General features: G+C 37.4%; 1 protein-coding gene across 1 annotated transcript; it reads left to right on the top strand.

The window, feature by feature from the left end:
• The first annotated feature begins 17,818 nt into the window (after positions 1-17,818).
• Positions 17,819-66,705, top strand: tox3 (TOX high mobility group box family member 3). Its single transcript, XM_055036900.1, has 7 exons — positions 17,819-18,583; positions 43,772-43,837; positions 53,534-53,782; positions 63,507-63,770; positions 63,914-64,144; positions 64,224-64,304; positions 64,672-66,705. The coding sequence occupies exons 1-7, from the start codon at positions 18,482-18,484 to the stop codon at positions 65,473-65,475; spliced, it is 1,797 nt and encodes a 598-aa protein (XP_054892875.1). The 5' UTR covers positions 17,819-18,481; the 3' UTR covers positions 65,476-66,705.
• The last annotated feature ends 5,384 nt before the right edge of the window (positions 66,706-72,089 follow it).

Raw genomic sequence — 72,089 nt, 5'->3', positions numbered from 1 at the left:
GGAAACATCCTGTTTGTTTCAGAAACATCCAGGACTTTCACATAAAAACTTAGAGTACTAAGGTTTTTTTTTTCTTTTTTACCACACATTTTGTGGTGACTTGAATAATAAAAATCTTTCAACCAATCATAGTCATTGCCACAATCAGCCCTTGTGTTTTTGCCTCTTAGTTTTTGAAGGCGTTATAACTCAAATAAAATCCAGTCTCACGGGTATAAAAAGAGAGGTGATGAGGTGATCCAGTAATTTACTCCAGATGTAGATTCATAATGGTCCAACCAGATGGTTATTATTGTAAGTAATTTACTTTTGTCCAGACTCAGAAATGAGTGTTTGAAACCAGAGATGTGAAAAAACGTTCTTTTTTTTTAAATTTTGGTTAACGCTTTTCATTTTTACATCTGTTTTGTGTTCATAATACTTTTAAAACCACAACATAAATCATTAATTTATGATTTGCTTGAATTAGATTTTTAACCATTTGGAATAAAGGAAAAGGAAGAGCAGCGCTTTAAAAAGATGAAATGTTCTCTCTTTATGTTCTACTGTAGGGGTGTAAAGCCTATTGCAGAAACAAAGAGGAGAAAGTTTGGTTTCACCTGAAGCAGGCTGGGTGCAATAATTTGCTCCTTTTGCATAACACACACTTCTGCTGCATTGAGTGCATTACAGACAAACTTTGTTAGCAGATAGAAACACATTTTTTATTTAGTATATGTATTTATTAACAGATAATCTGCAACATAATTCTTGACTGTAGCATGCACAGTAGTTTTGTGTAACAACTACCAGAGAAGAATACAAACTAAATATAAATGTGAGTCCAAAAAATACCTGGTGGGCCTCCAGTTTAAACACAACTGATATATATATTTTTTTAAATGAAAGTTATTTCTGCAAATATTTTTCTCTCGAGTTGCAGTGCTTTGCTCAGTGTATTTTAGCCCTTGAGCTTTTCCACATTTCCATTTACAGCACAATTGGACAGTGGAGTGAAAATAAACCTCCATTTCAAATTTTCCTTACGAACAAAAGATCTGACTGTGTAATGTAATAAGACCAGAAACAACATGGTTATTAGTCAGGTCCACTGGATGCATTCGGATGTATTGTCATTGGTAAGTTTAGTCCACCTCTATATTTCAAAATAATGTATTATTTAAAAAAATATAAATTATTCATAAAAATTGTAAATCCAGCTGTATTTATAGCCTGAGAGGATAGTGAGACAACATGCACGGGCAAACTTCACAAAGACCACGGAACAAAGCAGATACGACATAGTTTAGTTTTGAACATATTCACTATTGGACTGTTCAATCTGTTATCTGAAAATAGACAGAATGTGGCACAATTGCAAGATCCAATAACGTTACATAACAATTAAGAAAATAATCTAAAAGACTGAAAGGAACAACTGAACAAAAATAAGTGTTTGCAAGGTTCATCTGCTCTCATGCAAACACAGACAAGAAGCAGTTTTCCTCACAGCAAACATCTACAGATTTGCAAGTCAAGCTTCCATGCTAAAGGTCGGGTTAAATATTAACAACAGGAGGAAGTAAGTATTTGGAGCGCACAGCAGAACAAATTTCTGGAAACTGTTCTGAAATGCGGCTCTCTTTCCTTCAACATCTGAAGTTGTTCTTGTGCATAATTAAAGTCGAGCACAATGGATCCAGCTCAGCACTTCAGAGCAGGATACAATCTCCAACTTTTTTACTGGCTTAGCATCCACACAGCACAGTGAGGTTCACAGGGGAACTGGTGGAGCAGTGTCAATCCAGCAGAACGTGTTGGAAAAGATTACAGAAGTCAAATGGCCTTTTCTCCCATTGTGGCTGCTAAACTGATCTTGACAGCCAGTCATAGTCGCTGAAACTCCACACTGCCTTCACCCCCACCAAATCTATAAACCGAAGCACAAAAATCTTTGAGATGTTTGTCTGGGAGTGGTTGTTCTGGATTTCCCCTTAATCCTCGCCCTGCCTGACCACCTATTCATGAGTAATAGCTTTGCTTCTAAACTGTGCTGCATTATCCCCCCTTTTCTTTTCATTTTTTTTAAGCCACAGTGGTCACTTGTCGCGTGATTAGCGAGCAAAAGACAGAGCTGAACTGGAATTAAAAACAAATAACAGTGTGGTAAATGACCTGGATGTTTGGTCAGAACAAGGAAAAGGGGGCAGAGTCTGTTCCAGGCAGCCATGCTCACCAGGACTCAGACAATGGACCTCATCGGCCCTGATGTAGCTTGACAAGTGAATGACATGCTGAATGGTTGCCATGGGAACAAATGTGTTGAATTTTATGCATGCATATCTTGTTTTGCCCCCTCCCACCCTCTTCTTTTTCTCTTTTTTTTCACGACTGGGTAGATTTGACTAATGGTTTGCTGACTCTGAACAGGGTACTGGATGGGGTGCCGCACGGGGAGCGCCCTTTTTTTCCACAGCTCCATCGGACACTGTGGTCCAGCTTAATGTTAACGCCTCCAAGAGTCTTAGCCTGGCACAGCTAGAGCTCAGGAGGGAAGGATTCTGTGTGAATAGACATCAGTGCATTAGCTCCAAGAGGAAGGGGGTTTCCACAGATAATGATCTAATAACAAATTCACCAGCTCACTTCGCTGGACTTCAACCCCTGCAGATTGCTTTGGATTTTAGAGAAAGACAGCTGAAAAACCACATGCACTATGAAGAGAACTGTTAGGATTTAACTACATTGTATGTCTGTTTACACATGATTCAGCTCTTAGTGCATCTGGCAGTGATTTTTGAACACAAGCCAACAGTCATCTGTCCGTGGCTCTCCTGGTTTCATCTGAAAAATTAAGAAAAAAAACAACAACAACTTAACTTACATTCCATAAATATAATTTTCTTTCTTTATTATTTGTTTGTATGGTAATTTTCTTCAAATTACTATTTATTTTATTTAGGCAAAGATTTTAAGGTTTTTTCACACCTGATAGTCCAGTAGACTTAGTTCGATTGGGCACCAAAATTGCAGCATTTGCTAAATTTTTGGCTCCTGCAGTTCACTTTCACACTGCACTGTCAAATGATCCAAAATGAAAAACCAGTTCACTTCTTCACCTATGGTGGTGCTGCACCAAGAACAGCAGTGCTTCTTCAGAAGTTTTGCACCAAAACCTCTGAAGAACGTCTTTTTTCACAAAATGTAAACATAAATGGATGTTAGCAGTTGTAGTATTTCTATATTGATTTTGTAAAAGACAGCGAGCCGTTTCTCCTGCTCGGCTCTTGTTTGTTTTGGTTCTATTGACCCCGAATGCTCTGCGCTGTAGTCCACTTCTGGCTTTGGGAGCGGTCTCCAGTCCGCATCCATCCACATATGCATTCAAACCACGCCAGAGTTCACTTTAATCAAATGTGTGATACCATTAAATGTTTTCTGTATAGCAGGCTTTCAGATATACATGACTCAAAGGTTTGTTCTTTTTCTTTTTACTCAATTTTCTACAGTTTATCATTGCTTACATTGACTCCTGCCTTCTTTAATTTGTTTTACCAGGAGGGTCATGCAAATTTCCCTTTCTCACTGCTTGATTGTCAAACTTTAAATCAATCCTCATCATGAGTTATTTTTCTGTTGTATTTCTTGGTTTGCAAAGGCTTATTTTCCTTTTTTAGGGTTTGAACACTGAAGTTTTATGGATTTTCTTCTGTCCTACTTACATTCACTATTTTGTTTGGACTACAGACTTTATTTCTATGCTGACAATCTTTCTAACTTGCCCAGAGCCCTTCAAGCAAAACCTATCTAACAAAAAAATGGATCAAGCCCAAAAATGAAAGTTCTTCAGTGAAGCTTTGGAGCTTCGCCAAATCAGACAACAGCATTTCTCCTCTCTGCTTCTCTGACCGCACCCAGTGGATCAGTTCAGAACAAAAAATATATGCAAAACATTCTTGTAGAAAACATCATTTGGTTTTTGTCATTTATTTATTTGCTAAGTCTTAACGAATGATAGAGGACAACTCTTGTTTCAAGCCAGAACTTTGTCCATCAATTTGCCCTTTGATACCTTAATTATATGCTTTCTGTTTGCTTCACTGATTAAAATGACTCAATAAGTTCAATCAATAACCTGTTTTGAACTAATGCTGCTTTTGCTTTTTCTCTGAGGGCAGAATTTTTGTCTTGGACTGATTTCATATTTGAATCATTGACCTCACAAAGGGGTTGCTAATTGTTGTACTTATTGACCAATATGACTCCTATTAGTCGATAACATCTTTCCCTCCATTTTACATGTTCAAACGGTAAAGGAACATTGTTTGAAAAATAAATTCTGCAGTGCTGTGTGCTATTGTTACTGTGATATAAACAGTCAGAAGTAGTAATGGTCAGTTTATCTCTGTACATTTGACTCTATTATATCTATGGCAGCATTGTTGCAGATCCTCATTGGGCTTTCAACTTTCCAAACTGAAATTTTGACTTTGGTTGTCATTCTTTTTGATTTTTCAAAGTTGGTAAAAATTAAAAGTATCAATAGTATTGTACTCTAATCTTTTCGGTTTTCAAATATCTCTTCAACACAATAATAGGTAGAACAGAAATATCTTTGCTATGTTGGTTTTTTTGTAAAAATGGTAGGATAGAATTAATGCTTAGTTAGATTACTTTGTACCACTGTTTTTATATTTTTTGGGAAAAAATATTTTGTATATTTTTCACATTTAAAGTAGTGCAATTCAAAATCTTCAGAAACTTAATTGGAAGATTGTAGTATAAGTTTGTTTTTGTTTGAGAATATTAGGATTTGCTTTGATTATCATTATACATAATCTAACTAATCTGTTAATGACCTGCAGGGACATCATTTCTGATATGTGAACAATTGTGATTAAGTAATAGTTCCTTCTTGGCTCCATTTGTTTACCATTTTTATTAAAATTATATTTAATAATGAACTCTTACTTTAAACCAGTAAGATCTTTTTTGATTATGTCAAAAACTTCAACCTTTGTAGAGCAGGAGAGTTGAAACCAGAGTGGGAATGTTGGTTAATATGTAACATATTGTTTGACGTGTTATCAGGGACCAGATAACTTATCTGAATCCTGCGCTATATTTAGCCTCTGAGCGTTGTTTGTTTCCATTTTATATGTCAGCACAAGGACAGAAATCAACGTTCAGGAAGAAGTAGCTCATAGAAAACAGATTCCCTCCCTGCACTGACTACAGGTTAACTCCTAATGGAAAAAAAAAAAAAAAAACATTTTGAGTTGTGTCGACCATCACAAAGCCCTGCTGATGAGTGAAGAGAATTGCAGTCTTCAACAATACTTCGATCAAACGCCTGACACAATGAAACTGAACACGTGAGCAAAATAGCTCTGAGATTAAACTGACATCTGAAACATTTTTCCTACCAGTTCCAATTTATTATTTTCACTCCTGGATAAAAGAAAGCAATCTTCCAACCCACGATTACACCTCTGAAGAAATCATATTTCAGGTAAGGTAAGATGTGTTTTGTGGACAGGATGAATATCTAAAGTGCCAATCATAGAGTGTACACACTCAAAAGCCAGTAATGCCAAATCACACATGGTATTGCATCCTCTATCATCAGTGAAGAAAAAATATATCCTTTATCAGCAACTAGATCAAAATCTCATACCACTGCAATTTGCTCAGAAAAATACAGCCCTTCTCTTGAACAGCATGCATCCCTGCACGTTATCTCCACACCACTTTACAGATAAAGCTACAAGATTCTTTGGACTACATTTTAGTATAACTATAGTCATTAACTTGCTTTAGCCACATTATCTCAAACAGTACTAAGAAACCCGTGAGATTGTGTTTTTGTAACCAGGATGTTGCCAACTTTTTAAAATGTATAATTTGACATTTTTTAATAAGTATGAAGGTTTGCTTTTTCATTTGCTGTAGTGATTTTGATATGCAATTTTAGGTTATATTAATGTACCTGACTAATTAGTGTCACATCCAGACTGTGCTCAATCTCAGTATGAGTGAAGTTACTGAAATAAATCACTTGAGCCCATTGTCAGCTAGCGTATGTGAACCGACTCAACAGAATGCCCCAGGAGAGTTGATTACTTATTTATACATAAGCCCAATGTAACTCCTGGCAGATTTATGTTTAAAGTAATCTTCTGACTTGACTAATATGTTTCTTATGATGGAAAGCAATACTTTGGAGTGGTCCAGCCAGAACCCCAACTTTAATCTGGGAGAGAATTTGCGGAGAAATGTGTAAAAAGGTGCTGAAGGAGTATAAATAATTTCTGCATGGAATGAAAATAAAAACTGATAAATTATTTATTTGTAAAACTCCTTTTATACCACAATATTACCTTTTGACAGATGCTTTGTTAGGTTCAATAAAAATCATTTTAAATCTAAATCTGCCAGAAGTAATAACAATTCTTGGCTTAAATGTAGCAGCACCAGGGATTGATGAGGATTTTTATGAAGGCTAATAGAGACCTCAGTTTCATAATTTCTGATTCAGAAAGATTCAAATCATTAACCGGAGCGAATGAGAAGCCAAGCAGATTTATTGGTAGGCATTCAAGACTTCTTTTTTTAAATTTTTTTTATGTTTTTTATTTTAGCAAATTTGAGTTACATTAAAACCGTAATGCATTTCAAAGAGTCGGGGACGCCATTGATTTGCACATTTAGTGAGTTTATGGTCATTATACAGGCCCCTACAGCTGATGTGTGGATATCACAAATCTCTGCTATTGTTTCAGTCAAAAAACTGACTCATGATCTTCATCAAAAGTCAGACAAATTCTGGAGGATCTGGGACCTACTGCAATTTTTCTTACAGACTTTAATTTTTATTTTTTTACATTCAATATATCACTCGCTGGGCTGTTTACAATAGAGCCAAACACACAAATGCTCCCACATTTAAACAGCTACACCCAGTCGCCCCAATAATAATCCACAGAGGACTATTTCAGAAAGTATGTCAGATTGGAGCCACTCCAGAGATTCGTCCCATCCAAATCTGCAAATCTTCATCAGCGCAAACAGAGCTTCTGCATAGCATAACATGTGGCAAGGAATTGCTGTGACATTAGCATAATGTGTATGTACAGTGATAGATAGTATATTGCGACTGTAAGTTGTGAAAGTCATGTCGCAAAATCGTTTCACATTTCCAAAATGATATGTGGGTGCTTGGATGAGCTGGTGGTTAAATTGTATATTTTACACTGTTAAAGTGATAGAATGTTGTTTATACAAAGTTGTTTATCTTCGTGACACAAATAAGTGCAAGTTAGATACACGACAATGTGACAGGGATATTATATGCTCTGGAGTTCAGTCAAACTGAATCTGGCTACACTGACAACTAGGATCAAACTGAATCTGTCTTCATAGTTACAGACAGTTGTAGTTTTCAGAGATGAGCAATTTTCTTTTTTGAAGTGCCTTGAGAGAATGTTTCTTCTGAATCGGCACTTTATAGATAAATTTAATTAAGCTGAGTTAAAATTCTGATGGGCAGTCTGACAAGCAAAATGGACCATCATCTGTGTGCTTTGGCTCTGGGATGCAAAATATTTTTGTTAGGTGAAATAATTCTGTTTTAATTAACAAATTTTAAGCATCAGATATTTCTTCCAACTATCTAACATGGATTTTATCTGCAGGGAAATTCAAGCTAATGAATATTTCCCTTTGATGTTAGTCATTGCAGAGATAGGAGTATCATGATGGTGCTTGTACTGGTTAGCCACAACCACAGATGTAAGAAGCTTTTGCCCATGATAACAGGAAAAAGCAACATTTTTCTTTCACTAAATAACACCCATATCAATGTTTCAGATTTTAAGATAAGTGTGCATGGACAGGACATGTTTTAGATAGATTCTTTAGAGATATACGTCTTCTTTGGAAGAAGTGTATGAAAGCTAATCTACTATTTAAGTCCGTATTGATTTTCCATTTGATGCTTTTGAATAATTTGTTTACTTGGTGTCCATGTACAGCCACTAAGCATGTAGTTATATCTCGAGCTATCAGGGCCTCTTTATGATATTTGTTACAGATGTGAGTTGTGTTTGCACAGACAGGGAGGGAGAAATCGAATGGAAAGAGAGGTGGGGAGAAAAATGTGAGGATCGGGAGGGGGAGGAGAGAACACGCCACTGAATGTCCCAAGCCATTAGAACAAGGGATATTTCTGGTTGACTGAGCAATTCATTCTCGACATGTCACATTGAATTTCTTCCATTATAAAACACTGCTGCCTTCTCCACTCCAAAGGCAGATTGCCTGCACCTATTTCACCCAGTGAAATATTGCTTCTCCCCTCAAACAATCTTTTTCATCCCAAAGTTGTGAAAAAGATTTTGAAGCAGTGATTAGTCTCTGCTTACAGTGCACAGGGATTTTGTATTATTTTTTTCCTTTCAAATAAAAACAGCTTAAGCTCATGCTCCCTAGAGCAAAATTTTCTTTCCCAGAATATGATCTCCCAAATGCACTTATCAATATAAAATGTACATACAATGATCATTTCTGATGTCCTGTCATGGGCAGTAGTGATGTGAGACCAGACAAGGCAGGAAAGACAATAATCTATTTGTTATTGTCAGACTATATGTGCTGAAGTCGGAGTTGCACACTGAATCTATGTGGTGACATATGATTTTAAGAGGAGGACAGAGTCTTTTGGCTGAGGCAGTTTTGTGATCTCTCATCCTCAGCTCTAGCACTTCACAGAACCCCGATATGGGAAGCCTGACTTTGCTCTGAGCCGCCGACAGTTCTGACAGACTAGCAACTGAGATTGATGTTGCCCAGATAGAAAACAGAGGAAGAATGGCAATTATGTCAAGCCAGGAGAAACATGTGTCTCTGCACTGCAATACAATAGGCTGTTGCTGGATTGTTATCGTTCTCAATAACCCAAGGTGCGTTTGGGAGTAAATGGATTGTCTGAAGACACCATTTCTTCTTTGGTTTTCCCCCTTCTTTCTGTTCTCTTCATTTATATTTACTTTTCTCAATCTTGCATGTAATTTATCTTGCCATTTATTTTGCTTGTCTATGATTACATTTTCTGTTTAAACAAATACACTGGCAGCTATTCCCATAAGTATGTGGCTTTAATCCAACTCGTATCAGATAGCTTGGTCTTTCTTTCCTTGGTATTTAAAGGAGGGAGATGAGTGTGATGAACATGTGGGAGCTCCAGGCATGACTTATATAAGCACATTCAAAGTGCTTTTATAATCAGCTACATATGCAGATACTACAGTTCACATCCCACTTGCAGAAAATTATCTCAGCACTATCATTATCGCAAATGTAAATTCTGCCACTCATACTTGATCAGTTCCATACAGCTCATAACCTCTTCCTCTGAATCACCATCTAATGAAATATACACCATTATAAGAAAAGTTTCACAAATTGTGGTATTGACCTTGCTCTTTGCTTGAATAAGAAAACGTTATTGTGGGAGTTCTGAGACTTTCTTTCAGTGATTTCCACTGAAGTCTAAAGCTTAAGGGTGAAGAGTCCAAATTTTGGTTTGACTCCTCACCCTTGTGGGGACTTTGCAATAAAAAGAAAAAGAGAAAAGAGTCTAAAAGGTGGGCTAACCATAATCCATTTTGTCATCTGGTATTCATAATTTTACAGTGTCCTTAAATTAAGCCCATCTCATTGATTTGGTGGGGATTTTATTGTAATCCATAGCGAGGCCCAGAAAATCTTTGGGGACCACTGAGATAATACAACCAATAAAATATTCACTAGTTTCACTTAACTCCAGTCCAGATCAGAGCAGTATGTAGACAGAGGAAAACATTTTGCTGCTCAACCTCTCCATACCAGCTAAGGTAGTGAGTGAACTCACTCACTCACTCTTTGGTTACCTAGCAACAACCTGTTGAGTAACTTGCGCAGCAGCAGTTTCATGTTTTTCCACCGTGCTAACTGCTTCAAAATAAAAAGAATGGAGTGAAGAGAAAAATTAGTAGAACAGCTCAACAGAAAACTCTTGATGAAACAAGAAAGTTAACGTCATCAGTTTGTCATTATTACAGATATTTAGAACTAATTAATTCTTATTTACTAACCGAGATGAAATACCAGTCCTTCAGCAAAGTTGTGGTAAAATCTATTGTTGAAAATGAAATTAAAAAACAGCTCTTTTATCCTGCAAATGAGTTATACTCAAAACAAATGAGAGTTTGTTTTGAGTATAACTCAATCCTGACATGTCAAATGAAATGTTCAAGGAAAGAGTAAAGGGTAAATACCAGGTGTATACACACACTACACATGAAATTTCAAAACCATGACCATTTTGGGATTATTTGGAATCATTAAAGTTCCTTGCTGGCAAATTCACATGGTTCAAATTTGCTTTGCTTGGGAGAAAACAATGACATCCATAAGTTTCTTCTTGTTATTTTACTTTGCTTTCACAGAATAAGAATATTCTTGTGGACATTTACTATTCAAGGAGTAATTCTGAAATTTTTATGAAGCTTTTTATTTAACAGCACTGAAAACATTATCGTTTATGAAGAATTTAACAACATATTTTAATGGGTGTCCAAGTGGATAGAGTTGGAAAGGATGAGAGAGTTTCTCAGGAACTCAGGAGAGAACACTCTAATGGAAATGAAAGTTTTAGGGGGGAGACAGTGGATGGGTCATGGCTCAGATCCAGCCTCTTCACTGTTTCTTCTCCTGTCTAAACTCACTGTCCTCATGAGCCTCGCATTTCAAAACTTAGCCTGGGACTTGGCCAAAAACAGTTTTTGTCCTTGCATAATTGCACAGTTGAAACCAGTTGCACAGCAGAAATATCAGTGGTGGAATTGGTTGTCAGGCAGTCCCATCTGCAATTAATTTAGGCTAGTTAACCAACTTGATGGTGAAATTTATTTAAATGAAGGAGTGAAGTTGTAAAATGTTTGCTGTGGCCTACATTAACAAAAGTGTTGCCTTTAAAGGTCACATGAGATCTCATTTATCTGATAGTGGTGTGTGTGTTTTTTCCCCCTCTTCAGCAGGACTGTCTGGGGAAGCAAAGTGCTGAGAGAAATTACAGCCTGCTGGATTTGGACTGAAATTAACTGCTTGCAACAAATCAAAGATATGTCACTCAACCACGGACAAGCCTGAGTTAATTTACGAGCAAAGAAATGAGCCTCTTTCTCTTCCAGATTCATCTATATCAGTAAATGGCACATTTATATTCAGCAGAGTATGAGGTTACATTTTGTTTTACACCTGTGTTGACATTTAATTCAAAAGACAATGGCCAAGAGGGCAAATCTACTCTCAAGCCCATTTTAATGTATTTCAACATCCAACTGTCATAAAAATGAGCTGTGATTTTATTGTGATAATGGAAAAGTAGACTGGAAAAGTGGATTTGGAATTGGTTTGCACATAATACTTTTCGCTATAAAAAATGAGATTTCCAGCCATAGGGAAAAACAAATCAAGATCATTTCTTCAGCTATTGAACCATGGAAGAGAAAATAGTTATTTTTTCTGTGTCGCTGGAAAATGATGTCGTGTACATAGTGTCCATCCTGGCATTTGGAGCACTGCTGGGCAACAGACATGTTTCTGTAAAAAGCCAGTTTATTGAAGAATTAGAAAATAAGAAAGGTTTTTTTCTCTTGTCTTCCACACATTTGTCACTCACCTATAACTGTTACTTGACAAAACATGGAGAGAAATCATTTCTGAAGTTTATTTGGCAAAGAAACCAAATAACTCTGTATCTTACAAATGAAACACATTTCCAGTTTACAGCCAAAGGCGTGCTGCTGGTTCGGCTCCGGTGTTATTTGTATGCAGTGGGCAATATGTAGATTTAGATTTGTGTCTCAGGGCAAACAACCCTCAAGCAGCGTAGTATTTCATTTCATGCTGAGCATTCAGTTGCATGGGCAGCATAAATATTCATGATTCTCCAGACTCATGATATAAACATAAGAATATGGCCAGTGACAGGCATTACAGAATGGTCACACTGGATCAAACAGAATTACCTGTCTTTGATGCTGTGAAAGCAGCAGTATTATCACTGTGATTAAGGGACATAGTGGGAATAACTGTGATGAGACAGAAAAAGGGCTTGTTAAAAAATGCCTCTCTCTGTGGCTCAGTTTTATAATAAGTAGAGCTCTGACATGACTTGAGTACATTTAGACATGCAAATGATTATCCAGCAAAAGGATACAATTGTTGGGTACAATTTTATTTATTTTGTTCATTTTATAAAAAGTTTTTTTTTTTTACATAGAATATCAGTTTTATAAAATGGACATTTAATTCAAGACTCTCTAAACATAAAAAATACCTTGCAAAAGTATTCATAATCAAACATTTTACTATATTACAACAACAAACTTCAGTGTGTTTTACATAACAACACAAAATAACACAAAATCGGGACATGAGAAGAAATAATTTTTTGGGGGTAAAAATCTAAAAGGTGTCATTTGTATACCTATTCATACACTTTTACTCTGATACTTCCCAAAATGATAAATCAATTACATTATTGATTATTGATTCCAGTTGTGTAGTTTGATTTCAGTCTGCCTCAGAGGTTTGTTAGAGAACAATGACGAACAAAGACCATTGAACACAGCAGATAGACACACAGTATGGCACAACTTCACACAGAAAGTCCCCTTACTCATCTGTAGTGTTGGAGCTGTATTTCTTGGTTTAAATAATAAATGTAAAACCCCTTAAAAATGTTCATGAAAACTGAGGAACATTAAATACTGGGTTGTCAGTCGCTTAATAGGATATAAAAATATCCTCTTCCAGTATATGGCTAAGAATCCAAGTACTAATTGGTATGAATGACGACTGTTAAAATGACTAAAGCAGTTGATGACATTTAATATAAAGTTTAGTGTGATCATGTGTTCTGTATTTTTGTAAAGTATGTGTACACCGCTCTTTACAAATCCACACAGTCCTAAAAAAGACAATAAAATATTCAGCACTGGGTTCATCGAAAACAGATGTTCTTTTTTATCTGCCTGAAATAATCAATGTATGCAGAACACAGACGGTATTACTTTGAATGAAACTGAATAAACCTGGTCTGTTCAACCTAAATGGACATAACTTGCTTCCTACAAAAAGTAACTGCATTTCCAATTTGAAACAAAAGATTTTCAAGGATTCGTTTTTGTTCTATTCACTGTTTAATAGATCAAAATCTATTGGGGAGATAACAGTCACATTTTTTGTTTGTTTGAATATGTTTGTCATCCTTCATCTGTACAGTTGCAATTGTATCAATAATATTTATAACCAAGTCTGGTAAACCAACACAGCCTGCTCTTCGTGGAGGAGCGTATATTTGCTTGCAACCGTGTAGATAAATATTGTCAGAGTAAAACCAAAAACATATTGTTTAAATTTACATAATCACTCTACTCAGGTAAAGATGTCAAAGCAGGGAAATATTTTATCTTCATTAATGTTAGAATTGCACTGGAATATTCATGTCAAGCTATATGATACATATTTTCCAGATTAAACACACCTTTGAGATGTTTTGTTCCTGTCAGTGCTATTGTGGCTTGGTTTTTAGTTAAGATGTTGAATTGTAAGCAAGTGTGGTACTAAAGCAAAATTTATGATTATTTCATGTTCAAATAGTTTTTCAAGGTTTTTTGAATGTACTGTTGGTGGATGTTTGACACTGAAGTTAATCTCAAATATAAACTACAGTTTTGTGTTGAGATCTCTAAAAACGAAAGAAGCAGATCAACTGCTTTATGGCTCCTTTCTGCAAACCCATAAAAATGAGCTACAATAAGAGTCTTCTTTTCTCCATAATTTAATTCTCTTGGCTGCTTTCAGCATTCTTTAAAAGTACAACTATAATAGTAAATTACATTTTTGTAACTTAAAGACAAAAAAAACCCACAGATGGCAGAAATTTGTGAAGGTGTCTTGCTGCCAGAATCACACAATATCATGTGAATCGAGGGGTGCACAGTAAATAAAGATTATTAGGTTAATTCATTATTTTTGCATTATTATTCTTTTGTATTGCCATATAATTACTCTGTACCGCTTTAATTGAATCTGAGCAGAAGCCAGGAGGAGATAATTTGTTTTCTTGTTGCCGAATGGCTCCAGTGTTTGCAGGGCTGAAAGGAAATGACATATAGCAGAAAAGCATGATTCATCTGGCTGAGACACTGACAGCTAAGTATCAGAAAGGAAATTAATTCTGCTCTCTGGCTGCAAAGCAAAAAGCATTAAGAACAGGAATAAATAAAAGAACCTAGCTGCCTGATTTGGAAACATGTTGAAGCTCACTTATCTGATATGTGATGTGTGGGAGACTGTTTGGGGGTCTTTATATGTCTTTATATGCTGGAGTGAATGAGATTTGATTGGTGGGAGGATCAGCGTGCTGTACGTAAAGACATTGCCTCATTATGCATGCAAGTGCCTATATCAAGCAGGAACATGATGAAAAATTGTTTGCATATGCATCAATATGTCCATAATTACAGAGCAGATTTCCTGGCACCTCTCATGGATTGTTGACCATCTCTAAGCAAGCACTGGAGAGCGTTCAAATGAGGATTATCTCCTGCAGCGCAGCACAGCAGAGTTTATCACTCTATGTCATTGATTAAGCTAGCATATACCACATGCCAAAATCCTTACCCACTTGTGCAGGGGCTTCACTTTCTCATAAATGCCACTTACACACATTCTCCTACAGACAAACATTGTGGTTGCTGTGTGATAATTTAATCATGTAAATATTGATCTAAGCATGATTGTTTAAAATGAAACATCATATTTAAATGGCCAGAAGTAAATAAAGAAAATCTGTCATTTGCAGACAGAGATTAGGGGAAACATGCTTGTGTTCGCTTATGACTTTAGCATTGATATTTATGTTTAATTTGACCTCTTCTATTCCCTGTGAGGTCAAAACAAAATATATTTATGAGTAAAAACCTTTTATGTGATAAGTTGAGGAATAGTAAACATCCAAGTGTTGTATTATGCTCCCTTCAACTGGTCTGTAGCCAATGCGAAATATGTTTTTTTTTTGTGCAATATTGTTCTTAAATAATGAGATTTCACTTTGCTCATTTCTTTACCTATTTTTACTTTCTTTCAGAACAAGCGTCTTGTCACTTTAAATCAAAAATAAGCTGCTGCTGACCACAACCCCCACTCAATGTTTACACTCTGCACTTTATAAGATGAAAATGCACTTCAAACGTGTGAAAATGACTGCAGATACTCAGTTGTAAAACAGTACATCTTGTATATCAGAGTCAGACCCAGAAGAAGAAGTGGAGCCTCCTGCACAACCATCAAGGAAGAAGTAAGGGATTTTTGAATAAGTCAACAATGAAAGACTGGTCAGCACATACAGAAGTAAAACCAGATTAGTGCCCCCTTCTTTTGACTTACCAATCAAAAAGATTTTGAAACACTCCTTTTCCAGACACCAAAAACCATTAACATTGCCAGAAAAATGCTGGGTTGTTTTTGAAGCCCTTAGATTGATTCAGAAGCAGAAGAGACCCAAACTGAAGCACAACAGAGTGGAAAAAGTAAATTTTGCATAACTCCTTTAACTCCTGTTCTCATTTGTAGATTTCTTGCTGCCATAGTTTTGCTTTTTCATATTTTTTTTAGAATATTTCTGCCATCCACAGTTTTTAGCTGCAGGGTGAGAGTTAAACCAGTTTGTAAAATCTACCGCTGAAATTTGCAAGTGATTCACAGTGTCGACTTCATAGAGAAAAGTATATGTAATATAATATATTTTCTGCAATATTTTAAAGATTATAAAGTGCACTTAAATGGTCAAACTGTGCAAAATAATAATTGCTTCCTGGAGACAGATTTATCAAGTAAATTACATACTTTCATTGAATGCAAAAATAGTGTCATACCATTGAAAGTGAAAACTGAAACCTTGTTCTACATGATGACTTCATTCCCAGTGTAATTACTACAATGAAAAGCCCTGATTGGCAAAAACTAACCCAGCCAAATATGTCAGCTAAAAACACATCATTTCACACAGAAAGAATATCCAGGCTTCTCTGCTGAAATACAAGCAAAGCCTGTATATTGATTCTTACTGCATTGCACAAAGACAGTGAAGAAGGAGACACAGATGCACTCATGGCTCATGTTTTATTATTTTTTATTTCTTTTAGATTGTTTGGCCTCTAAACTGCTCGAAAACATGAGAATGAAGGTTTCAGTATTGTTTAACATCCACATTCTTTGGTTGTAAATGTAGAAAATATAATATACAAGACATAATGTTTATGCATTTGTTCACAAGGATCAAAGTAATTAAATGACTCTGATAAAAAAAGACTCAAGATGTTTTTTTTGTTTGTTGTCACAACTAAACCTTGATAAGTATACCACAAAGCAAATTTAGTCCAGTTAAGCTTTCCTCAATTCAGTGTAAACAGGTGGTTATAATTTTTTATTAGTTCAAGCTTTGTGCTTGATGTTCAGATTTGCTTGTGTTTCATGCGTCATTTGACAATTTCTCTATTAAAAACACACTGATCCCAGTGAAGTTCTTGAAGAGATTGATCATCTCAATACTTCTGTTATATAAATAGTACAAACTATAGAATAAATTATAAACTATACTTCTTTCATTGCATTGTTCATGATTGCCCTAGATGTAAATTTACTTGCTTTTTTTTCTTAGACATTAAATTCACAGACATTTAAAAAACCCTGTATAAAACAAAAATGAGACGAGATGGTCAACTTCATTTATGGTTGTGATGGTGACATGAGTCAAACAGCAGCTTCTTGCTTCGTGACAGATTTCAAGGTGTCTTTGTTTTTAATCATACGTCTACTGAGAATAATGCATGTTTAGGGTTGTTCCTTGTATTCTAATGTATTTGATATTGATCTTGTTTGTAAGAGAATTAATTGAACACCAATACAGTATAGTGCACAGTATTTCATTCTTTACAACATATTGCTGCAAAAACAAAAATAGTATTCTGATGCATTGTCTTTATGAAATACAATACTAGTTTGGATTTGAAATACTGATTGCAGTAGTTTATTTGCAGTAGACTAGTCATCTGGTTGCATGTAGCATGCCTATGATCATATAATTATTCAAATGCTATGTCGGAGCCACTGTGTACAAAATGTTTTATTTTGTAATACTGTCAGTACATTGTAAAAGATTTGGGATACTTAAATTGTTTTCCAGTGAAACATTTGCACTTGTTTGTTTTTCCTCCCTTCAATCTAAGAACAAGGTGCACTTTAGGGTCCAGACTTACTTAACACACTCCAAATGTGCAGAATAAGCTAAAATATGTGTTCTATGTAAATTAGTGAGAACTGCTTGTTGAAGGAGAGTCCTGTTTCTCTGTGGAATATTTTTCTAGTTAATCAATGGGTGCAAATGGACTGGGAGAGTGGGGATTGCAAGTGGTGTAGATAATCCCACAAAATGGGATACAGCCTAAATATTCAAATGTTATTAAGTGATGACAGGTTCTCATATGTGTAATAACAGTACTCAAACACAACTTTAAAAGGGGACATAGGGCTGATGTAGACTGTAACAGTAGGCTGCTATGAACAGATGGGGGGGGGGAGGGAAAGAGAGACGTTAATTGTGATTAATTTCCACGCCAACATGTCGCATGGACTTAAACACGGTGTTTTCATTGGGAGTGGCTTGGTGTGTTTGGGGAGTGGCTGACTTGTTCGCACATTTGGATTGTTCATCAGCGGGACAGTCAGGTCAGGCAGAGCGGGGGCACAACTTGGATATCCACCGTACTATGTCAGTAACTGCTTCATCTGTGGAGAGCTGCTCGCCTTCTTCTTCTTCTACTTCTTCTTCCCCGGAACCCAGCAGAGGAGTTCAGACTCCTGCTTTCTTTTCGCCAACTATTTTCTAAGTTGTTGGAGCGATAAACTTCTGAGGAGTATCTGAGTTCGCATCCGGTTTTGACTTAACTTTGAGCGTCTTGGTGCCACTTTGTTGCTGATTCCACTTATTTATTTATTTGTTCCTGCGTCCGAAGGGGAGGGAGAAGGAGGTGGACTCGCGCTCAGTCGCCGGTCTCGTGGCTTCTTTGTATACAGCAGCAGCAGCAGCTGTGTGTAAATGCATGCTGGTGCACAGCGTCCGCCGCTTTGCTCCGTGAGCTTCCCGGGCTCCGTCCTACCTTCACGCAGGCTTCCTTAGACATGAAGCGACTGAACCAGGTGTAGAAGAGGAGTACGGAAACTTTACCTGTCCCCCTCCCGTCCCCCCAGCCGCCGCGGTTATCCTTCCGTCTCTCTGCCACGCTTTCTCTCCATCCATCCCTCTTGCTCTCTACTGTCTATCCTGAGCGCTTGGATTGTAAAAACGGCAGAAACAAGCAGGCTACAACTGCGCGCAGCTGCCTCACACGACATGGATGTAAGATTTTATCCGACTGCCGGAGGGAATTCTATCCCCGGAGATCCGTCAAACCTGGATTTCGCCCATTGTTTGGGCTACTACAACTTCAACAAGGTGAGAAATCCCGTTTTTTTGGTGCGCTGTGTGACCACGTTGGTGCTAAAACCTTCAGTGCATCCCGCCGATTAAAGGGAAGTTAATTAGATTCTTTAGAAGTTGTTCATTGAGCACTTCCCTTCCTGTTCTGAAACTTTGCTGCTTGTGCATCGGTGAAGAAAACTGCAGGACAAGTGTAATGACGCAGTGTTACTTTTTTTTTTTTTTTTTTTGTTTGGCCTCATTGCACTACTAAACTCTGACCACAGGGATATGAGCCACAGTCATGGGCGCTGTTGCTTTTACGGTTTCATGTTCCTCAACATCAGTGAAGGCTCATTGCATCAGCACCTACATTACAGTTACAATGTGACGAAAAAAAGACACTCTGTATCAAGTGTCAAATGAACTGCTCACTTTCATGACCCCCAGTATGATGCAATTAAATTGCATGCTATAGAAATATATTTTTGCCCTTCAGCTATTTGCAGAGTGCTTAACTTGATAAGTGTCTAACAGAGTTGTTCTTAATGGGATTTTGCAGACACTGGCTTAAATTAACTAAATTGAATGCAATCATTGTGAGCATTTGTCTTAGGCTTTTATCTAACAAATTATTTCAGCTGTAGTTTGGTGTGAGGGTTAAAACTGTAGAAAACAGTTTCATCTCTCCAAATAAACTGTTTTCATATTTTGATGCAGTTTAATTTTTACTTATAAATGTGGAATTGATCAATCCAGTTTAAGACAAAGCACACGTTATCTGCCTATAATAAGTTACATATCTATCAGGGGAAAAACAAAAAAAAAAATCATTAGGCAAGAAATTATTCATACCCCTGACAAGTTAGGTGTAAATTGATATTTTCAATTTGAAGTGGTCTAGCCAGATTTCTGACCTGACCTCATAACAAACTTTGGACGCACCTAGAGATGAGGGTGATGATACAGAGGCCTTCCAAACTCCAACACCTGGCTCTCATCCTCAAAGATAAACTCTCAAAATAGCAGTGGAAAAATCTGAAAAAGTTGGTCCGCAGTTCTACGAAGATGTTATTGCAGTATTACCAGTTACAATCTTTGCTGTAATTGGTTATTTACGAGGCTATAAATCATTTTTGACATGCCACATCCTTGGAAATTTTAACTGAAACATGTCTGTTTTCTCTTTCAAAATTCATAATTCAATGTTTTGTACTTATGTAGAGATGCCGGTCTTATTTAGATAGCAATAGATAGATAGATAGATAGATAGATAGATAGATAGATCTTATTAGAAGCTAGTTAGAATAAAAAAAGTATTAAAATCTTTACTTTTGCTATTATGAGAAGCAAAAATTACACACCTGCTGTATGTGCTTTTTATGAACAATAGTACCTCGTACATCCTCCAACACATCCTATCACAACACACACTCACACACCCCTATGCACTACCCCCAACCCAAATTATTCAACCCATTTTGTGCAGCTCTGTTTGCTGCTCAAAACAGTTACCAGGTTTGTCTCACAGTTTCATCAGCTCTTTGTCATGTGGCCAAGTTGTCATATGTGCCCAGTTTCATCATGTCTTCATCACCCCTGAAAAAACTTTTAACCACATTTCTTTGTAATGCTATGCATTTTTTAACCCCTGCTCATAAATTCCTTGGGAATAAAGAGTTTTTATTTCCCATCTGTATCTGTAATTGACCACAATGCAAAAGGAGAAAGGGTGGTGGAAGGCGCTTATCCAGTATCTTTATGTAGTTACATTAGAGAAAGAGGAAGGGAGAGTACAAAGCATGGGTTCATGGTAATTACATTGCCTTTCCACATTCAGACAAATAGGCCCTTCTGCATGCATCCTTCAATTTATGTGAATCAGCTTGCTGAAAGATAGCACGAGGCAAAGCAGTTTGTCATCCAACACTGAAACATTACTTCTTTAATCTACTTAAAAGCTGTCACAGCACTTTTTTTTTCTTTTTTGCAAATAAGAGAACTTTAAACTAGTTTTTACAGTTTTGATTTGAAAAAAGGCACAACTCTCTTAAAATTCAGGCTCAGGAAATGTTCAGTTTTAATGGCAGCAGAGACAGAAGGGCCCAGAGGCACTTTGAAACATCAGAGATTCTTTTAAATTTACAGAAAAATCCAGCCCAAATGGCACAAACTTAATTAGGTGCTGCAGTCATGACTAATGAAGCTGCTGTTTTTTTGGCACGGAGATGAAGGGGAAACAGAGGTACTAGAGGGAAACATGTCACATCTTTACTCAGCTTATTAATGCTCGTATAATAAATTGAAAAGGCAAAATATTATAAAGTTAAATGTAGGATTGGAATACAAAACTTAGTTTTTTCCTTGAAGCTTTAGAAATGTACTGGGTTTGGTTGAAAGGAAGGGTTTTCATAAGGGAGTCCATTTCTACTGAACTACCTTATATTCATATAAAACATGAAAGAGCATATGCCCTCACCTTTAAACAGGACGTTATGTCATTTTCAATTTACCTGATTATGATTTCTTGTTTTTATTACTCCCTGGTTTCCACTCATATCTTGTTTTTGTCAAAACATGTTATGATCATTGTCCTCTATATATATATATATATATATATATATATATATATATATATATATATATATATATATATATATAATATATATATATATATATATATATATGTATATAGTCTATATATATATGTGTGTGTGTGTGTGTTTTAAACCTTCAGTTCTGCTTTATCTTTGTTGTTTCCTAAAGATGTTGTTTGTACAAGGCTGCTGAGGTTTTGTGGTTTATCCGACAAACTTCTGTGTCACTCAAAGACAAAGAGTTGGTTGGGTTCGGCTGGTTTTTCTTTAGAGAAAATGATGCTGACTTTACTGCTTTCATGAAAGAGCCTTGGTGTTATTCTCAATTTTATGGCCATCTGGTTGTTTTTTCAAGGTTTTAATAATGTTTCAAATACAGTATCCATTTATTGCTGAGCTTTCATTAGCTCCAGGCGCCAAGAAATTACCAACAGATGTTTATATAAACTTTTCACCTGGACTGGTCCACACTTCTGAGGTTTATTTGCAAAATGAGTGCCAGCACTACAGGGACAAAATAATTACTTTTTGCACTGAACTGATCAGCCTTGTTTTAATAACTTCATTGCAGAAGAATACAGACGAGAAGCTTGACAAACAGCTTAAGAGTTTTTATGTAGCTGCCAATTTATTCACACCCATTGAAATTTTTTACATTTTGTCAATTTGTTGATCTTTATTGTTATTCTATGTGAAAGACCAAAATAGCTTGGTGCATACATTATGTGACGTGGAAGACATAGGATAGTTTGGGAAGCTTTACATTTGGACATATACATTTGACCCACCAGTCCGATACCTGAAAATAAGAAGTCATATAATTAGCAAATAGTCCTATGTGTAGTACTAGTATAAATACAGAAGTTTTGTGAAGATGTGTTAGAGAATAGGAAAGAGGTTTGCCTCAAGCCATGTAGGAGACTCAGTCAGCATGTGAGAAAAAGGAGCTATGGTTAGATGGGGACTTGAAGTCGTGAGCGAATCTTCATGGCTTTATGCTTAGTAAACATAAAACCAGAGCTACAATGGAATGGTGCACAGTTAAGCATATTTATGAGTCAGAGTAGCCCATTCAAAGTCCAGACCACAATCTAATCAAAAATCTATCTGTCTTAAAAATTGCTGTTGATAGGCAATCTTGCAAAGAAGAATGGGGAAAAAGTTAAGTCCCTCAATATACAAAGCTAGAAAAGACACATCCCGATAGACTTGCAAAAATAATTGTAGAATAAAGTGTTTCTAATAAATCTTGAGTGAGGGGGCCTTTTATAAGATTTGATTTTGGAAAAGGTCAGTTAATTACAGTTACATAACATACTTCACATTTTTTGTAAATATTAATTTCCTCCCAGGTCTCTCTGGTCTGCTTAAACATAAGACCAAAATACATGTTTGTGGTTGTAACAAAATGTGGAAAGGTTAAAGAGAAATACATACTTTTGCTAGGCACTGTATCCATCCTTTGCAGTTCTGTTATATTATTTTTGGTGCACAGTGTTATCAAGAACCTTGCCAATGAAATAATAAAAATACTTGCAATTTTTTCTCTAGAGTTACATGTAACTCTAGTTAACATCCTTAAGTTTTTACCCAGCTCCATATTTGAACTAAGTCTTAATTTGTACCACTCTGCGACTTCACATTTAAGCAGCTCCCTTTTATTTCATAGTCTTTATGAAATATTATGCATTAGAATCTGCCATTCCTCCATAGTATGTCCAAGTGATTTAAGCATTTTGTGTACAATTACTACTAGTTGGAAATGTGCAATTCCCACTAATCATAAATAAAACCTTTAAAATAAAGCCTTTATAGTTATAGCTGTGGAAGACACAAAGAAAAAAATGAAGACCTTCTGACTAATTCATTTAAACTGCAAACCTGCAGTAAGGTGTAAAAAAGGTTGCTCCTCAGCAATGTGAGTGTCTTCCTGGCTACATTATTATTTCAATATGGAAAATAAAAAGAATATATATATATATATTTTTCAAAATAAGGAATCAACATTTTATCACTACTTAGCACATTCTTTGTAGACTGGCTTTGCTGCTTAAAATTTAATTGAATGCTTTTGCTGCAGTTACGGCAGTTGCTCTTTTGACAAAGTAGCAGGTCAAGTTGTGTTTGCTGTAGTGCTAAACCACACAAGCTGTTAACAATTAGTAACCACAGCAATTAATTAAGGTAAACAAATAAAGGAAAGTAAACTTTGACTTCACAATCATAAGTTTTTTCCAGAAATGTTCCTCTTTTAGCACACTTGTTCAACTTCCTTTTAACCAAATGTAGATAATGTTCTTTGGTTAATTTATTTATGATGTACTTTGCATTTTATTGCCCTCTCACATATGCTATGAAAAACAAGCTGTGCTTTAAAATGACATGATGGATTTATCAAAGGAAGTTACTAGTTTGTAAAATATACTGTCTTTAGAACAGTGGACCTTTTTTACAGACCCATAGGTTTTACCCTTGTAAAATTGTTAATTTTACAAGGGTAAAATTAATTTGTAAACAGAGGTAGAAAGGGGTTTAAGTAGGGAGCTGAGGGACTGTACTTCACAACAGCAAACCATTGGGTTAAAACCACTAGGGCTTTTTTTGTTTTGCTGTCCCTTCTGCTTCTGGAACAGGGAAAGGGTTAATCCTTTGCTCGACCAAGGGCCATGTTCATCTTTCCAGTGTACACAGCTGGTGCCATTTCATTACACACATTCTAAACATATCCAAACACAATGTTTAAGTATTTGTTTGCTTGTGTGCGTTGAAGAGGTGGAGGGGTGTAACCTTAGAGGCTATCCAGTTTGTCCAACTTACCAGTTGATGGATATGACTCCAAGGTGTGTTAAAGGTTCCAAAATCCCAGAAAGGAAAAGTTGATGTGTTTTGCTGAGTCTTTTAATTGCAATTTGTCAGGGGTGTACATCAGAAGATTTATTAAGCACCAAATAAAATAAACACTGAGACAAAAGAGCAACATTTTTAGCTTGTGTGTGCATAGACATACTGTACTTGGAGATTTTTTGCCTATAAGAAGGAGTTTCTCTGTATGGCAGACTGAACTACATCAATGTGTACCACTGTCATTACATGCTCACATTCTGATTGCTATGAAAATCCTGCACTGCAGCTCTGCATACATTAGGTGTACTTTAGTCCACTGTGTTGATTCTTGTTAAATTCTAAATAAATGGATGCATTAAGTCTTTAAGTTCATTTAAAGTTCTTATGTGGAAACACTCTCAATTTTACTTAACAGTATGGAGAACTGCAGAGGATATAAAACCACACTGACTGGTTTATTTATTAGGTGAGTGTGACAAAGGCAGTGAAATTTTAGACAGACATTGGGCATTACCCAGATCAGCACTCATAAAGACCTCCTGTAATCATGCCATCACTGCTCATAAATCCACTTCATTACATTTCCTCATGCATTACTCACTGTGGTTCATTTAAGCAGACCTCACACTCTGAAGCTAGAGACCAAAGAGCTTCCACATGGCTGAATGAGTTTACAGTTAACAGAAATCATTTTTTGGTTCAGTCAAATGTTCTTAGCTGATAATTTCATGAAAATCTGCCAAATGTACAATCATTTCATCCCTCGGTCTTTACGAACAGTGTCAGGATACATTTCTTCATTCACACTCCTTCAGTTTTATGAAGAGTTAGTTTTATTGTATATGTTTCACTGTGCTTTTTCACGTGATGTGTGGTGCAAACAGGGTGTGTTCCAAGACCTCCAAAGAGTTCATTTTTGGTCTCATGTGACCTCTATTTTTCAAGCATATCTCTGACCTGTGCAAAATTTCTAGAGCAAACTTTAAACTCTCTCTGACATTCCTTTTTTTCAGAAGTAGAGTCTTGTGCAGTCAGAAAGCACAAAGGACTTTACTGTTACACTACAAAAACACAAAATCTTACCAGGTATTTTGGTCTAGTTTCTAGTGAAAATTGCATTACATTTGAAACAAGATAAAATTAAGTTAAAAGTCACTTTTCTCCAAAATATAGGAGTTTGTTTTAAGTAAATAATTCCTTAATATTGGTTAAGAAAGTACTACTTCCACTGGTAGATTATTTCACTTCCACTGGCTTCATGTGTTTTATGTGAAGCCAGAGGAATTTGTACTTTTTCTCCAACATTAAGGAATTATTGACTTATAGCAAGCTCCTATTTCTTTCTGAAAACTTGTAAGTTAATTTTGTCTTATTTCAAATGTGCTATCATCATCTTTATTTGCACTAGAAACTAGACAATACTTGGTAATATTTTGTGTTTTTTCAGTGTTGGGCGCACTACTTATTGTTTTCATGGAAACTTCTGTACCTACTAATTCCAGGTCTAAATTATGACCACAACATTTCTCAAAGAACAATTCAGAACTTAATAAACAGTTTTGTAGCCAGTACAACCAGAATATTTTGCAACAATGCGGTCTTAGAAGAGCTGGTTGGTTTTATCATCATGAGAAGCTGCTTATCTTATCTTGGCACAAAACCAGTCAGTATAAATTTGCACAGATCCGGCTCAGGATTGCCTTCTAAATACTGACAGATATCAGTTTGTTTGTTTGTTCACCTTTCATGCCATTTTGCACCCTCAGTTTTTCATGCGTTGTATATATAGTCCATTAATTTGTTTGATTTACTTGAGTTATTCCTGACATGAGGTGATGTTTATTAGCTCAACTATATACTTACAGAGAAAACTATTGATATGGTCTGTAGAAGTTGTCATTTAGGTGGCAGTAGCTAAACTTAACCACATGACACTGTTCAGGTCAATGAGGAGGGGCTTAGTTTTAGGATTTCATCAACTTTAAATGAGACCGTGATTCTACTTAACACAAATAACAAAAGCACTTGGTTTATGAGAGTTCTGCTAAGCCCTCCAGCCTGCATGTCACACAAATGAAAAAATAAATCTGCTGCTCTGGTTTGTTTATCTGGTAAGGTTCAGCAAATAATCTCCAGAACTAATTTCAAGGAGACATACATCTTTTAAATACTCTGTCCAGTTAAATCAAAGCAAAACATGGGCTAGTTTTATGTTTCCAGTCTGATCTATTATTATGGTTTTCCATGTCTTTGACAGCTTAAACATTTCTGACTCATAATACAAACTCCCCATGGGCCCCAGGAAAAAAGAAATCTGCTTTTTCTCTGAATTAAGCAGTTTTCTAAAGGAGCAGTCAATCACTTCTGGTTGGCTGATTCAATAAGTGTTGTGTCCCTTTAGTGGTTAGCCTTGCTGTTAAGACCCATTCATTTTTAAACTTTTCAGAGTGGCAGCCATCCCATGTTTCATGGATCTAATGTCCAATTCTCTTAATGGGCTCACAAACTGTATCAAAACACTTTGCTGTTTTCCTTTTAACTTTACTTGAGCTTGTGGCTCTTTTCAAGCAGCCCAGACCACAAACAGATGCCATTCTTCTCACACAGTTTGGGTAATGCTTTCTAGCCATGACAACTTAAATTTATTGCTTCGATTTTTATATTAGGTTATTTTCCTTTTGCTGTTCTGCCTCTTTACTTATTTATTTTACTCTATTGTTTTTTCACTATATACTGGGATTTTATAATATATATATTAATATATGCTTAATGTCAGATTTGTCTATGAAATAAGTTTTTCTCATAATTTCTTTCCATATTCAAACTGAGCTGTGATTAAAATGAAGCAACTTATTTACAGAAATGTCCCTCACTGCATCAGCCCTTATTCTTGTAAATGTTCCTCTAATAAGAATAGCACCGGCTGCAGGTGTGTAGTATTACATGTTACCCAGTGTGATTAATCCTCTCTCTTTCTTTCTCCCTCACCCCTTCTCCCCCTGCATCACACATTCCCATAATGCAGCTTGTTACCAGGTTGCACTACAAAGGCCTACAATAGCAGCAGGTGTGCAAATATCCCTCAGACCCATTGGACAAAGAGCTTAAATAATGCGGGTAAACAAAACTTTTATTTGAATGCTCAAATAGAAGGCATGTTGAAACAACTTGCCTTGGGGTTCAAGAAAGATTACCTTCAAACAGAGCTTGTTTATGACATGTACTGGTGTACATGCAGCTGGAATAAGCAACCTTGTTCCTCTTTTATTATGCGTAATTCATTGTTAGTGTATGGAAGCTAGGTTTTATGACATTAATGTTTCACTGCCCCCAGAGATGGGGACTTGAGTTTGCGACTTATACAGTTGTCGCACTTAAATCACAAAAACAAGGTTTGTTTTAAATCTGCAATCTACAGACTTAAGATTCACTTGGCCTCCTGATCTGAGAGTTGAGACAATTAGCAATCTGCATCTCATCTGTTGAGAATGGAAAAAAAGTCGGTAGGTTTAGCTCATTTGAGTGAATGAGTCATACTGTGGGAGGAAAAGTATCAAACAGCTACAGAGTTTGTCTGTTTTGATTTAATACTAACATTGATTAGCATTTGGAGTATGTAAGCAACATACCACAGCTTGGCTCGAGCTGTGCATATATTTAATTTATAAATCAGCAACACTGGCAGACTGTGGATCATTACTGACTAATAGCTGTTCTCTCTATTGCAACAAAACAGTGACCACAGAGAAGTCTGGTTTCGGTGTTTCAAATTAAAAGCACTCCCTGTTTGAATAATCCAAAAATAAATCTTATTAACCTGGAGTTAAGAGCACCAGTTTTTTTAAGTGTTATTTAAGTGTTTTTAAAAAATCTAAAAAACGTTATGTGTTAAACTAGACTAAAGGTTACGTGTATAAATAACATACATAAATGCAGGGCTTTGTATGGAATTAATGACATGTATCTTAAATGAGAGACATTTTAGTTCATAATCTGTTTTAACTCAAAGTAATAAGATCTACATCTTTATTTAAAGCCGTATTACTGTGATACAGAGAAATTGTGATATTTGTGCTCGAGGTTTTCATATTGTGTGAATATCATATCGGATCCCTGATAAACAAGCTCTGAACCTGAACTCTTTTTTGACACACAGTCAGTGTACTAGTTGTCAAAAGTATTTGGTACAGTTCTTACAGAGAAACCCGAGGAGAGACCACATATTGTGTGGTTCAGCCGCTCTGTCAAGTAGTGAAAGAAAAATAGCTGTTTCTACAGGAATGTGTTTGCAGTTAAGTCCTGCTTTAATGCTATGGTTTGTCAGAAATGTATCGTTTGTGTAGAACAAGAACAAACGAATTTAATAACTCATTTGTCTTCTCTGTAATTCACTGTCCCCCTTTCTTTCCTGCTTAGTCAGGAATTTATCACCAGTTTTACAACCTTTTGGCCCATTTCACTGCCTGAAAAGTCTGGTGTTTGTGCAGACTGTGTAAACCTGACCACGGGGCACAACACGCTGAACTTTTTCAATATTGATCTAAGATGGCAATCTTTCCCTAACCCCTCACCGAGAGCTTTTTACGAGTCCCTCAGCCACAAATATATTAAGCATACTTGATTTGTCAAGACTGTGTCCTTTAGGGAAGACAAATGAAAGACGTTCTACGTTATAAAAAGCATAGGTGACTTATTGTTCTTACATAATTATTTTAGTTATAATTGGCCATCAGTTTCCCTTGGTTAGATGAGCATGGCTCTCAACGTGTTACTGAAATAACACTTCTCTGAAATTTTCCATTTGATGAAAATCATGCAGTATTCATGAGTCTCTAGCTTTTATTCACTTGCACAATCAAAAGGAACAATGCACATGGCCGCAGTGAAAGCTCTTGCCAGATAACAAAGGTGCATTCCCTGAAACCTCGACTGGGAGTATGAATCAGGTTCATGAGATTCTTGAGCCAACTAATATTTTGGAGAGTTGTGGTCAGGGCTTATTCACAGCATGGCCTTGTTTGCTGTGTGTTTCTGCTGGCTTATGAACTCTCACATGTGGTCATACTGTGGGATGGCAGCAGTAGAAACGAGATCAAGGTCTGTGAAGCCTCAGCTTTGGCATAGTTTCCTTGCCTGGACAGCCACTCATGGTTCTTTCAAATGACATTCTTTCCATGAAAACTGATCTACCTTCTCAACATCAAAACCACTGGCTGATGGTATATCTTTGTAGTATCTGCACCATCTTGAAAAAATGTTCCTTTCTTAAATTGGTGTCACCAACATTTTTCTAACTCCTGCTGGTAAACAAGAGGGGAAAAGACTAAAGAAGCACTTTGTTTTAAAGGTATTTCAGGCAGCTGATTAAAGTGGTAAGTTTCAGTTAACCAAGGTTAACTGTCTATAATAAACCACTTGGAAAATAATGACACTATGCATGGTTTTATGAAGGCTTTTGGCTGCTCAGCTAAGCAGTTCTGACCTTCAGCAGTTCCACCAGCTACTCAGAGCGATCCTTCTGCACCCGCATGGTTTTCAGACTCCATTAGGTTCTGATATGAATCCAAGAGAGTGGAACTCTGTGTTTTAAAATATGGTTTTGTCAATGAAGTGTCACCCCATATTCAAGAGAGCCATATCCAGTCGGGTGTGTTGATATCTTTAGACATCATAGAAAGACCAGTATCAATTTATACAAAGTTCTGTAAAATGTGCTAGAAGTTTTATACTGTCTCCACAGTGTAACATGTTTTTAATAAGATGCCAGAGAAAGTGCTGGATTGACCAGAGAGTTCTCTGGTTGTATAAAGCAGTGATACTCTTCCCTCAGCTGTTGCTGTGCACTGCTGGTCAGCAGGGTGGCTAGATTTTTCTCAAACTTGCAGAAAAGACAATTTTAGTTTTTTTATAAAATATTGCTGGTAGCAAAACATTTTAACTATCCTGGTGTGGAAACTAAAGCAAGCTACCCAGTCTCTCTTATTAAGGTAATGCTGGTGTAAAACTACAGTTGGCGAGGTGCTAGCTATTTTAAATCAAATCACCATATACAGTATATGTATTTTAATATTTTTTTGGAAACTAAATCATTGTGACAGGCAGAATAGAATACTGTGAATGATATTTGGTCAGTTTTTTAAATTTTAAAGCAGGACATATGGACAGTTCTGAAAATGGCAGTATGTTGTGTGGTTGGATTTTTTAGATTGTAAAAAAAAAACAACTGTAGGCTGAGGCATGCATTGAAAATTGGCCTCAGCCTCCAGTTACAATTACCAAGCCCATGTCTATCTTGAAATATGTTGGATGTCTTACAAAGCAATAAAACTAATTTTTTGTTTTGCAGCACAGTATGGTATCAATCCTTAATTTTATAAAAATCTAAGTTTCCTAGTAATTGTAATGGTAAGCTGTTCATTTTATTTATTTTTTTGAGAGGGGTAAACACACAAAGTGTTTACTTTTAATTATCAATTCAGCTGCCTGGAGGTTGTATTTGAAAACTGCTGATCCTGAAATAGCTTTTTATAATGGTCTGCAAGGATTTTGCTAATCAGTGCTATTTTTGTGCTGTGTAGGTGGGCTTGGCTCTAAGCAGAAGTGCATGCATGGAATAGGTTAGACGATTCAGCCATTACCTAATGCACAGAAGCAAACTCTTAAAAGCTTAATTTTATTACCCATTTATTTCCATTTAGTTTTGATGAACATGCTTGAGCATAAGTTTGTAGTGAGATAGGCAGTTTGCATGGTGCTAATATAGTTATTGACATAGATGGCAAGCAGAGAGACAGCCCAGGGTACAACATCACTGCTGAAGTTTACATACATTTTCAAGAGTGCATCCCCAACAGGAACTAATTAACTAATAAAAATAATTGCCAGCTTCTTTCATTCATCACTACAGCCTCTCATAACAGGCATGCTTCAAGCAAAAAGAACAAAGTCGTACATAAATCAAAGTAGTTTCCTTTGCCAAGCCAAAACCCCCTGGGAGGCACCTTGGTGCTTAATTAAAATCCAGAAGGATCATGTTTTAAGTGTAGGTGAGCAAGCACTGAATAACAATGACAAACAATGCCCCAGAGCATTAGTTGTTTAGTTTGCAAGAGAATAGCTGTATCTTTGTTTTATTTTGTCTTCCCCCTGTACAAAATAAATGAGATTTAATGTGAAAGAAGAAAGCTGTTTTCAGAGCAATGTGGCAAAAGGATTTTTGTGAGCATAGCCTTCACTGGCTCCATGAGCTCTGAGAACCAGCACTGACATTATAATCTTATAATTACACATTCAGGATTAGAATGAAAAAGCTCATTATTAGACATTATTTGATGGCTTACCCTTTCAGCTCACTGTTTATCAAGCCAGCTTTAAGCCTTTCTGTTTCTCATCCATAGAAACCAGCTACATTATTTACCTTGAACATTGTGAAGAGTCAACTACAGACAACATAGACTTGAAAATGGAATTACAAATATATATATTTTTTCCCCCACACAATCTTATTTATATCCAACATGCTTTCAAAGTTGAATGAAATTTCACAACTTACTATAGTCATGGAATAAAGATATTAAAGCAGCAGTTGAACAACAGAAATACGAGCTAAATTAGAGTTATCCAGGATACTGAATTTCAGCATCAATCCTGCAACAATTAGTAGGATTTTTATAAAACTAAATGCACATTATGTACAATGATATTACATGTGAAATATTACAAGATTGACTTTTAAACTACTTACAAAGATGTGTGTTTCAGAATACTTTTTCGAAATTGCTCATCAAATTGATATCTCTTTTTCGAGTGGTTTATGTTTGCTTTTTAACCTTGGAAAAGTACTTTCTGTTACACTTGAATGTATGAAAATCACCCTATATATAGTTTTATTGACTATTTTGAATTTAGTTGGCCAATCTCCATATTTTATTGCATGTCAACAGTTGAAGTGATATTTGAATTGCCAGATCTGACATTTCTGCGCTGATTGTTTCCTGGATTTTTGCCAGCGATACACTCAGAAATGATCAGAGGAAAAAGGATGAGCAGGACAGTAGGAATATAAACTGTCCTGCATTGAACTGTCTCTGCAAGCGTCACAATTCTGATCTGCTTTGGCTCATTTATAAAGTTAATAAAAGGAGAAGCACATTTAAAAAGGAGAATGTGTGTAGTTGTCTGGAGGAAAAGAAAACCCCTCTCCAAAGTCAAATCAGCTCAATTACAAAACTCCAGAGAGCTATCCCCAAGCAGCCCTTCCATGGGCTAATCAGTCACAGCAAATTGTAGAGGTGAATATTTCAGACTCTGCAGATTTGAATAAAGACATCATGATTATTTCACCATTGTATTGTACTCTTGAATAAATTTCTGAGGCCAGCAGCTGGAACCTGCATAAACTTCAAAATTTCTGATCTAAGAAGGACGGGGGAAAGCGGGCAAAGGAGTAAAGCAAACACAAGTGCTGTCAGTCAGTGTTGTGAGCTAATTGGGTCGATCTCTTTAGTGGAGATGAATGAAGAGATTAACTCTCCCTATGTGTCCAGTGAATCTCCCCCTCTGGCTCCAGGTAAATTAGCCGATGACAAGTTGACTGTGGGAATTCTGTTCCTCACTCCGACTTAGGAACAGAATTACAGTGAATCTGCCTATTAAAGTAAAATAGTTTCTCATGATTGGTGTTGTTCATTTATGCTTTTTTATTGTTAATCTCTGCTTACAGGTTTTCTTCACAAACTCTGACAAGAAAGTCTTGTTATCTTGCATGCATTCAGATAGATTTCTACCTATGCATGCAAGATATGGCAGTTCCTGATGCTCCCTGTAGACTGTGCACTGGCAGAGTATTGGTAAAGCAGGTCAAACCAGACTAATGAAGACAGATGAAGAGTGATGGGAGAACATGTGCACAAGAAAGTACAGCAGCACAGCAAACCGGGCTCAACTCTCATTTATTTTAGTGGAGAAACTCACAGCATGGTCCTAAAATAGAGGTCAAGGCTCAAATACAGAAAATGTGACTGACCCCTTTCTTCAACAGAGGGAAATAGGATAAAAGTACTCAAAAGGAGCCTCGGTCAAGGGAGTAAATCAATAACACTAGGAAAATGGGGATGTATACAGAAAATGTATAACTCAAAAGTGCAAACAGCATTTTGTCATATTATTTTACAAGACTTGCGTCTTTATTTGGAAACTAATGATTAAAATAGCTGTTTTTGACTCTCCTCACACTGGTGGTCATAAAACTGAAAATATTTTGGATCTTTCTTGTGTTCTCCACATGTGAACTCTTTGCTGCCTCCCCTCTTTCTTTCTCTTTAGGAAGACCTATTTCCACACGCCAGGCCTCCAGATTTTCTTCTACTTTGATCTCCAGCCTGTCGTTTCACAGAGTGAAGGCATAGTTGTGAATTATGACAAAAATATGTCTATTGTTTCTTTGTTCTAAATCTCCATAACTGTCACTGCAATGATATGGGATCAAAGCTGAAGCGTCATGTTCACTGTTATTTAAATCTGGTGTCTTAATCTGAAGAGTAAAGTAACATTTAGGGTTTAAATACTGTTAAAAACACCAGAGAAGCACTAAGCCGGATGGCTGCTGTCAGGAGAAAAACAATGACTGTAACTCAACAGCTGTCAGGTTTGCTAATGATGTCCTGGTGCGCTGTCAATCTAGCAGATGAACGGACAATAGTATGCCAAGGAGAAAATACTTGAAACAGCTAATTGCTTCTAAGAGCTCACTCAAGCATTCTGTAACTACTCTGTGTTCACAGATGTTTTTTCCAGCTGCTGTTTCATTATGGACCTTAAAGACATTACAGACTAAATGCATTTTTTTATGATCCTTCGTTGCTGAACATCAAGTATTTATGATCATAGGTGCATTACTGCAGCCACAGCTCACAGAAAGAAGGAAACATCTAAGGATAGCATCTCTATTTCATTTAAGCAAAGCAACTGTATTTGTGCATCTTCATTATTTAGCCTAATTTCCCCCCGTCATTCTGTTAATCTTTGCCAACTTGTTGATTGTCAGTTTGGAGGCACATTTCTGGAGACGAGCCCGAGAGTATTTGCAGCCGGACCTCTGTCAGTAGCGCCAAGCAACACAGCCACAAATTGGAATGTGGTACAGTTCTGGGAAAGTAGCCAAGATTTAAATTAGACAATAACCTCTGCTCTCTCTATATTGCCTCTCTTTTCCAGCTGCAGGCCCAGCTATTTGTTTAATACAGTCAGCCCTGTAGTATATAATAGACTGATATATGAGTCACCGCTCAGCAGTTTGTGCTTTTCAGATTTATAGAGATTGAACAACGGGCCAGTTTGTGCTTACTTTGGTGCTCTGTGAGGAATAACAGGAAGAGAAAGTTGCACAGCAACTTGGAAAGTAAGGAAGGCCTGGAAGTCTGGTACAGGATTCAATAATCTGGGTTACAAGGGAAAGAGAGTTCAGCAGAACTAGGTGGCTGCACACATAGCTACAAATTTCTTTTGCAATTGTAATACTGGTTTTAAAATGAAATTTAGATCTAGTTGCTTATTAAAAACTTCAAAGACGGACCGACTGGGCGAATCCTGGACTGTAATGATTTTTTGTTTTTGTTCCCTATGGATTATAACCCGGTAAAGAGGAAAAACAATTTAGAAGAGTCCTTTGATAGAAATGTAGTTATAAATCCAAGAGAAGATGATTGATGGGAACACATTGTGAATTATTTTTTCCGATCACGCATCACAGAACATGTTCCGAACCTTCATCTGACTATCTCTAAATTGAAAAAGTTCATCAAAATACATGCAGTGTTTAGACCAAAAATGGTGTAAGCTCTTATTTTAGTGCAGTCACCTAAATAAGAAAAAAAATCAGATCAGTATACTTATTGGCCACCAATCAAAGGGAAACAAAGAAAAAATGTCAGATTCCAAAATCTGGTTTATTGAATCTGGTACTCTTCATCATACAAGAGATAGAAAGATTCTTTTTTGGTGGTTTTGTGTGCTCTAAACCATACAACATAACATTTTTATTCACAAAATCACATATAGCCTTCCACTGACTTCACAAGATAAGAAATAGATGGCTGCTCTGAGTTCATCACTAAAAGCTCTTGACAGTGCACATTCCCAAAGCCATTTATAATGAGTGCATTATCCAGTAGTGGCACACAGGGAATAGGAAAATGCATCAGGGCTGGCGGAGTAGTGCAAGAGAGGACTTCAGCTTTCAGTTGAGCTTTATGTGGATCTAAGTCCCAGAGCTCATAAGAACCTGACAGATCAAGAGAAATAGCATCATGGCCACTAAAAACAAACCTGCTCGTCTTCTTTTGTCTGATATCAGGGCATACAACTTTTACATATTCGGTCTCCTAACTGCACACAAGCTTTTTACATTTTAATCGGAATACAGCAAAGGATGCTTCATTTAAAGTCTACACTTTCACCATCTGCTGAGAGTAAACAGCCCTGAGAGATAGCTTTACAGTTAAAGGAAGACAACATCGGCAAGCCGAGCCTTTTGGGTGCTGCTTCCTCAAGAGCTGTGTGTCCATGAAATAGCAGCCTTTGTGAGGAAGCTACACCATGTTTCTGAAGCCCTCTCCATCACCAGAGCCCCTTTGTGGCTGTGGGCCAATGGCTTTGCACCCTGCTAGATCAAAGATGGAGCCCCATTTAGCTTGTGCTTTCTTTTAGGATTTGCTCTTAAGAGCACAGAGCAATTTTAACTGCGAGGGGAAAAAAGCCGGATGTTGGATACCAACCTGCACAGTAGTGAGACTGCAGGGCCCGTTCTACTGGTCCATTATGAACAATACTGAGAGCATCTTTGTTAGAGCTGCATTTTCAAGGCTTAAGCTTTACACACAAAAAAGCAAGAATTCTGGTAAAGATGAGTGTTTTTGGTATGTTGAATTGCAAGAATATATACTTTTTATGGCGTTATCTCAATAAAACCAGAGTCCGATGAAATACAATATCTAAAGAATCAAAATAACAGCAACTAAAATCCTCTATTAGAAAGTGAGCTGCCAAATTGTGGAACAAATCAGAGCAACCAGGTCAATATTGAACTATTCTCTTGTTCCATGATAATAGACAACTTTTTTTCCCGCGGTAAACAGTTCTGACAATCTCAGCTCTTTTTGTTCATTATTCCTCTAAACACACAATTCACATTTAAAAGCTTTTTTCCAAATTCTGTTTTGACTCTGGGAACAGACATTTGCTAACTATTTGCAGAGCGTTATCCATACTTGGTGTGATATTTAAACACATAAACAAATACATTAAAATGCAACAGTGTAAAAACCACCAAAAGAAAAATCTGTACACATGCAAGGATATAAATTTAGCAGCATTAAATAGAGAATAATAAGATACCTTATTTCAACATCCAGGGAAATTGATTAGCGAATGCAATATGTTCTTACATAGAATAAGAAAAAAATGTATTCCTAAAAATATAATCAGCTTTTTCTGTTTGAGAAGTAATCATAAAGTTTAATAATATACATAGTGAAGACTAAAGGTCCTAGTATGGATCTCTTAATTAACTCCTTTGGTTAATAAAAGAAAACTAAAATGAACTGTATTTGAGAAGTTTGGTATCTTGTAAATGACCATAAAGATAGTTTAAATAGAGCAGAAATCATTGGCTCTAATCTGGAGCCCTGAGGAACTTTTGTTGCTACTGATAGAAAAGAGAAGGATCTGATATGATGAGTACTGTTTTATTTGAAAACCAGATGTTGATGATTTAGTTTATCAAAGCTGTGTGTTCAACTGTGTTGAAAAGGAAAAGAGCATAACTTGCCACGTTCATGTTTTAATGGCACATATACATTCTTAAAAACTTTCATTGACCAACATGTTTGAAATTCTTTTCATACAGTTGTAGCCATTAGATTGCTAGGAATGTGCGGACAATATGCTTTGCAATGGGACATTGTGTCCTTGTCTGCCCCCTTCACTAGTTGTCTCGATGACTAAATGCCTGAAAAAAAACAAGTACCATTTGCACATAATAGGCCATTACCGGATTAACATCAGCATGTGTTGTCATCGTGTGAATCATAATTTACTAATATTAGCACCTCTGTGCCTAAATGTGCCCTTGCAGAACAAGTAGGAAGGCTTTACTCTCTTGATTCTGATGAAAAGAAAGCATAATGAATCTTAAGAACTGTTATTAGATTTCAGTGTAAATGCCCTTGAGTCAGCTTTTCTCAGTGAACAAAAATGTTCTTTAAGAAACTACAAGATATGACTGTGTGCTTACAGTTTACTCTCCTGAGATTGGCAGTCTTTCTGCCTAAACCAATGTGGGAGCCCATGCAGGAAAACTTATTCACAGGAAAATCTTATTCAGAAATTCTTAAAGTGATACACAGATTTCAACAGCGCCTTTCATTCTGGTTTGTTTGCAGCTGCATGTTATCACTGTTTTACACCATTCGTTTGCTGGATATATTTTTAGCCCCATAGAACTTGAACACTCAAACTATAGTTTGCCTTTCTACTGTCTTTCAACAGTGCCATAATGACTGGGGAGCCTGAAAAAACATAATGCATATTTGCTGAGCTGTGAAATAGCTTGTAAGTTTTTTTTTCTTTATTTTGATAGGTAGGCTTGTAATTTTGGTTGGCTATACAAACTTAGGTTTATGCATCGTGACCGAAATGTAATGCTTCTGTTCCATGTAGAGCAGTTTGAGGCTCTACTTTTGGGTTTTGTGCAGGGTAATTCAATGATATTTCATATTTGAGGGAAATAAGTGATGGCATGCTGCAGCTCTTACTGGATTCACATTTGAGATTTTCAGATAACCAACTTAATAGAAACTGCATACTTCTGAAGGCAGCTTTTTTGAGGTTTTCTAACCAGGAAGCATTAAGGGAAGATGTCTTCCGGTTTCCCCAGGATAGGTTTATTCTGGGAAAGCAAGCTACCATGACACTATTTGAGGTGATGGTGGTCTGTGTGGTGTGAAGGAAGAAAATCGGTGCACAGCTTGAACAACTCTGTCATCAGTTTAATTCAGATCGCATATAAGACTTTCTGCACTACTGAAGTAGTTCTGACATTTAGAGGCAAAGAAAAAGCGAGATGCTTACAGTGAACTTCCCCTCAGTGGCACCTTGCGTTGTTGACGACCAGCAGTCCTAATGGGTGAAGACAGTGCTGGGCTGGGGGGAGTAATGATTTTAGCTTTAAACTGAATTACCAATCGATCGGCCTGCAGATTAGAACTCAGCTTGCTGTAGACACGTGGAGTCGCTTTACAAACTGACCGCTACACACATTTGAGGAAATATATCTATATCCCAGTTTGGGTAATGCATGTGCAACGGCCTGCTGAGCACAAATAGCCTTGCGATTATCATAGAGGTGACAGAGGGGTGTTTGTGCTGCATTAGGTTGTAAATATTAGCTGAGAACTAAACTTTTTCAGTGGCTAGAACAATGGCTTTGAGATGGACTCAAGTGACTAACTGAAAACTAACAGCAGGCCAAGCTTTGACGGAAATTGCATAAAATAACACAAAGCAAACGGCCGCAAGTTTCCCTGGATAGAGGGCCGGGTTTTAACTGTAGTGTTTTCACAGTCTTTTACTGAGGCCACTGGAGAACATATTAGCACAAGTGTCATGTTCCAGGGAACACATGCTAGGCTGTGATTACTGGGCTCAAGCTGAACTGTAAAATCACTTGTCAGCAGTTGATTTGTTTCTGGAAAAAGCCTGGCCTCTTGATTGAATTAGTTTGGTGGTTTTCAGTGGGGAGCAAGAATGTGTCCAACTGTGTTACTCACTGACAGACAGCACTGATATTGTGACGTGTTGGTCATACTGTAAAACCAAGAGGAGTTTTGTTAAAGCTTATTTGAGAATTGGTATTGGAAGAAGGCATTTAGTGTATTTTTTGCTTTATTCAGCTTGTGTTGAATAAAGCGGACCCTTTTACTCCTGCAGTGTAAAAAAACGTCAAATTTAGCTGTACAGATGGGAATTTGTATGCATGGAATAAGCTATAAGAGGCTCTTCAGGCATGGACTGTGCTGCTCTTTGTTGTCCAGTTCATGTTTACTGATAGGATCTGTGTGGTTACTCCATCATATTGAGGGTGAGATGGGGTCGTGTTGGTGCAATATTGTGTTCGCCCTGAGGTTGAAATAATTTTGTTTGCTGTAATAGCTGTAAAACACCTTATTTCCCACTGGACGTGCTTTCATACAAATACTTCTTTGCAGGGATTGAAAAAAAAATACAGAGCACCCAAACCACTCCAGCTGCAGTCAGAAACAAAATAACTAATAAATCTGTAACTTTAGATTGCACCTGCTCTGTCTGTTAATGAACGACTGATGGTTTTGCAGTGATTCAGCAATTGTGCATGATATTTTGAATAGGGAAAAAAAATAATTTTCTGCGGTTTTGAAGAAAAACCTAGAAATGTATATTCATGTCTTTCGCTGCACGGCTGCTTGGTTTATTCACGGTGTGTGTGCGCGCGTGTGTATGTGTGTGAGATCATGCAGACACTGGAGTCTTTTCACATCAGGATCAGCGTCCATGTAAGCTCTTAATTCTCTCGTCTTAAACAGTTATAGAAGAAATGTGCTGCTGGTGCAGAAAGAGAAATAAAAACACTGACTCCCTGGCATTTGCTCTGCCATGTAGCCATGTCTGTCTCTCAGCTCAGCTCATTTTACAGAGAGCCTTTAGCTGCGAATCCACTCTGTTAATAAAAGCCTTAAAGCGCCACTTTTCTATGGCTTCACTGGGATTCTCCTCTGCCAGAACAAGCAAATCAAAGCAAGAATGTGACATTTTGTTTTGTTTTTGGAGCAGTTTTTTTTTCTCTCTCAGTGCAAATCCTTGGATTTGTTCAAAATGTCCATTTGCAAAGCTTCTTCCAAGTTGGCGAACATGCCGTTGTTTGGCCCCTTGCATGGCAGCCGGCACTCTCATCTAGCTCGTCACATCATTTTAATTACAGAGCCTTCATTGTCTGCGCTGACCCATTTTAGCGTCAGCTGCACAGACCCTCCAATCACACTTAATTTCTTCTGGCATTTGACTCAATCGGCATTGCTGCAAACATGAGCTCCGAGTGCCCCTCTCTCCGCCCCCAACCCTCACCAGAAAGGAACTGGGAATAACAACAATCTCCGCTGCTTGCTCTCATTGCGGCAGCCGGACCAACATGGAGTGTGCTCTTTAAGATTGATAACAGTGGCAGGGGACATTTCCTAGGATGTTAGTCACCGTTCTCCAAGGAGATTGGGAGCTGCTCTTAAACAATCTTTGAAACACAGTAAAATATGACTCACAGAGACAGAGCTCAGGGAGATTCACATCACTAATTGGCACTTGGACTTAACTTGATTGTGTTTTCTCTAATGAAGCTAATGAGATTTGGATCAATGTCCATGCTTGCAATGTGTAAATTAGCCAGATCTCTTAATATGATGTTTGTTGTTAATGACTCATCACTTTTTGATTTAGACACATGGATATTTGTAAGGTTGTCATCTGCAGAACTCAGTGGTGTGTAGCATAAGTAATTTAGTCGATTATCTGTGGCAGTTAATGTGATCATCACATGTGATGGTAAAACGTTTGGGTTGTAAAAACAACCCAAACTGTTTTTACTGCAAGTAAAGGAGACAATACTGAACACATCGATGACTTTCTCAGTAAATGTAATTTCAAATAAGAATATTGATATGAATAAGGGTATTGATATGTAATTCACACCATATTTCTGCAGTAATCCGAATGATCAACACAAATTAAGACCTAATTTGTAACATATTCAAGACATTGAATATATTTCACTAAGTGATTTTAACACTGACCCCGTTCCGACATTTTCAGTATGGAGATTTTTCTTCAGATCTTGAAGATTCTGGGACATTTGTGTTTATTGTGACCTTCATTTCTTTGCAAAGATTTAATTGTATTCAAATCAGGTGAATGACTGAACCATTCCAGCAGCTTTATTTTCTTCCTCTGCCACCCACAAAGAGTTTCAAGAGGAGTTTGCGATGGAAATGCACCATGTTTAACCCTCATCAAGAATGCCTCAGTATATTTTTCCCTCAAACATGTTCAGCTGCTCAGTTGTAAATGCTGAACGATGTTCTTAACTCAAACTCTATTGGCGTTTTCCACAAAACTGGAGTGGAAACACATTTTTCATATCATGCCAGTTTGTAAACAGCATCAAAATGCTGTATTGCAGGCACTGGCTTCCTTAGCCAATGCATAGCTATCTCCACCAGAGGTCAGTTCCTCAAAAGTTGAGTTTGTGATTCAGCTGTATTGAATCTGTAGCTCTTCTGTAAAATCACTGATTACAATTTCCCCAAATGCCGCATTTAAAGGTCCCCCTTCCAAGTATAAGAGGCTTGTTGCTCCAACGCCGGAATAAGACGCTGACGTCTCCTCTCCTGGCTGGTAGTTGAGGAGTTCTAGTGCAATGGCTGAAATATATAAATATAACTGTTCTAAGTGTTTACATTTGTCGCCACTATAATTTTTTATGACTTATCACATGAAAAAGCTTATTCACATGGGATTTTAATTGCATTTCTTATTTAATGGAAACAATGCAATTGTGACATTGTGGTTTTTCGACATTAGCAGAATACCGAAAAAGCTTTTGCGCACATTTGCAATGGAAACGCAGCTACTATTTACTAATATTACTCATCGTTATCATGAAAAAAAACAGTTTCTGCTAGTTCCAGGTTCCTCTGAGGCTCTCTATAAGTAGCTACTCAGTGGTTATTCTGCTATTTTGCTCCTCCATGAGGCATTTTGCAAGGAGCACCTGCTCATAGCTGGTTTCTGATGAAATAATGGTCTTTCCCCTTTATGGATTCAACAGAGTGCAGTGTGACATAGGTTTATTTTTTGTTGTTTTGACTTGTTACTGGCATTGGGTGTGAATATTAACCGAGAAAATGTTGACACGTTCAATATTTACTTTTCCGACTGCATGTGAAGCCGACAAATAGGAAGACTACAGTTAGCTAATCCCTATTTTATTGTAAGGACTCTCTTTATTTTATCTGAAAAGTGTTTAACATGAGACATTGTCAGCTCCCTTTTCGAAACTGTACTCACAGAACCAGAAGAAACAGGGCCTGCCCTGAATGTAGCCTTATCTTGTTCTAAATCAGAACAATTTTCTTAGTGCGTGCTTGAAGAGAGAGGGATATCTCTGGGACTTTAATTTATTATCTAAAAGGAGACGAGGAACAGAGAAGCACTTCCAAGATAAGGCCATGGTAAGGTTAATTACCAGCCGAGTGGCTGACGTAACCCAGCCATGTCATGTCTCCAAGTTACACACAGCTGGGCAGTGAAGGAGTTTTAGCAGTTGACAGATGTTTCTCATTGGAGCCATACATTTTTCTGTCTGAACATTTTGATAGAAACTATGTAAACCCTAGTTTTTAAGTCAGATGTAGTTCAGTGGGGCAGCTTCAGGCTAACATGGCACCAGAGACCCGGGCGGGCTTAAACCACCTGCTCCAATAACGACAAACAGAGCTCATGGCGCCTCTACTCGTTGTTGTGTAGCACAGTTAACACTTCTGCAGACTTCCCACTCTCTCTCCAGGGCATAGACTAATTAATGGATAACATTCGCAGCTGATTAGCAGCACTTCTTTCTGTAATTACATTCTCATACTAACCACTCATAAGAAAGGGCGTATAGAATAAAACCCACAATGCTCATTAAAATGTTCTCTTATTTAGATCTCAGTTTGTTACCATTGTTGTTTGGTGAATATTCTGATGAGGAGTGCTTTGAACTTGTTGTCCGCCACTGTTTTTAAGTGAGTTTGTAATAAATGCACAAAACTTTTATTAAAATGGCATTCTCAGTTGAGTCTCATGAAGATGCAGCCTCGCCATAATTCTGTCCTCCCTGAGTTGTGCAGACTGTTTGCTCTCCTCACTCTTACAGAGGTGCATTGTGCTCCTGGGCCCAGCTGCTAGCCCATAATTCTTCATTCTATGTCCCATTGTTTCTACCTGTCAGCGCAGTCGTGTCTCAGAAGAAACAAAGTGGCTACCATTTTGCCAGCAGGCTATGTGTGGGCTGGGAGAGGCGGGGACATGTTGTGGAAACATGTTATTTCTTTCCAAACTACAGGGTTTTAATAGCTCATCAGTTGCTTTAAATACTACCCAATCTTTACAGAGTGGGACGCACAAACTCTCTATTGTTTCCCACACATTTATATGAGCCATGTAGGCACCGAGTTAAAATTTTTATTGCAGAAATTCTGCATGATAATGATGCAAGTTAAATAAAAAGGTAAACCCAGCTGTCACTGACCGACAGTGTACACCTCCCACAATAAACACACCCTCCACCTCTTTATTTCCCTCTAGTATCTCTCCTCCCATAGGTTATTTGAAGTTAATAACCTGCCACTGCATCCTGATACTTGGCTTTGTGATGCAAACATATCCTTAATTGCCATCCCATAAGAGCTGAATAGCCAGAGCAGATTCTCATTACACTGGCTTGAATTGGCGAGGCCTCTTTCATGCTTCTCACCATGTAACAATAACAGCAAAGTGGCAGAATGTGACTGTGCAGGTGGAGGAAAGGGTTAAAGCAAATGTTCAAAGTGTGACAGCTTGTGTGTGTGAGTGACAGACGTCTGTTGAAAGAATGGGGTTGCCCACTCAGCCCACTGGAAGTCATTGACTGATTGTGTTTTCATTTTCTTCTTATTTATAGTTCCAGAATAACAACAATTACATGAACATGGCGGAAGCAAATAGCGCCCTTCTCGCTGCTGGGGATGTGAGTACACTTTACTTTCCTTTTGTCCAAATGTCCCTTGAAATAAGTCTGTGCAAAGACAATTAAATGTGTATTTTGATTTCACAGAAAACAACACAATCAACCAAAAATGTATGTTTCTCATTTTAGTTGGCCTCGTGCCTTTTCTACTTAAATGGGGGATTTTCTTGATGTAACTTTTGTTACATCAAGATTTTATGGCCAATTTACTGCAATTGATTTCATACCTGCCAATATAGATTTCAGCTGGTTCTAATTTCGTTTTTAAGGAAAACTGAATTTCTACCCTGTAGATGTATTTAAATTTGACTTGCTTTAAAGAAAACATTTTTAGCAAACCATCTACAACTAAGTTGGCATTTCCTCTACAACTGTTGAAGTAAAATCCTCCACTTACTGCGAGAAGGTTTTATAAATTAAGCTAATCTAAGAAGAATAACAGCAAATCTCATTTACAGCTCACCACACAGACTGTACCTCACTAACTTGCTATTTTTTCATTTGCAGCCCTGAAAGTGTAAAGTGTAAACAAGATGTACACAAAATAATTAAATTTTTTGTCTAGCTTAGTATTAAAAAGAAAAAGAAAATCTTGATGTATGTTGGACTATTAAACCATTAATTGTTTTTTTTTTTACCATATGGTCTCTGTGATCTATTAATAACTATATTAGAACACATTGTGTGTATGAGAGAGAAAGAGAACAATCACAGTTAAAGAATATTTTAAAATAGAGACAAAATTACTACAAAGTTAAAATTAAGTAGTTTTTAGCATTGTACATAAATGATTAACATGATAGTTCCTTTGTGTTTTCCTTGTAGAGTTAGTTGTGCCTTACCAAAAATGTGACTTTCAAAATTATGGCGATATTTTGTAATTCAGTGTGTCGCATAATTTATGGAACTGACTTACAAAATGATCAAACTCATAATAAAGAGAGGATGTAAGCTAACACTACCGTATTAAAATTCTCACCAGAAAGATTGCCAGTAGAAGCAAGATGTAAATTTACTAGAGACCTTTGCAGCATTGAATAACATAATCTGCTTGAAATAAAAAAATATATGTAATGACACTTATTTTTATTTAAGCATAAGTTGAACATCAGCGCAGCTTTCTGAGAAGATATTGGTCTTCGATGAGGATGCAATCACACATGCCAAACTCATTTGAACCTCCTAACACATTAGATGCTGTGTTGCACTAAAAAAAAAAAAAACATTCTCTGCTTTTATGATCAGATTGGATTTGCAATAGAATTTTTTAAAATAATGTAGGACAAACATTTCGATATATAACAGATTGAGCCCCTTTTCAAAGGTTTTCTAGGTGCAACAAATGTAAAAGTGATATCAAATTTGAGCAAAATAACTGATTACTATTCTTTTTATAATTGATTAGCTCTGCTATTAGCATATTTGACCCAACAATTACACATGTAGCAATTTGAATTCCAATTGTGACCACCAGTTGACCATTACATCTTTGTAAAATGATAGAAGCATACTCCTGCATGTTCTTAAGTACATACAGGAGTTTACGGCAATGAAAAGATGAGCCAGTCTCATCCTACATTTTGGTGTCAGGCGGTAACTGTTTTGTGATCTCACTATAAATGCACCATGTATCCCCAGCTTTTGGAGATAATACACCAAACACCTGTTTCTTTTCCTCTTTGTTGAGCTGTAATAAAAGAGCAAAAAGACATTCCCCAGACATATCACCATTTCAGTAGCTCTATCTGTTGGCACTTACAAAAAGTGAAAAGTCAGCAACAGGATTTTGCTTTAGCGTTGCAGGAATAACACCATAACATTCTTCCAGGGATTCCTATGGAAGTCTATTGCTGCCTCTGTGAGCTGAAGTCAAACTAACAGTGAGCTAAATTTACCCATTTTATTCCCCCTCCACCCACTCCGGTGCCCTGTCATTAGAGACAAGAGTACCAAAAATACCCGTTGTCCTCTGTGGCTCCAATGGTTCAAACTCATTCAGAGATTGATCTGGCTTCAAAAACCACAGCAAAGCAGTATCGCACTGCTCAAAAATACAGAGATAGATGTCATTGTTAACCTCATTGTTTTCATTCATGTCAACTGGGCAGCAGAAATGCAACTGTGACACACAAGACCAAGCGGCTACACACAGATACACACGCACGCATACACACACAGTGCAGAGCATGCAACCTAGTGTTCATGAAGTGGCCTTCTCACAAAGCCACAGAGCGTTATAGAAGAAGTCTAATTTACCCCCACATTTACGCTGACTGGGCATATCCTCTGTATCCACGGGCCGCGTTGGCCTGATGCAGTGGGGAACACATCGACACAGTCTGCTTGGAGAGTGTTCAGCCCCCAGCTGTGAGGTGAGGGGAAGAGGGGCTTTCAGGGGATCCTTGATACAAACAGTCCAACTCATTTGCATTTAATCAAAAGGAACAACTGTTTCCAGGGTTAGGGCACAGATGGTATTGTGCATTTAAAAGAAAGAAAGAGGGAAACAAAGTCATAAACATAGATCGTTATTCCTAACACTGAAGGTTTCTGTTGTGTGCTGCAGTGTGAGCTTTTGCCTTATGTGTGGCAGGGTGTGCACTGGAAATGAAGGATCCTTTATTACTGCTCTATGATAAATAGAAATACTTTTACTGGATAAAATGGTATGATGAGATGTATATTTATGTTTTTAGTGAAAAGGCCCTTATTTAAAAAAAAACATCAACAAAAAACAATTTTGTAAAGTCTTTAGTACTCAGCTGATATCCGAAGTTTACGCGCACTGTAAAAAAATAATTAAAATCCGAAACTTCTCTTGGGTGAGTTAGAATTTGCTACATGCCAGAAAACATAGTAAGAACCTTTTAAAAATATTTTCTGTGACTTATTTTGAATTTAAACTTTATTACATATTTGCTCAGAATCAGGGATAATTGTATTTTAAATTGCATGTGTTGGGTCAAACGTTTTGAGTGTAATTATTACGTAAACATGGGAAGCATCTTAAAATTGTTCTCAATTTTAAGCATCTTAAAATTGCTCCATAGTTGGTTTCCAAATCCCTGACATCATCTGTGCTTTCCCTCATTATTAAAATACATTTGAATCATTCTTCATGTAAAATCCTGAGTTTGAAGGCATGAATGGATAAATCTCTAACACATTATTTATCTCATTAAAGTGGCATTTAGCAAATAGAATTAGTTTTGGTAATTCTACATGACATAAAATGAGAAGTTTAATTTTATTTAACTTCAGACAGTGAGAAAACAGTGCGTATGTGTCTTTGTATTTGGTGTGTGTAAACTTGTGGTTTCCACTGTAAAAACTGATAGAGACACACCCCAAAAGACTTTCAGCTACAGTATAATTGCAGTGGAAGGTAGTTCTGCAAAGTATTGACTCAGAGGGACTGAATACAAATGCTGCACACTAAGTTAAATAGAAACCTGTTTATTTTCATCTGCTGTTTGCACAGTGTGTATAGTAAATCTCATGCTGTATATATTGCTCTGACAAGAAGCTTCTACTTCAGAACAGCAGCCCTTTATTTGCTGTGTTTGGATGGCCAGTGTATCATTTACCTTGTGCACTTAGAGGATGAGATAAGATGACCTTGGTGTGCCTGGTAAAGCTCACATCCTAGCAGGGAAAGGTTGACTGCCTCCCTCAGGGAAAAGGGATACTGTACACTGCGATTGTGTTCCACTCAGATGCATCACTTTACTCTTGCAATCAAATTAGAGTCATGTAATGAGCTATAAATATGTAGAAATGGACTACAAAAGATCCAAATTTGAAATAATGCTGCTTAGGGGTGCCATGCCTGATGTTGTCATTTGGGTAGCTCCACTCTGCCTGTCTAGATATTCGAAACTGGATCTTCAACCTCGCCTGTATTGATTCCGAAGCCTATTATAAGCAGTAATTGCATGCTGCTGCCTTTAACAAGTCTTGGTTATTGCATCTGTGAATTGGATTACTACGTTTATTGAGGGACTGGGACTATTGCCTGAAAAGCCTTTTCTTGCTCTTCGTCCTGTTATTGAGAAAGGTATCATGGCATCACCACAATAAAACACTGGAAAGGCATTATTAACTGTTTCTCCCATCTGTTTTCTTCTTTTTTTTAATGTTTAACTACATTTATGACAAGAAAAGATTCAAGTTGATCAAATGTTGGATGAATTTAACTCTAAATTTATTGAAAGAAAGCTTTTGATGCAAAGTTAGTGTCTGTACACCTTACCAAATAAGATTGCTATGGGAAAAAAATCTGAATTGAATTAAAGAAAATTGAGATTAGTTTGCTAAAGGGGATGTCTTATGCAAAATTAATATTTTGCTATTTTTTTATACTTTCATCTGAGTCCCACCCTTTTTTTTTTTTTTTTTTTTTTTTCTTTTTGCAAAAAGTTACTTTTTTTGATGTCTGGAAATTTAGCTGTTTCAAAAACGAATCGATTGTTAAGTCACAGCCTTTGCGTCACATCATTTAATTTGAAATACAACTATTTGGGTGACACCAAAATGTATAGATTTTTTTTTCATTTTCTTACATTTTACTGAGGTGCATCCATGTAATAACAGAGACAAATGTATCTATAGGCAAAAATATTAAAAAAAGAATTCAGAATTAACTGTGCTGTTACCAAGCAACCCAAGCTGAGCTCCATAATATTTGGTCAGCTGGTTTTACCTCTTTTTGCGCTGTGCAGCGGCTGCTGGACAACACGGTGCATTCTTGTTGGTTGTGCATGAGGCTTTCCTAATGCTTTTCAAAGATGTACAACTGCATATTTGCGCATTAGTTTGCAGCCATTTTCATGTTTAGGTGTAAACATTGAGTTGGGCCCAGCAGCTGTTTATTTGCTTATTTGGAATTAAAGTGTTAGTCTAATATCAGACATTCATAACATAGACACACCCTAACTGCTATCACAGAAACTGACTAATAAAATGAAGTTGGTTTTGTTTGTAAAGAAACCTAAAACTGAAATTATTGATCCTTGGTAACACTTTTTCAAGTGAAATAGTGTTGCCAAGCCAAAATGATGTGACGCAAAGTCTTTGTAACTGTAGAACATTTTTGATGAGGTAAAAGTAATTTACTGGTTGGACTTTTGCTCTACTTTCCTTGTTTATTCACAATGTTTTAATTTGAAATACAACTATTTGGGTGACACCAAAATGTATAGATTTTTTTTTCATTTTCTTACATTTTACTGAGGTGCATCCATGTAATAACAGAGACAAATGTATCTATAGGCAAAAATATTAAAAAAAGAATTCAGAAAAAAGAACATAAAATATTAAGTAAACTTCAGCATTTAGCTCAAGTTAACACTTTAACACACTAATTATTACTAAATCTGTTTTTACAACAGTTCTTTGAAGAGATAAATCTAGCATATTTAGTCATATGGTATCTTTGTTGGTTATGCTGACACAGAGACGGTTACCACCAAGGATAGACAAGTGGGTATTTCCCACACAACTGTTTAGGATGCTCCCACAGGGGTAAATCAGGCCTCTCTCTGTTACAAGCCCTGCTCTGCCCTCATACAACCAAACTCTGGCTGGCGGTGGAGACACACACACGCAGACACACACAAACATCCACATACACACTACTACTTTCTCTGTTGTGTTCCCTCTTGCCCACCCCTCAACATGTACATGCCTGCACACCCAAAAGCCAACATCTGACTTGGCACTTAGCTGGGCTGAGCCTTTCAGAACAATTTAAATGGATAATCAAGCTGGTGATGCAAAGAAAGTGGATTGTGCATCTCTTAATCTCCAAACAGAGCTCCCTAAGCTGCTCCTGGTGCAGAATTAGACTGGCTTTATGCGAAATGACACCAGGCAGTGTGTGACACTGTAACACTCTGTGGGTTCCAGTAAAATCTGGCACCTCTACCCTGGGGAGAAGGCTTTCTCAACACAGACAGCTGACATCTTCCATAACCCCCCATATGAGACACAAACTCCATGTCTCTATTATCGGTGCCCCTGGTGTAGATGTTAATTTGCATCATCATTAGCAATGAGAGGAGAAGCACACAAGCATGGTCTTTGATACTGATCTTGCTCCATCCACCCTCCCCCACTATAATATTTTGTTTCCCTCTGTCCTTCTCCATCGTCTTCCTCTGTGTTTTAGAAGACAGTAAACACTAGCAGTCTTCTACACAGGGTAAGTATCTGTGTTATACTTAAAGGTCACTGTCATGCTTGTGTTGTTCTCTTTCAAAAGTTGCTCTGACCTCAGCCAACTTTCATCTTTCACATTTGTCTAAAATCTCATGGTTAAGTTCATAACTTTATAGCACAACTTTCCATATACTATCCATTATCATACATTGATCCATTCTAATTTATCTTATGCATTGTATCTCTACAGGAAATCCTAGTTCATCAATAGCACATGTGAGCAATGTTTTAGCAAATACTTTTGTACACCTACTTGAGGAGTTTGTTTACTTTTACTTGAGTGAAAATATGTTCAAATGGCATTTCTCATTCTTGAGTATAACTTTTGGGTACTCTATGCATCTCTGCCCCACACACACCCTCTCTGAAATGGCAGCAGCATCATGCTGTGGGGATGCTTTCCTTCAGAGTTGATGGGAAGCTGGGTGGAGCTAAACACAGGGAAGAAAACCTGCTAGGAACTGCAAATTGCTTGTGACTGGGCCAAAGGTTCACCTTCCAGCAAGACAAAAAGTATAATCACACAGTGGGAATGGCTGGATGATTGCACATTTGATTCCAATTGGTTAAAATACAGACCAAAATCCATCTAAGAATTTATGGAAAAGAATGAAAATTGATATTCATGCAATGAATGGGTAAAAAAAAATCTGTCTATGTATGTCAGAAAGATAAAGTCCAAATGACTATGGTTTAGTTCTAAGTTTAAAAAGAAATACAGTCATAGTTTCATATCTGGCTGCTGAGCACTCAGCAAGACTGAAAGAAAATATGCAGTTTTCTATTGGAGTTACTGGAGTGGTGTTCAGCTGTCTTCATATTGCTCCTTGATATGATCCAGATGAGACTGAAACCAGATCCAAAGGCTGGCCCTGCTCCATGTGGGAAGCTGAAAATGTTGAACAAAGACTAAAGATGGGTGATTTCTAATGTTTTCCATTTGCTACTGGACATTTCTCCCATGATTCAAGACATTTTTGAGTGGTTTGGTTTAGACTTAAAACTAATGGGCATTCTGCTGAACACCTGCTGTAAGCTACTATTAGTTTTCTCTTTCTTGTAATCGACTAAAAGGAAACTATGCAAGAACAAAGCACTGACAGTATTAGCTCTGTATTGAAAGTGTTTATTGTTGATAAGGACCTAACATTTTCTGTGCTACCCAAAATCCCTATGAGTTTGAATCTGGCTTCCTGTGGAAAGATAACTAATTCTTTGGCCCAGAGGGAAGAAATATAAAGTGGCACACAAACAGTCATGGAGCAGGGGGAGACACTGAAAAGGGAAGCATAACACTCTTATTAGCTCTGCCTTCCTAAGTTTTTGTAAAGACAGCTGCCCTGAGTAGACAATGAATTAGTTTCAAGTGTCAATGTGCTAAAGCAAGCCAGGGGAACATTAATACTCCCTAATCAAGGTCTGTGTTGGCATATTCCCTTCCTTGTTTCCCTTCTGTTATTCCACCCCTTACCAGACAAAGAAAGGCAGAGCAGATAAAAACTGGATTGTTCAAGTTATGTCTGCTGACTAATGTTAAAGTGTTTAATACACCTCATGTTTTTGAGTGAAAAACTTTTATTTATGCATGAGTATGAGCTTTATTTGCATTTACATAATTGCTAAACCTGCAATGCATAATAAAGTACTTGGATTTAAATGCCATCAAGGCTTAGAAAAATGTAATACATTCTTGTGAGAGTTGCATTCAGATGTGAAAAGGTGAGTCAATAGAAGGATGGATGTGCAAATAGTTATAATCCAAGATAATTTTGATAATTGGTTTCACAACTGAAGTCCTATGAAATTTAAATATATGATGAGTAGTGAAGACAGCTTATCTCACAACGAGGAGATAAAAGTGACCAAGAGCCAAGAAGCTCTTGAGGTTTTCCTTTCAAAGTCGGAAATAAGGAAATATGTAAGACATAAAATAAAAATGAGCAAACACAGCTCACTTGAGAACAAAAATGATGACAATACCTGGAACACTGAACATGGATGTCAGTGCAAAAACCTGTGGTACCCCAAGGAAAAGGAAACAGAAAAGTCTATAGTTCAGTTTATGTTCATGTAGTAGAGAGGCTTCGAAGTTAACTTAACCAATGAGCAGAAAGAAGCTAAGTGAATGCTGTCTGTGTGCAGTTGTTTGGAGACTTAAAAAACAGGCACCCTGTTGAGAGATTTAAATATCTCCCTTTACTCCAGAGCAGTGGCAAATGGAAATTGTGACAAGAAGTTTTCTTTGAAATTAAATCTGGTGCCATTTAGATTGGGGTATTTCTCTGCTCCTGTTCTTTCTAGCATTATTCTGATTCACACAGCCATAAACCCTCCCATGTCACCAAATTATAATAGTAAGCAGTGCAGATGTTTTTCAAACTTACATGTAGGTCTACAATCATTTGCTAACATTTTATTTGTCCCTACACCCCCTCACTCTAATATTATTTGTATTTATTTGAAAGTCAGCCATCATCTACAGTCAAACATTCACTCCTTAATTTGGCTCAAACTTAAAAAAAATCTGCTACAACTATATATCAGTAATTCCTGAGCAAAAGAACCACTCAAAATGAATTTATGTTTCATACTACCATGGTTATAATGTGACTGCTAAATATGATGTTACAAGCTATCACATTATAAGATTCAGAGCTTGTAATGACATTTTAACTAAAATAGATTTTAGCACAATGCAACATAATGTTCCAAGTATTAGCATTGAAAAACATGTCAGTTTTAATAGATGATGCGGTTTGTGTGACTCAGCAGCAGAAATGCATAGAATGTCAGGTCACATGCGGTGCAATAATGTGGTCCCACACTGTGGTCATTGTGAGAAGATGAATATTTTGGCCTTGCACAGAGTAGCTTAATGCAATATTGCAGATGAAAACAAGACCCAAGTTGGTGAACAGCCCCATCTCCAAGAAGGCACATAAGCAAATTAAGCATGACCAAAAGCTTTAATTCGAAAGGCAGAAGGATTAGGCTGTTTGATGAGCAGATTCAAGGGTGCAGGCGAGGGGGAACAAAAAGAAACACTTCTGGCCAGGCGTAATAATCTTTGAAAATGTTCTTTAAACCCATCTCCCTGTGACGTGCATTTTCCCTGCACTTCAACCCAACATCCTCCATCCCCAAGATTAAGGGCTTTTATCATGTATCCTCTCTTTTCTCAGTGATTGCTGCTTGATATTTCTGCTTTTGACGACCTCCTCCGCATTTGCCTTTCACATCTTTTTCTTCCCCCCTCAAAGTGGACTTCAGTAGGTTTAGGAAATGTTAAATCTAACCACACTTAGAGGCAAGTGTGTTACCACTCTACTAAAACACTCTCTGCTTAAGCAGAGCTGTTTGATTTAATACCTAAAGGTGTACTTCCGGCAAATTTGATAAGACCCACCACAGCAAATGCTCCACTGCATTTTACTGTTTTCTGATTTTCTTCTGTTGCTTTTTTTTTTTTTTTTGCAGACCTTTCATACGCCCAGCTTGGGGGATGAGGAGTTTGAGATCCCTCCCATCACACCTCCACCTGAGACTGAGTCCAGTCTTGGACCTGAAGTGAACTCGCCCTTTCCAGCGATGCCAGAGCAACCAGCTCAGCACAGAGGTCCAATAATTCCTCAGTTTCCCCCACAAAGTCTGGAGCTGCCCTCAATTACCATCTCACGCAACATGATGGACCAAGAAGGGGTGTCTGTCAACAACGGCCAGCATGTGGTGAGCATTACCATGAATTAAGTTAGGGTTTTTTTTGTGTGTGTGTTTTTTGTTTTTCAACAATAAAATTTAAAATTCTAATGTTCCTAAATGAAATCCAGAGATTCTATGTAAATGAATCTCAGTATACAGCTTGCCTATGAAGACAGACGTTTCCTAGAGAACATTAGAGATCAAACAACAATATGTAGGAAATGAAGTTTTGGAGAAATAACAAGCAGACTTGAGTTTTAAAACTACAAACCCAAGCCTTGTACATCTCAACAGATTGATCTGAAAATCAGTGACGCGTGGTGAGGTTCATAGTTGGTGAGGCACTCACTGACTTAATCATAATCAGATATGTAAATATAGACCCTCTGCATGTTATTGTTTACATAAGGAAACTGTTGAAAATAGAAATAACATAGTACATCTGCAGATCTATTAAAACACTTCTGTCAGGTTTGGTGGATATCCATGACCAGGTAATCTCAGCAATAATCCTGAGGCCTATGGTAGCTTTGAATGAGTTTGTGGAACTTTGGAGATCCTCAGCTAAGGAGGGAAAATTTGTTGAAAGAACATTATTTGTGCACTTTACAAATACAGCTGTTGTGTCAAGAAGTGACAAGTAGAAATGTATTAAAGATGTTTTCTTGCTCAATATGATGGGAAGAAAATCAAATATTTTAGTATATGCCCAACATGCAATGTTGAAGAAAGAGGGTAAGTCGCAAAAAAACAAACAACAAAAAACATGAAGGTTGTAAGGGCTAAGTGACTGGTGCAGAGGTTGATCTCAAAGCAGGGCAGCAAATCTAAGTGTACAGCCAGAGCTCCAATATGGTTTAGGTATAGGTGTTTTTGTCAAACTGGCTCAATCAAAGTCCAGACCTACACCCAAAAATGGCAAAAATTTACAGCAAAGTTGAAAGATATACTCCAAAGAAACTTGCAGCCTTACCTGTAGAGGAATGAGTGCAGTGAAAACATAAACACAGCATACGTTTCAGACTTTTACTGTCAGAAAATCTTTAAAAGACAACTATCATTTTCCCTCGGTCATAAAATCTCAATAAAATATATTTGCTGTTGTGAAGTTGTGATGTGACAAAACACAAAATGTTTCAGGAATGTGTTCTGCATATCTTTGCAAGGTACTTCGGAAACCCAAACTCAGTTTGAAATGTCTATAATTTGTCACAGAAGCATCCTGTTTTTGCAGACGCTGCTCCAGATGAGATTTTTGATGAGATATGCAAAATGAAAAATTATGATTTAGATGGGCATAGTTCTGGAAACTACTGTTTTAGGTAATGTAATGTCACCTTCACAGCTTTTTGTACATGTCCTGTTGTCAGCACATCTGGCACAGCATCTGCCCTTGTTTACAACACAGGATTTATGTAATCACTGAGTAAATGTCATGATATTATGTTACTGCGAAGATTCAAAACACAAAACAAAAAACAAGAAAAATTACCATGAGTGTCTATGACCCCTCCCTCAGCAGGATGAACAGATGTGAAGAGATCACAGGTGTTGGAGTACAAAACACATTCATCTCTGCCAGGACAATGAAAATGGCACACAAAACTACCACCATTTCTCATACTTATTCATGTTTTTTCAGAGGTTTATTTTGCAAGAGTGAACGCTAATACATATGGTAAGCCAAAAATAATTAGTATTAGTTTTGTTTCTGCAATCTACAGGTTTTAATTAATGAACTTACCTGGAGTTTAGACTAATCCCTTTTTTGCATTGTATTAAAAGTACAACTTCACTTGATTATGTTAATGATCATAGACAATCATTATAACTTCTGTATGAATCTAAAATGGGTACCATTCACAAATAAATTTGATTAGGATCATATTTAATTAATAGTAGCATGAATAATCACACTCAATAAAATCAGACACTAGTAACAACTCAGAGCATCAAGAGAAGCAGTGTGAATGTAGCCTAAGAATGAATTGGAGATTTTTAATTAGATGCAGACTTAGAAAAACTCACAAATAACTATTATGAATGAAGGTTAATCCTATCATTTCATAAATATGTATTTTGGGGGACATCAGGGAGACTCTTGAGCTCGACAAATACATCAATGATGGCACTTTTTTTTTTAACTTTAGGGATAATGACTGTTTGTAAAGTCACACCTAAACTGTAGGCGCAACCAATGGAATTAGGTAATTATTGAGAGACTTTTCAATAATTAACCTAACTTCTGTTTGTGATACAAGACATTAACAATGTGTTATTATGCTCGAAGCATAAATTGAACATTTTTATGAATAGATATCCTACAATAATTTATATGTGTTACCGGTTTAATGAGAAACAAACTGTCAGAAGTGCTAATGAATTATTTAAACCTCCAGCGTTCGTTACATTCAAAGCTTCCTTGATTTCTAAATTCAACAAAATAAGATTATTAATCTCGATGAATGAATGAGGAACCTTCAATGTTCAAGAATTCTCAAGGTTTGAAATACTTTGTAAGATACTGCTTGCTTTTATTAAATCTGTGATCCTATGAGACCAATCTAAGTGACCTGCAATGACACAATGCCTTAGGTTAAAGCTCACGTCTTCACTATTAGCTCTTCGTTAGAATATACTAATGATCAAATTTGGAACTACAGATTAAAATAATCTTGTTCTTCATGTAGATATCGTGCTGCATATTGTGAGATTGTCGTCTGAGGGTGGAAATGCATTTTCAAATGCCACAATCGTAGAAGCACTGAGGAGGAAAAATGGAAATGTCACTGGCTGACTAGTTGTCTTACAGACCTATTACAGAAATGGAAAATTAATTTAGGAGAGAAGAAATAAAAGAACAAAAGCGTGAACAAGGACACAATGATATCGGTGCCGCATTTACTTTGCGAGCCACAAATCACGTTGCATCAAACCAAGCAGTCATTATCATTAGAACTGTATGAATAAGTGAAATGTGTGTTAGAAGTGCTGCTCTCACACTCCCCGCTCTCAGATATTTATTTACATTCCAAATGGGAAGAGGCTATAAAATTTTTACCACTCTTTTTCTTGCTTCTATTCATCTGGCATATAAAATAATTGCAGCTTTTAAAATATCTCTGCCGCATATAGTAAGTTAGCCCCAGAAGGGTTTTTGCCTAAGGAATTTTCATTTCATGGTCAGTTAAGCTTTCTGCATCTGGAAGAAACGGAACCTCGACACAATTACATTCCTGACTGTTCTGCCGACTTGCTGGAGGATTAGATTTGATTCTCAAACATTATTCCTCTTTAACACCATTTGCATGGCTCATGTCTCTGATTGTGCAGAGACTCTATTAAAATCTGAGGGGAGAATATGGGTCTGTGCTCCCTGCCTACCGGCATTGTCGCCGGCACACTGCTCCCTTGTTATCAGCCATCACACATTGTAGCCCAGCAAGGCTTGTGGTGGCCCTTCATTTTTCCTGCAAATGGGATTGATCCCCAAAAGTCTTATGATGGTGTCTATAGCAACTCTTTTCATCTTTGGTTTTATCTCTGCTTTTGCTTTGAAAGCAAAGCACAACTCCTAAATGAGATAAGTAACAGCGTCGTTTGCAGGGGCTTCCATATACAGAGACAATGATTTACGCAGGCCCTAGGAGAGGTGTTTTGTCATTTTGTCAGCACACTGATAAAGGAATGACAACCTTATATACATGATTACATTCTGTATTATTTGTTGTGGCTGCAGGGACAAACAAATAAACTGTGCACTATTGCAATTACATTTTTCATCAAGCCTCCCTGCTCATATTTTCCAACACTTATTTTCCTTTCTCTGTGTTGGCTTACTGGTGCCGACTACTTTCGGTGTGAAAGTCTCTTTCTTATCACAACTTAATGAGAAACCCATCCAGTGAATATACCTGGGCTGTTCTCAAAAGCTTCTTCCATGCCAGTGCATTGCCAAGTGTTGTGCTAATTCCTCTCCCCTTAATGTTGAGCGTATGTCTTGTAAATTGGCCACAGATGCTGAGCTCGTACGGAAAAGAAATACATTTTCTCAGCTGCAGTGTGCCTAGCAAGCCCTGAATCTGAAGTCATTATTTATTTAATCTGCTCTCTTAACAAGCTTCTGACTCTCATTTTTGTCTCGCAGCATGTGTCCTCCTGATTTGTGATTGAGTCTCAATAGTGCCAAATAGTACTGGAGTTAGAGCTGCCAGTATTGCTTTATTCACAATTTCGTCTCGATTTTTTTTCCTCCCTGCTGCACAGCGAGGGTCTGTGGGTTCCATTTCAAAAAACACCTGGTGCCTTCACCACATTTTAGGGTTTTCTTGACACATGTAAGCGTGTTCTGAAATGGGCTGCATGTCCTCTGTGATTGGATCCGAAGCCTACAGTAGTCAACTGGTTGGATTGGATGTTAAAATCAATATTCAGGGGATCCGAGCCCCGCTGTCTCATCACATTTACCACCATGGGGTGACGCATTATGTATTTTTCATTTTATTCATAACTAGCTGTTTCACATGCCATTAGCTTTACAGCCGCAGATATGCTAATATTTAAGAGCACTGAGTTTTAGTCATGCTTGTCATGTAAGAAAACAGGGAAGCTAAAGAGCTACTGAAAAGAGCGCAATGATGATTTTATTTTAGTACATATTTATCAAAGTATCAGTATCACTTTTGCAGTCAAAAATATGCAAAAAGGTGCTTTAGTTGGAATTAAATTATTTTTGGCATACGTTTTATTGTTTTTAGTAGTACATGTACTCATAGTAGTATTACAGATGACATTAAACATGTTTTATGTTTAGTTGGTGTTTCAGCCAGTTTGGGTTTTTACAACCTGAGAGCCATGCTGTTGATCACATTATGTTTTGAATATTTTCAGATGTATTAATAACCACATAAATCACTTAATTTTATCTCATTATCCCAACAAACAGATGCTCTTATGTCTCTATCTTAATTTATTAATGCCATTTTAAACAAGGGATGTTTGTGAAAATTTCACAATCCTCAGTAAAAGCTAACACTGCTCAGAGCAAGATTGATCAACACCATCTGGCAACATTAAGATAGCCACAGTTTTTAATAAATGAGTCGTAAACAGTGTGATACATTTAGAGGGGGGAAGAAAAAAATCAACTTTACATGGAACTTTATCCAGTGCACTGACCTTTCCTCGAAGACAGGTCCTATCAAAATAAACAGTGGGAACACAAGACACATTAATCCAGTGTTAATAAAATGTTTTTAAAAAAAGCTTTCATTCAATGCAAACTTAACTGCTTTTTCGTAATAATTAGGCAGATCCAAAACAAGGTCAGTGGAATAAGAAGGAACTGATTCTAAACAGACACTGGAACTAGGTTAGCACTAACACCAATTTGTTGGTAAAACAACTGAAAACATGAACAAAAAACAAATGCAGTTATTGTGTATGGTTTTAATAATAATTTCATTTTTTTTAAAAAAGCAACACTAAGTGTGAAAAATGTTATTGTGTTCATTGTTTCAACTGTTTCATCTGAAGTTTGTGGTTTAGATATCCTTGGCAGATTTCCAGTGAGTACAATACCTTCACTACTGTCTGGTCAAAGCCCACTATATCCTGAATGAAATGGAAAATGTGAGCACTGTTGCAGAAAGCCTGTTTTTCTACACATCCCTCTTATCTCCCTTTCAAGCCATGAAGCACTGACATGAGTTGTACATCAATTTAAGAGAGTGGATTTTTTTCTTCTTTTCTTTTTTTTTTTGCCCCCTTCTCTTTCTTGACAGCAATTGTGACATATTGGTTCAGTCAGAAATGAAAAATATTCATGCAGGCATGCAATACTTGTAATGAAGTCTCAGCTTGACCTTCTGCATGATTGATTTTGTAATTTACTTTTTTGTAAGGTTCTCAAACAGAAATGATGTCATGTTGAACAAGTTTTAAATACACATAATCTATAAAAGAGAAATGGTACAGAGGGGTATGGGTCAGTGGCTGTAGCAGACCGTGGGGAGGAGAGGGAGCCTATCGGCCAGCGAGTCCGAGAGCAGAGGCAAGGAGAATGAGGGAGATGTGTTTTTGAGTGCAGGTTAGGGGTGTACAAGACATATAGACAGATTCTTTTTTTTAAGACAGTGAAGTGTGTTTGACTGAGATGGCACAGAGGTGGGGGGAATCATCTTCTGCTGTTCTAGCCTTTACCGGCATTCAAAATTCCATTTTTCTCATTTGGCTTAAGCACAGGCTTCAGCAGGTTGCAGAAAATGGGGGAAAAAAAACCCCGATGTACCCGTTTAGAAGCAGAGTAAAGGAATATGTGCAGAGCGCTGATAAACTATCTTTAATAGGACTGACCTTTCATGCTGGCGAAAGTTACTGGGGGATTCATCCTTATAATTACCATATAGATGATTTTACCCCTCTCCTGCCATGGAACATTTCCAAGAGCTCTGGCATTGATTGAATGGAAATTGAACTTGTTAACATTCTTTTCAGCCTGTTACAGCTTGGCACTACTGTTCATAAATTACACCCAAATTCAGATTTCCAGTATCTTAAAAAAAACTCAAGGCTGTTTTTGTGGACATCAGTGTTGAGATTTTTATCACCCACTGAATGCAAAACGTTGCATTCAGTCCCGCTGCAGTGTTTACTGTGGAAAAGGTTTAGCACATTGTCAATACTTTGTGATTTCATTTATTTTGTCCTTGTCTCCTTGTTTGGAGTTTAAGTGGGTCCAGCAAACAGGATTGGAAACATTGTTTGCGTGATATGAAGCACATGACTGGCAGCATTGTGTGGTTATTGTTTGCCGTTTCATCTTTGACTTAGAAAACAACACAGTAGGGAATATTACAAATGGCATTTACATTCAGAAACCCTTTAATGATTAGACAGAACATTTCAGCTTCATAGCAACACACACAAAGACGGAAACACAACAACACAAACATGTAATTCTAAATAAGGGGGGCACATCTGGCCGCTGTGTTCTCAAGATAAAGACTTATTTGCAGTTAAATGATCATTATCAAAATATCTCACTGCTCTGACTGCTGGTGATACTGCAATCAAAATGCAAATGAGCAAGCTCAGGGACAGAAGTAAACATGAATTTGTCACATTTATATTCACAATCAAGACATCTGTTACTTAATATCTCTAATTTGTCATGCTTTCCTTTAAATCAGGAATTATAATCCTGGAATTTCTTCAAGATGGTTGATATTGCACTGATTAAGATTTTTTTCAGCATTTTTCTTTTAATTTATGACTTAAAGCATCTGTTCCGAATCAGACCCAATTTGGAAATAAATTAATTGCTAGGTTATTTATAGTGTATTTTTTTTGTCCCTAAAACTCTGAAGGTCCCTTCAATTGATCAGATACTTTATTTGCATGCAAATAAGGAATGGTCCCTAAATATACCATCCAAGCAGTCCTATGCCACTGCATATTGTATTAAATGCTTCGATACAATATCTAGTGCAACTCTGGCCCCAAATTTAATCTGATTTTTACTCAACCAAGACAAACCATATGATCTATATCGTTAAACTGTGAACAGCAGTGTTTGTTTTGCTGAATGTGCAACATCTATCTGGAAACCAACTGGGAAAAATTCACTAAATTACTAATTGGAGTAATCAACATCTTAAAGTTAAAACTGGTCCTTAAGAACTGTGCAAAAACATTATTACTGCATATCGATGACCACAACTAATGATGTGTGCCTGTCATGATTGCAGATAGTACAGAGCAAATTGTAAACCATTTACTGCTCAGTAATGACAATGTCTCTTGCTGAAATGTAAATCACAGTAGTTTGGTTGCAGGTCTATTTATGGCAACATTTATTTGCAAGATTTCCAAATGGGAAGTATCACAACCTTATTGTTTTGATTTATTTCCCCGGCTTTGCCCTACCTTTTGTAGAAACCTGCTCGCACTTGTAAATATAAATCTGTTCTCACTTGGTATATTGTGTTTATGATAAGCAGGAGACGCAGCATATGAGAAAGAAATGGATTGTAGATCCAATATGTGCTGTCTGCAATACTGTTACAATATTGTTTTTGAAGACGGGCATTCATAAGGTTCTTTCAATAAAGCCAGGTGCATGGGTTTATGATGTGTTGATGTTGGGAGAGATTGAGTTTGCGCTGCTGAATACCAGATGGATGAACGCAGGGAGAACAAATCACCTTTTCTGTTCTGTTCAAGTCTCCTTCTCTGTTTCATGTCAGCTCTGCTGGCTCCCTGATCAGTCTTCCCTCTGGAGAGCTAGCAGAACTTGTAATTTCATTCTTGTCACAATCAGTGTAAACATGTTGTTTGTAACATTAAGAGACTTTGAAGTACTCAATGTTTTAGTTGACCTGTAGAAAGTCTTTGGCTTGATACCTTCAAATTATGATTCTTTCCAGTAAAGCATGTGGCATGAAAGTTACACTTCTGCAGCGTTGCAACCTAAAATAAGGGACACGTGTTACTAGACTAACTTTGTGGAATGTACAAAGACTGTTCAATGTGCCTCTAAAACTGCGAACAACAGTTCCTTTGTGGCATTAAAGACTGGCAAATCTAAACTCTGAGCTCTGATTTAACCGAGAACTAAGCTGGGTGGCCATCCAATACTTATTTGTCAGGATAATTTATCATTTCTTGTTAGAGACATTTAAGAGTCAGGACATCTTGACATGAGATCTTCCACATAGCAATCCACATAATCGAATGACCCAATTTCAGTTGTGGAAAAGGGAAACAGGTTGATGAGTTTGTGCAGGAGGGTGTTACACCAAGTTTAGCTTGAGCTCAGAGATGAGTCTTGTACAGACAGATCAATCAAGGCATGTCAGGAAAATTAGTAATAACTGCAATGACACAAAATTCATTACTATCTGCAGAATCTGTATCAGGTTCCTCTTTATGCAGATCATTTACTTCACTTAAAATCACATTTTGACAGTCTTGTAGGTTATAAAAATAAATGTGCTCAAAAGTTACCTTTTTTCTTTTAAATCAAAACATGCTTAAGCAAAAATTGTTATTTATAATAATCTCAACAAGCATTCATGAAGACACAAATGTAGTGTAGAAAGACATGCATCTTCTTTTATCAAGTTAAAATTGGTGCTAATTCTCACGTTTTGTAAATTCAACATTATTCAGTTCTCCCCAATATTTATTATATTTGAACTTGGTTCATACTGATTACCTGTCCAAGTTCAACTGAGTGAGGGTCTACATGGTCTACATAACTTGATAATCCCAATGCAATTTTTGGAGCTAGGTTTTCCATACCTTGCCTAAGGTCACTGACTTAAAACAGACCATCAAACCTTCACATGGAGTCTTTAATCCAGTGGGTTAGCAAGATAAACATATTACCTCCACAGAATATTGGGCTAGGTTCTTGCGGGTCTCTTTTGGCAAGCTTTGCTATATTAATGAGAAAGATAATCACTGCCTTCTTCATCCATATTAATCTCTCTTTCAGACTATATTTTTTCTAAGTCTTAAAAAGATTCATTGTACTGCTCCAAGTCATTATGTTAAATTTGATTGAATCTGTGGTGCTTTTCTTACATGTCATTCATAACTTAGGAATGCTATCATTGTATGAAAGCAGTTCTGTTTCATATTGATCAGCTGTTTGGTATTTTTTTTATTATTTTTTTGTCTTTTTAAAAATATTTCAACTTTGAAGAGAGTATTATCTTCTTATCTTAACCTATTTTTTTTTCTCTAGAATGTTGGGCCCGGTCATCTGCGTCAGTACCCATCTAACCCATCTATGGTCATGAAGTCCATCATTAGCATGAACAGTCCTAATGGCATGATGTCACGGAATCAGCTGTCCACCATCAACCAATCGCAGCTCAACGGACAGCTGAGTTTGAACATGGCTGGACCCAACATCAACCACACATCGCCATCGCCCCCTGCCAGCAAGTCAGCCACACCGTCTCCATCCAGTTCCATCAACGAAGACGACCAGGAGGACAGCAACAGGGTGAGTATTTTCCCATGTTCAGTGGCTCATTGAAAACAAGTGTAACTTGGCATAAGTGTAAGGCAACAGATGCATGGTGGCATGAGAACCTATTTGACCAACTTTAACTGTTTTTTTTTCTTCAAACTTTTCTTTCTTTTAAGGTTATTGGGGAGAAGCGGCCAGCCCCAATCGATCCCACAAAGAAGCCCAAGACTCCTAAAAAGAAAAAGAAGAAGGATCCCAATGAGCCCCAAAAGCCGGTTTCTGCCTATGCCCTGTTCTTCAGAGACACCCAGGCTGCAATCAAAGGTCAGAACCCCAACGCAACCTTCGGCGAAGTGTCCAAGATTGTAGCCTCAATGTGGGATGGCCTTGGAGAGGAACAGAAGCAGGTATTGTAAAATTTTGATTTTGCCATCTGAAGGTACTTGCAATTTTTACTCATTTAAATCTGTCTCTGTCTCTTTAAAGGTTTATAAAAGTAAAACAGAAGCTGCCAAGAAGGAATACTTAAAGGCCCTCGCTGCTTACCGTGCCAGCCTGGTCTCCAAGGTGAGAACTCTTTGTTTGTTTACCTCAGAAATGTATTTAACAAAGAAATATTTTACTTGTGGGTAGAAATCCAAAAATGTGTTCAAGTAAGAATGACACAACTTAAAATTATTTTCACACAAGAAAAAGTAAAAAAAAAACTTATGAAACTAATAAAAACTGCTGGTTTATTGTTGTAGACACTGAGTTTGTTCATCAGTCAGGGAAGTTACTCAGTGAATAGAGAGTACATCATAATAAAGTTCCTCAAGTAAAAGTAAAAAATACAGCATAGTAAAAAATATTTCTAAAAGTAATATTTTTCCAGAAAAGTTACTCAAATAAATGTAACTAGTTACTACCCTTCACGTTTCTTCACTTTTTCCAGGCTGCAGCAGAATCAGCTGAAGCTCAAACCATCCGAACTGTCCAGCAGACCCTGGCTTCCACCAGTCTGTCCCCTGGCCTGGTGCTTCCCACACCCCACAACCAGCACCCTGCCATGCCATCGGCTTCCCAGGCCCTGCAGCAAGCACTGCCACGGGCCATCGCCCCAAAGCCTCTGCAGATGAGACTAGGGGGCAGCCATGTCGTGACTTCAGTCACAGTTTCCCACCCGAACATGTCCTCTGGGATGCCTCAGCAGCTGCTGGGCCAGATGGGTGCCGGTGGGCCCATGGCGGCAGGCGCTCAGTCCACAGCCGTGTCTCAGATGAGCCCACCCATGCAATCAGTGCAGCAGCACACCATGCAGCAGCTCCAGCAGCAGCAGCAGCAGCAACAGATGCAACAGCACCTCCAGCACCATCAAATGCAGCAGCAGCAGATGCACCACCAACAGATCCAGCAGCAGATGCAGCATCAGCATTTCCAGCACCACCTCCAGCAACAGCTGCAGCAGCACCACTTGCAACAGCAGCAGCAGCAACAACAGCAACAGCAGCAGCAGCACATGCAAATGCAGCACATGCAAATGCAGCATCAACTGCATCAGCAGCAGATTCAACATCTCCAGCAGCAGCAACAGCAGCACCAGTCGCAGTGTTCTCCACCGCAGCACTCTCCTGGTACGCCACATTCAGTGGGAGGCTCCGCGTCTCTTGGTAGTCCGCAGCCAGCCCCTCAGCAACATCCCCACCCCTCCCAAATCCAGGCCCACGCACAGGTCCTCTCCCAGGTCAGCATCTACTGAGCCAAATGGAAATCCTATCTCAAAGAACAAGAATAGAATAAAAGCATCACTCCATGTTGCTTTTCTAAGTTGCACTTAAGAAGTGTGTAAAATTTAGAATGTTATATAAAGAACCTGTTTATTGTTGTAGACAGATATGCACATACATGTACAGGGGGGTCACCATGTTAGCTGGGGGTTTTGTCTATGAAATAGGCTGAGAACTGACAGCAGCCTGTCAGGCTGAGTGCCCAGTGGTCGTTTGTGACGTCTTTCAGTTGTTCATTTGAACCGACCGACTTCACAAAATGCTGAAAGACGTTTAGCTCCCACTATTTTATTTAACAACAAAGCTTTATTTATGAGGCCAGAGATGCGAGATCAGTACAGCGCGGAGATATTTGGAAAACATTTTTATCGCTCCTTGCTTGGACTGAGTGACTCACTAGATCTTCGCTGGAAACCAGGAACCCACACACCAAGTCTTTGTTCCCACACTGGCCAGTATGTACAAGACTTTCTTTCCTCCATCTTTCTTGCAGATCTAACTGTTCAAATCATCACATGGGAGGTGGCTTGGTGATATTTAAAGACACTTTCAAGCTATGTCACAAAAGCAGACAATGTCTTTGAAGAATGAAGAGAACTGGAAATAAAAGGTCTTTGGAAGCAGTTATCTGGATGAATGACTGAACTGACAGAGACAGAAACTGCCATAAATCATTTATGTCATCACACCATCAAACTGTAGCTGTAATCTGCTGTACATGTTTTGTAGAGAGGCGAGAGACGAGATCTCCTGTTTGCAGCAATTCACCCTCCAGACGATTTGCCCAAAAGTGTGTAACTGGCTTTTCCCACCTTTTCCCCATCCAAAAAAATAACTTCTTTAATTAATCTTATTGTTTTTATGTCAAATGTATAACAGTTAAATTATGTTTTTTATTATGCATAAGAAAGGGGATATTTTATGGTAAATACAGATTTCTGGCTCAAGGTAGATGATTTAAGGATCCTTGTATTTTTACTCTGCTTACCAACACTGACATTGACATTGATGGAAAAATACTGCAGAGCCAGTTTGTTGCACTGCCAAAGCCAACTCAAAAGATATCAGAGTTTCTGTTTTTTGTTTGCCAGTTGTACAAAAGTCCACGAGGGAAAAAAAGAAAATGTACATTTTTTCATATCACCCGTTGTAAAGTTTTAATATGTGAGGCTTTAATTAAAACATTGTTTTAATGACCTGTGGATTGCTGTATCACATAGTGCATTTCTGCTCTTTTATACTTTTTTATGAGTTCCAATAGCAATTAAGTTTCTTTGTATTTTGCTTACAAACCAAGTTCAGTTGAAAACTATCCCTAGGATAAATGCATATTGGTATGGAGTTCTTGGAAAAAAAAAATGTTTGCAGCTTAAAGTAGGAAACGTGATTTAATGTTGGAGTTTTTTGCGCAGCCATGAAGACAATTCCAGAGACATTCCATCACTAATATGATCGTAGCCATAATTTTGTATGAAGTATTATATATTTCTTTGTGTCTCTGTTTAAAATTAAACTATCAATCAAATATTTATTCAGAGGAATCAGTTTTTTTTAGGCCTTCATTTCTATAAAATGCTTTTACATCCCCTTGTTAGCTACTAAATGCAAACATATTACAATATCTTGCATATGCTGTTTTTAAAAATAATAATTAAACTTTCTTCACATTCTGTTATATTGTAATCAAAGCAGACAAGTTAGGTTATAAAACAATATCCCAAGCTTCATAACATTCAAAAGAGTTATAAACAATACAAGTTTTAGGAACAGAGAAAGTATCACTACAAACCTATGGCTATATAGAATAGAATACAATAGGCTAATAATTCTTTATTTAATCTTCCTGTAAAATCTTCCATGAAAGTCTGTTGACAACCATTAGTAGTACAACTTAACAAATCATAACTTTATGATTTATAAAGAAGGAAGTCATTAGAAATCTCATTTGCAGTTGGCTGCATGCTATGTTGAAGGTAACAACAAACATGTGACTAGATGACCAGATAAATCTAATGGTCTACATTTAAAAATCATCATGCCTTGAGGAAAGCTAACATTGCTCATCACCCTAAAAACACAATCTGTGGAGTGATTATTTAATTTCCCCTTGGGATCATAAAGTAGTTTTGAATTTTGAATTTTTTGAAACACCATGGTGCCAGCATAATGCTGTGGGGTTGTTTTTTTTTAGCTTGGGAATTTGGTCAAAGTTTCAATACCAGAAGATAAACTGCTAAAGACTTCAGATTAAGCCAAACAGATTTGAATGATTTAGATTGAAAATCCCTTATGTATTAGAATGACTCAGTCAAAGTCCAGATCTAAATCCCATCAAGAACATATGGCAAAATTAAGCTTGGTCTGCTTAGACCAGAGCAGGCAAGAATTTCAGCCTCTACATGGGCAAAGCTGGCAGAGACTATAGTGTGCATCTAATTGCACTGAAAGGTGGTTCTGCAAAGGGGCTTAATGCATATGCAACCCACTTGTTCCAGATATTGAGGAGTAAAAACTTTACACTTCATAATTATTACCCAATTTGTGCAAAAAAAAAAAAAAAAAAACACGTCCTGTGGTTTCATTGTCACAAGTTGTGAAAAATCGTTAAATGGGAAGCAGTACGTCTGTGAGCCATTATACACATTCTCAGTTGACCAAGAGGTATATGAGAGAAATATCTGTATGCATTTGTATTAGGGCTTGTAAAAAGAAAATCATTTAAAATGATGCATAAGCATTCATGCTGTCTTTAGTGTGCCGCTCTCTGTTTCTCAGTGTTTTAAATTGGACATGTGTTGTAGCTGTGTGTAGGAACAGAGCTGACGCTGGACGAGGTCAGCATGTAAACAGGCACTTGTCTCAATAACAGTCGCCCTTCTCACACACCAGTGCATTGGATTCTGCCTTTCTTAGTCCCTTCAAAATCGCTTCATTTCCAAGACATCCCCAGGGGTTTGCTCAGCTCCCTTGAATAAAATGGTGTGCGGGGGAGGGAAGGCAGGCAAACAATAATTATCATATCTGCACAATAGGCTGTGAATCCGTTGGCCAAGAGAAGACCCTTCTTTTCTCCTCCTTCACAGCAGTGAGAGATTTTAAACATGGGTTAATGGTAGTTCAAATTAGATCAAGAATTTACTCCTGAGCTTCCCTGATAGCATCTTTGAAGAACGTTAACATTTTCCGTTGTTTTCAATTAGTCAGCTTTCAGGAAAGTGTTTGGAACCTGGAACCGAGGCCCGTCGCCGCCGCCGCTGCAGCAACGGGCTCTCGAGCTCGGGTTGGAAATGATGCCCGTTTCGCTGCTGTGATTAATTGCGGCATCTGTCCCGTCAGAAGCCCGAGTGAAGAGGTCTGCGGGAAAGCATAAAATAAGCACTGGCAACAGTCTTAAAGTGCTTATGATGAAATGAAAATTAAAAACAGCAAGTGCTTTGCATGACCTGAATCCTAATAGAGAGAGACAGAGAGTGAGAAAGGAGGGTGGGAGTGGGAAGAGGAGGAGAATGTGAGAGTGGGTGTCCATGGATACCAAACACACGCTTTAAAAACACACGGTAATGAGGCTCTGGGAAATCGCTGTTATTATTCTGAACAGATTCACAGCAGAGCCCATTAATAATGCATGCTGCTCCTTGTTATTCCATAACCCCTCAGTACTGCGGTCACTGTGTGTACAAATATCTCACAGCCAGGGTTGGAGTTATGGGACTGTGCAATAAAAAGGTTACATATATTTTCAAAACTCTGTTATCCACACACATCATTTACACGAATAATACACTGCTCCTCCTGTAATGGAGCTTGTGGTAATTTGAATTGGTGAATAAATAAATCCCCCCTGTTGTATGTGATACTCTTTATTTATTTATCTTTCTTTTCCCAAAGCAATGTGATCATAGAAACATGAAGCAATCAATATCCTCCACTCATCTTTCTTCCTGTCCTCATCATTAACCAACGCTGATGAAATGCATGAAGGGCACCATGACATTAATGTGTCATTTGAGTAATGCAATCATGAAGTGACCTAATTGTCCCCCTCTCTCCCGCTGAGGTCAGTTGTTCGGCACCGTGCCGAGGATGACTAAGGAGTCAGATGTGGAAGCTGAGGGATTGTGTATTTTAATGATTTATTTGGTTCCTTTGTTGTTTTCCCGTTCACTGCACAGATACAATGCAAGTGGAACAAAAGCCCGGCTGACAATGACCATCTGACCATCGCGCTCACACTGCAGCCCCTCTCACGTGTCTGGCCACAGATGCAGAGCCGGACACTTGGACTCGACAGCATCAACTTAAGAGAAGCACAACAAAACCGAGTGTCTTTATGCTCCTACTGCGGCTCGGTGCCGAGACATCCGACCCTGAAAGCCCAATGTCAGACCTACTTAACAAGAAGAAATTAAAGCTGCAGTCAAATGCTTGACTACATTTAAGGAATTCTTGACCTTGTGGTGATGATCTTCACAGAGAAAGCTCCTGACCTCTGAGATGAATAGTAAACATTGTTTATTAGATGGGGATGGGGTGTGTTGTTGTGGGCTGTGTTAGGCTGCTGAACTGCTGACATCCTTGACGTGTCGAAGTTTGTTTAGAGAACTTTTGACCCGTCAGACTGAAGGAGCAGCAGCTGCAGGATCAGAGCAAAATTAGCAGCAAATCCACTTGAGTTTAGATAAATGTAAAAAAAAAATCTCTCTATATATATAAATAAATACATTATTCCTGAAGGTTGCTATATTTTCTCTTAATTTTAGCAGATATTCTTTTAAAAAATTAAAGCATCCCCCCCGTAATAACCGGAAAAATAAAAATCACTAAATAGCCAAATTACTTTTAAACCCTAATGATCACAAACCTTAAATCATTGAACTCCTGCTGCAAATTAGGTTCAGTGGAAAATTGCTCAGGTGTTTGAAATTGACAAAAAGCTAATCCTACAATTGTTTATTTTCCAAATTCAAAACAGAATTCCTCATATGAGCATAAATTTGATTATTAGAATCAGCTGATGCATCTCATAAAGCCCTTGAATGGTTTATAGTTGTCGCCATGACAAAACGCCACAAATACCTGAGCTGTTAACTATAAAGCTTCATTGCATGATTAAATGTGTAATTATTTGTCCCAAAAGTTCAGAGAAGAGATCATAGCTTTGTAGAAATCGGGTGCTGAAGAAATTCATCTATAAGGAAACACAACTCAAGTTTATAGTAGAGGATAATACAAAACTACAGCCAGATTCCTGGTGCTCATAAACCGCAGACTTGACATGATAGGTTTCACTTTCCACAGTAAGGCAATTACTATACTCCGAATGCTCCATGCCTGAACTCCAGGATGTACCCATCTACTGACCCAAAGGCACTCACAGAGTTTGGTTGTATAGGCTTGGGGGTTCTATTTAAGGGTGAGCAATAGCTCATCATTGATCATTGACTGTGAAAAATTTGTCATAATTGGCTCATGTGTTTTGTGAAGATTTTTATTCATCATTGTTGCAACAGTGTTTAAAAACCCCTAAAACTGTTGAGATTATTTCTACGGTTTTTCTCCATTGATGGTGCATCAGTAAATATAATCAATTGCAGTTAGATGCTGCTGTTTGATTGCATTTGTAATACTAGATTAATTTAAATACTTAAACTGTTCTTGTTTGATTGCTTCATGACAAACAGCTGCAAGTTTGCACAGAGAGGGATGATTGATTTAAAGCGCACCCAATTGTTATGTTATTTGTGTTTGAAAATGCTGCTCATATTTTTATGTCCTTGGTTATCTGCCCAGAAACCAGATGGACTGATTGAACCTTTTTATTGGACTGCCATCCGGTGAGCCTGATATGTCACACAGAAACAGTCCGTGTTCTGCTAGTCGACTGTTAATGACTAATCTTCTCTTCTGACGGGAGTAAATGATTTAACAGAATGTAATTATCAGTAGGGGATGGAAACAGATGCTAGTTTGCGTTTAGCTCATGCAAAGTCATAGAGAATGTTCTAAAAAGTATTTATGCCACCTGGACGTTTTCATAATTGTATGTACAAGCTTTATGTCTCTCCCAGCTTTGCCGACTCTTCTGTTCAAAATAATTAAGTCAGTCAGAGTAGATGGAGTGTGTTGTGACACAGATTCTCATTTGGATTTATGTGTTAGCATGATTCAACTCCTCAAGCACTTCAACATACAGTCATATTGAATAAATTGAATCTCTATGATATCTTTCACTTCATGAACCAGGTAAGTAAAATAGGTTATCTTTACAATAATATCCCAGTTTATTGAATACAACTACACTTGGCTCAAATTTTTGCAGCCTCTTACAAGTTTTTCTCTTAGCAGCACTTATCAGCTCTGACCAGCTGTTTTTGCTACTTAAGAACAGTATTTACAAAGTGGGCACTGTATATTTATAGAGATGTGCAGCTTTGTTTTATCTTAACACTTAGTTTTTTGCATGTAGTCCAGTTTTATCTTCCACGTTTGCTGTCTCCTATTTAGTTTGCGCCATAATAAGGTATTATTATGGCAATTAATACTTTGTTTATGGTATTAATCGTCATAAACAAGCTTTTTTGTAGCG

This window comes from Poeciliopsis prolifica, unplaced genomic scaffold (genome assembly GCF_027474105.1).
Source record: "Poeciliopsis prolifica strain line A6 unplaced genomic scaffold, Auburn_PproV2 SCAFFOLD011, whole genome shotgun sequence".
Taxonomy (NCBI): domain Eukaryota; kingdom Metazoa; phylum Chordata; class Actinopteri; order Cyprinodontiformes; family Poeciliidae; genus Poeciliopsis; species Poeciliopsis prolifica.
This window is presented reverse-complemented; position numbering and strand designations above follow the sequence as displayed.

What these genes read in the sequence shown, in the direction of transcription:
- tox3 (XM_055036900.1), top strand. Translation starts at nt 18,482, where the DNA reads ATGGATGTAAGATTTTATCCGACTGCCGGAGGGAATTCTATCCCCGGA. An exon ending in TCAACAACGGCCAGCATGTG is followed by an intron (nt 53,783 to 63,506) that starts GTGAGCATTACC and finishes TTTTTTCTCTAG; the next exon opens with AATGTTGGGCCCGGTCATCT. An exon ending in GTGCCAGCCTGGTCTCCAAG is followed by an intron (nt 64,305 to 64,671) that starts GTGAGAACTCTT and finishes CACTTTTTCCAG; the next exon opens with GCTGCAGCAGAATCAGCTGA.